General features: G+C 33.6%; 7 protein-coding genes and 1 non-coding gene across 23 annotated transcripts in view; 5 read left to right on the top strand and 3 right to left on the bottom strand.

Annotated features, from left to right (window-relative positions):
* The first annotated feature begins 1981 nt into the window (after positions 1-1981).
* On the top strand, positions 1982-10850 carry LOC110666400 (AT-rich interactive domain-containing protein 6-like). Of its 2 annotated transcripts, XM_058137482.1 has the most exons (14): positions 1983-2146; positions 2285-2322; positions 2483-3548; positions 3651-3690; positions 5066-5118; positions 7203-7248; positions 8182-8274; positions 8935-9042; positions 9151-9202; positions 9304-9379; positions 9508-9574; positions 9659-9709; positions 10342-10434; positions 10563-10850. In XM_058137482.1, exons 3-14 carry the CDS (start codon positions 2491-2493, stop codon positions 10662-10664), a joined length of 1839 nt encoding a protein of 612 aa, XP_057993465.1. In that variant the 5' UTR covers positions 1983-2146; positions 2285-2322; positions 2483-2490; the 3' UTR covers positions 10665-10850. The 2 variants fall into 2 exon arrangements, with proteins under 2 accessions (XP_057993464.1, XP_057993465.1); XM_058137481.1 differs by lacking the exon at positions 2285-2322 and having other exon boundaries at positions 1982-2146.
* A 1338-nt stretch (positions 10851-12188) lies between these two features.
* Positions 12189-16724, bottom strand: LOC110666399 (serine/threonine-protein phosphatase 7-like). 2 transcript variants are annotated; one of them, XM_058137948.1, is made up of 6 exons: positions 16110-16724; positions 15909-16013; positions 14557-15051; positions 13866-14012; positions 12657-12764; positions 12189-12463 (listed from the first exon to the last, which is right to left on the bottom strand). In XM_058137948.1, the coding sequence occupies exons 1-6, from the start codon at positions 16428-16430 to the stop codon at positions 12383-12385; spliced, it is 1257 nt and encodes a 418-aa protein (XP_057993931.1). In that variant the 5' UTR covers positions 16431-16724; the 3' UTR covers positions 12189-12382. The 2 variants fall into 2 exon arrangements, with proteins under 2 accessions (XP_057993931.1, XP_057993930.1); XM_058137947.1 differs by having other exon boundaries at positions 15909-16724.
* A 3339-nt stretch (positions 16725-20063) lies between these two features.
* On the top strand, positions 20064-20136 carry TRNAK-UUU (transfer RNA lysine (anticodon UUU)). The gene has a single exon. It is a non-coding gene; the product is annotated as a tRNA-Lys (tRNA).
* Positions 20137-30811: 10675 nt separating this feature from the next.
* On the bottom strand, positions 30812-34207 carry LOC110666401 (3-hydroxy-3-methylglutaryl-coenzyme A reductase 3-like). Its single transcript, XM_021826886.2, has 4 exons — positions 33084-34207; positions 32534-32715; positions 31939-32285; positions 30812-31516 (listed from the first exon to the last, which is right to left on the bottom strand). Exons 1-4 carry the CDS (start codon positions 34070-34072, stop codon positions 31274-31276), a joined length of 1761 nt encoding a protein of 586 aa, XP_021682578.2. The 5' UTR covers positions 34073-34207; the 3' UTR covers positions 30812-31273.
* An 8136-nt stretch (positions 34208-42343) lies between these two features.
* On the top strand, positions 42344-46945 carry LOC110669812 (probable RNA-binding protein ARP1). Of its 14 annotated transcripts, none has more exons than XM_021831605.2 (8): positions 42346-42794; positions 42874-43142; positions 43466-43528; positions 43605-43676; positions 43765-43851; positions 44537-44639; positions 44787-44874; positions 46561-46945. In XM_021831605.2, the coding sequence occupies exons 1-6, from the start codon at positions 42512-42514 to the stop codon at positions 44570-44572; spliced, it is 810 nt and encodes a 269-aa protein (XP_021687297.2). In that variant the 5' UTR covers positions 42346-42511; the 3' UTR covers positions 44573-44639; positions 44787-44874; positions 46561-46945. The 14 variants fall into 14 exon arrangements, with proteins under 14 accessions (XP_021687299.2, XP_021687304.2, XP_021687297.2 ...); XM_021831616.2 differs by having other exon boundaries at positions 42347-42794; positions 42874-42985; positions 43492-43528; XM_021831609.2 differs by lacking the exon at positions 43466-43528 and having other exon boundaries at positions 42347-42794; positions 43644-43676.
* Positions 46946-47993: 1048 nt separating this feature from the next.
* On the top strand, positions 47994-55157 carry LOC110669760 (uncharacterized). The gene is made up of 9 exons (XM_021831530.2): positions 47994-48490; positions 48566-48627; positions 48707-48821; positions 48903-49026; positions 49442-49522; positions 49665-50006; positions 51475-51641; positions 51725-52563; positions 53260-55157. The coding sequence occupies exons 1-9, from the start codon at positions 48135-48137 to the stop codon at positions 54741-54743; spliced, it is 3570 nt and encodes a 1189-aa protein (XP_021687222.2). The 5' UTR covers positions 47994-48134; the 3' UTR covers positions 54744-55157.
* A 773-nt stretch (positions 55158-55930) lies between these two features.
* LOC110669853 (WD repeat-containing protein 55) lies at positions 55931-60339 on the bottom strand. Its single transcript, XM_058138136.1, has 15 exons — positions 60101-60339; positions 59978-60013; positions 59825-59889; positions 59594-59681; positions 59442-59514; positions 59144-59250; positions 58451-58493; positions 58304-58360; positions 57864-57940; positions 57643-57691; positions 57502-57548; positions 57329-57402; positions 57076-57131; positions 56781-56901; positions 55931-56197 (listed from the first exon to the last, which is right to left on the bottom strand). The coding sequence occupies exons 1-15, from the start codon at positions 60193-60195 to the stop codon at positions 56136-56138; spliced, it is 1050 nt and encodes a 349-aa protein (XP_057994119.1). The 5' UTR covers positions 60196-60339; the 3' UTR covers positions 55931-56135.
* Positions 60340-65501: 5162 nt separating this feature from the next.
* LOC110669846 (uncharacterized) overlaps positions 65502-70240 on the top strand; it is a gene marked incomplete at its 5' end in the record, with an annotated part of 11267 nt that continues 6528 nt past the window's right edge. The window contains 9 exons of the mRNA XM_021831680.2: positions 65502-65646; positions 66363-66413; positions 66672-66750; positions 67444-67597; positions 67995-68121; positions 68313-68691; positions 69359-69542; positions 69740-69841; positions 69934-70240. The exon at positions 69934-70240 is cut by the window's right edge and continues 23 nt beyond it. Of these exons, the coding sequence (XP_021687372.2) occupies positions 65502-65646; positions 66363-66413; positions 66672-66750; positions 67444-67597; positions 67995-68121; positions 68313-68691; positions 69359-69542; positions 69740-69841; positions 69934-70240 (1528 nt within the window). The remainder of the gene's footprint in view (positions 65647-66362; positions 66414-66671; positions 66751-67443; positions 67598-67994; positions 68122-68312; positions 68692-69358; positions 69543-69739; positions 69842-69933) is intronic.

Consider the following 70240-nt stretch of genomic DNA (forward strand, 5'->3'; position numbering starts at 1 on the left):
ATAGAGTGTTTGGGTAAATGATGAGTTGTTCAGATAAATCACGAGGAGTTAGGATAAGACATAAAATGTTTAGATAAGGTACAAAGTGTTTAGACAAGATATAAGATATTCAAACAAGATATAAGGAGTTCGAATAAAAAAAATACTATTTTAGAAATCGGACGCAAGTTATTGGGATATACTATATCTCCACTGAGAATGTTATATAATAAGGCATTGTGTTTCGCAATATATTAAAGAAAATAGTTGGATATAAGTTGATAAAATCTCAAGTATGGCAGAAAGGCATTATCCCTTACTTTTTATAAATAGAAATCATGACATTAGCCAAAGTACATAATATATTCATTTTATATTTTCAGTACTTATTTTTCTCTCTAATCATTTGCTGACTTGAGCGTCAGAGTAGTCTTGTTTAGGCCGCCGACCTCGTATATTCTCTTGTTGCAAGTTATACAATAATCGTTTGACAACCTGAAAATCACTAGCAACATCACTTTGTATCCTTTCTTTAAATGTGTTATGTTTCTTTTGGTTTACTAGTCTTCTTATTTCAGTATTTCGCGTCGTTGTTTTGCCAAAGTGTTTGGGATTTTTTCATTAGTAGGATTTGATAGATGATAGGTGCGTTATGGTGGTAGCATCTGCTGATCTGAGCCCGTATTTTACTGGTTTTTACCTAACCTTTGTTGTAACTCTGCTTATTTTAGTAATACAATATGGCTTATTAAAAAAAAAAAAAAACCTTTATGATTGGCTTAATCGCTCAATTTAATATAATTTTTACACTAAAATTTCGTTTATTTATCAAATAAAAACTTAAGTTATTTTTAAGGAAAATGACTTACTCTTTTTAATAGAGAAGTCATTTTATATATATATATATATATATATATATATATATATATATATATATATATATATATTACAATTAAATAATAAAAAATATTTTTTATGAAAAATAATTTTTTATTCTTAAATTATTTTATGCAAAATAAATGGAGTCTTCAATTAAATTCAATTCAATTCACTGAATAAAAATTAATATAATTAATATTTTTTTAAAAAAATTTGGAATGATGACTTTTTTAATCATATTGTAAATAGATAAATTTATTTTAACTATTAATATTTCTTTATGTGAAAGTGAGTTTCACTAATTGAATCGAATATTTTTTTTATAATTATTTCACTCTTTCCATGATTTTATTTTGCATTATTTAAAATGATATTTTTAAGTTAAAATAATTGAATAATAGTACATATCTATCCAAATATTAGCATTGATTTTCAATTTTAAGTAAAATTTTAAATTTTATCATTTTGCAGCTATTGATACTTATTTCAATTTTAGTAATTAACTTATTAATAAATAAAAATACATAAAACAATTAGTATATTTCATTAATTAGAATAAAAAATTATATTTTATTAACAGATTTCATATTTTTCATTTAAAATATACTTGTATACATTAAAAAAATATGTAATTTAACTTAAATAATATCAACAATAAACGATTCAATTATTAAAATTAAAAATGATGTTATATTTGAAGATCAAATTAATAAAATTCAAATTTTTTAGTAAAATTGAAAATATAGATAAAAGTTTGGATATATGTATATATTTTGCTTATTTGGCCTTTACGTAATTGTAATTTTAATTTGAAAATAATAGGTGTTCATTTTGTGAATAACCATGAAATTCTCATTAAGCCAACCAAAACGGAAGTAATAGTGGGCCAAAATGAAATCCAAAGGAAAAATAATGGTTTGTTCAACAAAAGGTTAGGCCCATTTCCCCATTTGATATCCACTGGTATTGGGCCTTAATCGGGCCGAGTAAAATTTATTTATCTGATTCATCCGACGTCGTTTTGGATCTAGCCAAAAAGAAAACATAAAAATACACCGTACACGTGTGGCGAATGATTAGATTAATTAATGAAATATATAAAATAATATAAGTGTAGAGGAAAATGAAAACAGCCTTTAAATAGCAGGAGTCCAGGAGAGCATATAATTAGGAGGGAGAATCAGAGGACATGCTCTGTGATATTAGGGTTCTTCTTCTTCTTCATTGAAGCCAGAAGCCTAAGCTTCTCTCCCTCATCCCGAAATCGTCCCTGTCCTTTTCATTGCAGGTAAGCTTCTGTTTCTTTTGCATGCCCTTTTCAAATTTTAGATATGCGATTCTTTCTCAATAAAGCCATCAGATTTACCACTGCAACATGTCCACATTTTGTTTTTATTTTCTGTGCATTAATACTCATTAAATTTAGGGTTTCAACTCAAGGAATGAGAACACACATAATCTAGGGTAATTTCTGATTTTCAACTCTTTCTTCAATTCATTCGACGACCTAACCCTTGTTTATTATCTTTCCTTCTTTCTTTTATAAGCGTTTTAGTTTTACCTTTTCTTGTTCTTCTTCTTCTTTTTTATTTTCCCCATCCCTTGTTTGCGCGTGTTGAATTAGAATTAGAGATGGACAATATCATAGAGAATGAGGATGAATCAGCTCAGTCACTGCCACATCCTCCAGCTGGTGACTTGCCAATTGAAGCACAGCCAGTTCCAGTTGAACAACTTGACCATGATAAAAGCCCAGAGTTGAAGACCAATACTGAACCTCTGACTGAGGCTGTCCTTATTGATAACCATGTAGAGTTGAAAACTGGTTCTCAACAACATCAGATTGAAGCAGTTTCCAATGATGACAATGTGGAGTTGAAGGCCAGTTCTCAAAACCCACAGGCTGAGGCAGCCCCTGATGTTAATAATGTGAACTTCATGTTCAGTCCAAAACAACATCATACTGAAGCAGCCCCGAGTGATAAAAGTGTGGGGTTGAAGACCAGCCCTCGAAACCCTCAGGTACAGTCAGCCCCTAATGGTAATGATGTGAACTTGAGTTCCAGTCCAAAACAACGTCAGACTGAAGAAGCCCCTGCTCCTCGTGATAAAAGTATGGAGTTGAAATCAGCCTTACATGAATCCCTGCAGGTTTCTCCTTCCCCAACTCCTTTAGAGGGCGAGAAAAGTTTACTCAAGCCTGAAACTGAACCTGCTACCGAGAAAAGACCTGAAGCCAATGAAACTTTTGATTATAAATCTAAATATTACGGTATTGATGGCACCACCATTTCAACCAGTTGTCTTGAAACGTCTAAACCTCCTGCAAATGCCAAAGTTGAACCTTCTGAAGTACCAGAAAATAAATCTGGCCATCATGCTGGCACCCTGCTTAAAGAGCAAAATGAACCTGCTACACCTCATGCAGGATGTTCAAGCATTAAAACTGAACTTGAAAACAAGAGAGAATTGAATAATGTAATGAATAAAACAGATATTGCTACACCCCAAAGTAATGGCAACTCAAGCTCAAAGTACTCATTTCTTCTGGATGATGATCATGATGGTAACGAGTCAGGAACAGAGGATGAGCAATGGGCATTTATGAAGGAGCTTGAAAATTTCTTTAGGGAGAGGAGCATGGAGTTCAAGCCTCCTAAGTTCTATGGAGAGGGATTAAATTGTCTGAAGTAAGATTCTAGTGATCATGGAATTTCAATGTTCTGCTTTTGGTGAATGTTTTCTTTTCTTAACTTGTTTTTGGGCTAATAATATTTGCTTTTGGTGATAAGGTTGTGGAGAGCTGTTATGAGATTGGGTGGCTATGATAAGGTATGCATTGTTTGCCTCCAAATCAAATTAATATTTTCCATTTTCACCTGTATCTTTAATTAGTTTATGGACTATTAGTTGCACTTGGTTTAGGATGCTGAGTTAAAAAATTGATTATTTTGGAGCCAGAGCATAGCATCATGCGCATATAAGTGTAAATGATAACGCTCACACATGTATGCATGTACACATGCAAATACATAGGCACACTGCACATGCACAAAAGGCTGAAGTTGATGTCAAGAAGTCTTATAATTAGGCCTAATGACTAAAAAAAATTCCAATCCTTTGCACTCTTTTTTTTTTTTTCTTAATTTTAGTTGATCTTTTAATTTTGTCATTTTGGCCTAACGTTATGATATTGGTATCAGTTTTGGCCATTTTAGGGAGTGAGAACTGAAATAAGTGCGTAAAACTTGTGTACCTACCTTAATCGGCAAAAAGAATATGGTTTATATTTTTCTAGTGTTGATAATATAAAATATTATTTTTATTAATTTTCTAAAAAAATATATTTATTATTTCTTATTGGAAAATTTGGTATAAATATTTTTTTAAAGAAAAATAAATAAATTAATATTTTAAATATAACAGCATTCCAAGTAAGTAATATGTGTGGGTGTGTGTGTGTGTGTGTGTGTGTGTGTGTGTGCCCACGCACCAATTGAGATGGCTATGTAGGCTTTATGCATAGATTCCATTTGTCTCACTAAATTAGCTAAACCTCATAACAATATCATAAGGTTAGACTAGAATTGACAGAGTTTTAAGGATTGGTAAAATTGAAAAAACATGCCAAGGGTTGGTTAAAGTTGAGTTTCATTCAAGTCTTCCTTTCGTGCCTTAAGATCCACTTGTTGGGGAAAATTCCAGGCATTCTTTATGGTCATATGGTGAGGAAATTCTATTAATTTTTGTTAGACATTAAAGCATTAGGTGGACCTTACTCACTTAAGGGAAAAGGAGTAGATGAAACTTTTATCAGCTTTTGCAAGTTACAAGATTCATCAAATTCTGTATTTAAGTTAATTGGTAAATGGAGATTCTTTTATATTCATAATACTGGGAATAAAGTTAATAATTTTAATTTGCTCATTAACTTTATAGGACAAGGAAAAAGGAGAAATAAGAAGAGGAATCATAAGAATAGTTGCAAATTTCTGTGTCTTCTTTTTCTTCAGAATTTTTTAATGGTCATGTCTGTCCTGTTTAATAGTTGTACCTATGTAGGCTTTTTCTGGAGATGAATCTTTTGAATAAAGAGATATAGTTCTCTTGTTTTGTAAATTTATTCTGCATGAGTTTGTTTCATCTGAAATTTTAATATTTTTGGACTGTGTCAAATGTGCTCATAACTTTTCTTCTCATGGTGTAGGTGACTTCATGTAAGCTGTGGCGGCAAGTGGGAGAATCCTTTAAACCCCCAAAGTAAGGGACAGTATGTGTTCTGGTTACTTTTAAGTTTGTTAAAGAAAAACCAATAAATGTTCTTATATTATTGATATGCTAGCTGTTTTTATGCGTGCAATACACATGGAGGCAGGCAATCATAAAAAATTTGGTGGGGGGGTGAGAGGGGGAGATTTAATCCTATGGCTGAGACTAAGGGAGTCGGCAGCCAAGGAAATATTTTATGCTTGCATATGTGTTATGAAGATGCCTGCCGCACCCTAAAAACTTCACCTGAAAACTAGATATGACAAATAATTTCTGGGAAATCTGAAAATTACCTAGATATCTTTAATCCCTAAAGTTTAAAGAAAATATAAATATGAAAGTAATTAAACATAAATAAACAAGAATTTTATGCATTCCAAATTCCTATCCTGAATTTTAAGCATATTGTTAGAAGATTCTGTATTTAATTTTGCTCTTTGTGCAAGCCTCTTATTTTCCACATCAACAATAGGTCAGATATTCATATATAATTCCTCAACATTGGCTTGCCATGTGTACATTTCTATAATTACTAGTGAGCAGTGGGTGCTAAATCACATAAACTCTTGAGGCTTGGTTAAATAAGTTCCTCTCATTTTCAAATATTTGCACAATTTGTCATTGAATTTCATTGTCAGTACCTGGTTAAAATTGGCCAAAATGATAGTGAAATTTACTTTTGTTACACCAAACCTTATAAGAATTCATGCCATTTCCCTTCTGAAAGTGAAATTTTTAATTTTTAATTTTTAAAATAGTACTTTCTCTTGGTGGTTGCCTCCTCAATAACCCTACTGAAGTTTATCCCTATTTATCTCCATATTAGTGCCTTGAAATGAACTAATGCTTCTCATTTTTATGTTAAGTCAATTTCAAACCTCTTAACTAATGGCAGGTGAGAAAGGTAATCTAGATATCTGTCCTATCCTTAGCCAATTCATAAAGTTTTCTTTTGTGAGATGTGAAATACTCTGTCCAATTGGAAGTTGATTTCTAGTAATTAAGTTCTGTGAAGATTTTTATGTTTTTAGAATAGTCAATTCAATTACTTTCCTTTTTTACAATTTAATAAAGATATTTTAAAAAAAAAAAGCTGCAAGACATAAGACATAGGAAGAGTTAGCTATCCAAAATGCAATGTGTAATAGTTTGTTAATTGGATGTACATTTATCAAGTCATAACCTATAATTAAAATTTAATAAAGTAATTGGTAGATGCACAAAATTGTCAAATTTAACTGAAATCCATTCGGATAGTCAAATTACAATATTAAAGAGAGAGAGAGAGAGAGAGAGAGAGAGAGAGAGAGAGAGAGAGAGAGAGAGAGAGATGGATGGAAGTAGTGATGAAAAAAGCCAAGTTCGGATGGATTTTTATATCTTGTCAGCTCAAAACACTTTTGGCTCCATTTGGTTAGCTTACCATTTTTTTTCTTTTGCCTTTTGCTTTGGTTGGAAAAAAAAATGGAGCAAAAACGTTCAAAATCATTTCTTATTTTAATTGCAATTTTCTTTTCTCATGTGAAGTGAAATTCATATACTTGTCAAGCATATTTTCTGATTATTGCGTTTGTTTTCTGGCAAAACACTAAAAAGTTGTAGGAAGTACTTAGGACACAAAAAACGTAAAGCTCAACCAAACAGAGCCTTCAATAAAAAAAAAAAAAAAAAAAAAAACTAATTCAAGATTTTTAAATAGGAACTTGACAATGAAACAGGGGTCAGAGGAAGAGGAACTTGATGAAAGTATTAAAGAGAAAAAAAACAATACATAGTTACATACACATATATGTGCATGAATATGTGTATATTCAAACAGATTCAGATATCTTTTGGCCTAAAACGCTTAAACTAAAGAGGTATTAGTTATAGATATGAAGGGGAAGCTTAGGCAATGCAGTAACTAAGCTTCATTTCCATAGGATCGCACTATGTGATTATTGTTTTTGGTTGAGAGATGTATTAGTCACTAAAAAATGGTGGAGATATCGTATTACTACCTGTTTACCTTATGATGCTTCAAAAATTTTTTCCTAGATGTTTAGCATTTTGTTCCTTTCTTTTCCTTTCTGCAGGACATGTACTACTGTTTCATGGACATTTCGAGGGTTTTATGAGAAGGTGATTCTGGATGGCAAATGCCCATATTTTCCATTTTTACTTTTATTTTTTGTTGCTGTATGATTTGTTTATGTAAAAATTTGGTGGTCTGAACCTCCCTCACATGTATACATTTAAACATATTTTTTACTTTATGAAGTTATGAACCAAATACTGAGTTGGCGTCTTGTCTTCCAACTTAGTTGTAAATTTTATAATCATATTTCTATTGAGAAATGTAAGATATGTAAAGAAAGATTGAAGTTGAGAAGTAAAACAAATGTTTTATTAGAGATTAGTGTTGTTTGAAATATAAAGAAAAACCAGTAAAGATGAAGACGGGTGCCTTAGAAATTGGAAAAAAAAAAAGGAACAGATTGGTGAGCAGTTACAGAGAACAAAAAATAGGAATAGTGGGGGAAAGAGACGTTCTCCATTAAAAACAGGGAAATGGCAAGAGAGAGAGAGAGAGAGAGAGAGAGAGAGAGAGAGAGAAGTGTCAGGGAAAAAATGGTATTTGTAAAGTATTTAGGAGGAGATTAGAAGGTAGAAAATAATTTTAGAAAACTGAAAAAGTGAAAAGATAATATGGCCCATCACATGTCGATGCGTGGTGAAGAGCTTGTGTTCACATATCCTATATGGGTATCATGGGTGCACTTTGACAACATGGAGGCAATATGAATGAGAGTCAACATTTTGGTTGCTAACCGAATGAAACATAAATGTTTTGAAATGGGATTGATAAGTTCAACTGCTAGATCATTTTCCTGCTATAACTTTGAGCTTTGAGCATTCTTTCCAAATGCATGGAATTTTCTGTATATCCCTTGGATATTCTCATTTAGCTACAACTGTATGCTAATGATATAATATACATGCTTGTTTCCAATGCCAAATTTGTTTTCAAATGATTTTATACATGTTAATGTATTGTATTTTCTATTTTGTCAGGCACTTCTTGATTATGAAAGACATAAAATGTGTGGTGGTGAGCTTAATGTACCCCTTAGTTCCAACTCAGAACCCATGAACATTGACAGTCAGGTAAATTTTGAATTTCACTTATTGGACAGATTCAATTGTGTTTAGTTTGTAATCAGAACTTTTGGTTTTTCCCTCCTTGCTATAGGGCAGCTTTGTGTTTACTTTTTAATGCTACTACATTGTTAGACTGGTTGTAGTTTAGTGGAAGAGAATCAAGAGATAGGTATCCATAATTTGTTGAGGTGCTTGGAGATATGGGGTGAAGTAAGAGACTGTATATCCTTGGTCAGTTTCATTTGATTGATGCTTCATCAAATTTAGCCAACCTTCCAATCTGGTTTTTGTTGAAAACTAAAATATTTGACTGGGAACTGAACATTTTACAAATTAGATGGTTTCTACAATCTTTTTTGGGCCATTAGATGCATTTTCCAACTTAGGTGGAATAATTAGATGTTTCACATGACAATGTTATGGGTGCTCCCTTGATTTTATTTTTTGGTTCGAGTAATTTTCTTGATGGTTTATAAATGGCCATGTAAATAATTTATTTTTGTGCTAGGATTGCATCCTTCGTTGGCATCAAGTATTTTTCACTTAATAACATTAAATTTATTAATTTTAACGAGTTGGTTGCTTTACATCTCTTAAAAAAAGGATTCCTTTTTTCCCTCTTCCCCTTATTTGCAAGCATTCTTTACTTTTGCTGATAATAATCAGGAACCTGGATCGGGTAGAGCACGGAGAGATGCTGCAGCACGTGCAATGCAGGGTTGGCACTCGCAACGTCTTCTTGGTAATGGAGAAGTTAGTGACCCTATCATTAAGGTCTGTTGAAATTAATAGTTTGTGTTGTTCACTAATCTGTTTTCTCGTGCATATTCTTGTAATTATGGCAAATTTGTATAAACAATAAGACGTTTCTGTATTTTGTAGGATAAGAATTCTCTCTCTTTGCAAAAGCGTGAAAAACAGCTTAAAAGCCTTGGTAAGTAACTGGTTTATTACTTTCTTATTTATGATAGATTATTACTTTTGCATGTAACAGTGTAAACCGGTTTCCCAATTTGGATCTTTATGATATCTCAGGTTTACTTAAACGCAAGAAACCTTCATACATGGAACATGCCATCAAAGCTGCACGCACCAAAACATCCAAACCACAGTTAAGATTTGTTGCCTGGTTTAATTGCGACTGTTATTAGAAGTTTATTTAAGTTGAAAATGATGTCTTTGCAAGTATTATGCAAAGTGGTGTTGATTCAATGTTTTAATGTTTGTGCTTTTTGCTAGATTGGATGTAGAGGTAGTTGACCTTGGACCTCCAGCTGACTGGGTGAAGATCAATGTGCAGAGAACAGTAAGTTACTGCATCACTATTTGAATGGAAGTCAAAAGTAAAATCTGTACAAGTTCTTACTTGAACTAAAAAATTATCTTACAGAAAGATTGCTTTGAGGTATATGCTTTAGTACCAGGGCTTCTTCGTGAGGAGGTAAGTACCTCAATCTTCTGTATGTTTGTCTCCCTCACTGATATGTTCTCAATTATTTCCTTTTGGAAGGTATCAGGTGTCTTTTAACCAAAAAAATCATCAAACAGTTCTCGCCTGATTAGAATTACTTATCATGAGGTAGAACTAGAGGTTGCATAGGCTATTTTAGGTGCTTAATCAACTATTTTCTTAGGTGAATTTATAATATGTGCTCTAGCACATACCTATCTGGCACCACCATTTCAATATTTGGCAGTCTGAAGGGCATCAGCTTTTGTTATAATCATGTACAATGATGGAGTCAAATGAATGGCAAACTCATTATGCAAGAGTGTGGCCCTAGTCATGAATAGGCCCTTGAGACGGTCAATGTTGTGTTTGCTTGGTTGTTTCAACTGTGAATCCCGGTAATATTTGATGAGAATCTGTCTATGGATATGAGAAAGCAGCCCATGAGAGTCGATATTGATTGAAAAGATCAATTGAAGCAAACTTTTATTTACTAAATTATGTATAAATTAGGGCTGTTGCTATAATCCTGGTTTGATTCACCTTTAACCATTTTCTTGCTGGCAAAGCTTGCATGCTTGTGCTTCAGCAGAAGTACTCATGAAATTATTTTTCAAACTCAGGTCCGAGTTCAATCAGATCCAGCAGGACGATTGGTCATCAGTGGTGAACCTGAGCATCCTGATAATCCCTGGGGTGTCACTCCTTTCAGAAAGGTAGAGTTTTATCATAAGAATAGACATGAACTTAGGCTTGCCATTTCCTTGTGAAATCACCAAGTTACTACCAGGCCCACTTAATGTTTTTTTATTTTTTATTTTTTTTTTTTTTGTGTTGGTGGCAGGTGGTTAGCTTACCCTCAAGGATCGATCCACATCAAACTTCAGCTGTGGTGACCCTGCATGGACAACTTTTCGTACGTGTCCCATTTGAGCAAACAGACTAGATAGGAGTTTCGCAAATGTCTATGTCCTATCCCCCTTATATTGTACAAGTGGTTAGGAGGTTAGGGCGTAAGTTTAACAGCCCATTTCCCTCCACATATTTAAGTTTTGAACTCTGATGTATGCGACTTGTAATGGATTATTATTATTATTATTATTATTATTATAATTTCCCAATATTTAGGATGTATTTGGTGTCATTATCAGTTTTTAGTTATTTATTTTATTTTTTGAAAACTAAAAATTGTTTTGAGGTTTTTTTTTAGGACCTGCAAAGGAGAGTATAGTATTTTTTTTTTTTTTTCGCTAAAGTAAAGGAGGAGAGTAGGCTCACGGAGTACTACGATTTCAGATAAATTATGAAAATTATGTTTCCGACATTTCCGAATACATCCCTAACTTAGTTTCTCTTATTTCTGGGTAGCATTGTCCAAATTACTGGTGTATTGTTGGAGGCTCGTAGTTCTCGTAATCTGCTTTCTAATGTCCTTCGCCTTAACAATTTCTTTTCCCACTCCATAATTATTATCCATTTATGGATAAGAATTGCGCAAACATTTATAATTAAGCATCTACAATGAATACTAATGAATTAAAATAAAAACATTAGAGATGTACACCATTTTTCAGATTTAAAACTAAGTTCATAAACGCACCATTTGGTACGATGAAAAAGAACAAAACATTATTAGTCTTGAAGTTCGAAGTTATCGGGAAGGATTTCTCCTATAAATTTCTCAATGCTTGCCTCATAAGCTTTTGCCCTATTTTAATCTAATTTTAAGGCGAGTTTTGAATCTTTAGCTCAAGTTAATCTAATTTTTCAAATAATAATAAATATTATGTTTCTAAATAAAAGAAGAAAAATTCCCATTTTAAAGTAAAGATTAAAAAAATTAAAGAAAAGCATGAGAATCCTCCCCATCCCCCAACCAAAAAAAAAAAAAAAGCCCTTGAAACTCACCTATTGTGTGTTGCATCTCCATGTTTTAGCATCAAGAGTAAAATATCACTAGCGATTACTTAACTTTATAAATATTTTTATAAAAGTTATTAATTTTTTTTTATAAAACTCACTAAATTTTAATTTAATAAAATTTAATTTCATAAAAATTATTTTTAATAAGTTAATAAATTAATATAAAAATATTTAATTTTTAATTACATAATTTTATGAAATTAAATTAAAATTTAATAAATTTTATAAAAAAATTAAAATTTAATGACTTTTATAAATACACTCAAAGTGATAATATAATTAGCCTGAGCAAACAAATTCTTCACCATCTCTATTCCCTCTCCACACCCTTTCAATAGTGAGAGACTATAGATCATTTGAAGCCTTCGTGAGACGTAATAGTAGAAAATGGAACACGATGATGCAACAGCAACTAAACTACGCTAAGGGCACCAACAGGAATAGGCTCCTAAGATTTTTTGTTTTTAACCTAATTTTAACATCCGATCAAACTCTGCCAGAGTTACCTTTTTCTTGGAAATACAAAACCATCATAAACAAACAGAAAGGAAAACAACAAACTGACAAATTTATACAATAAAAATCATTATAACTTGTATTATTCCACATTCAAGGCAGCTAGCCCAAAAAAAAAAATCTACTTGAAGTAACAAATAATTGACACACAACAAAATCATGGAGAGAATACACCAACAACTCCAAAATTGCTGATTTTCCCATTTTAAAAACCTCAGATGCTCTCTATTTAGCAGTTACCATTGAAGCCAAGTCCAATTCTTCATCAGAATCAATCACATCTTCATAGTCATAATAGGCCCTTGCCTGTATAAATAATCAATGCCTTGAGAATGTGTACTTAGGCAGAAATTAAAAAAAAAAAAAAAAGTAGATAACTGTATGTATGCTATCTCCCATTATTTTTTTAAACTACCATTGGTAAAGGACATGCCATAGAGATTAGAATAAGATAAGTTTGTCATTCATTCTGCTAGCTGACCAATATAAAAGTCCATACCTCTGGTCTTGGAGCAGTTGCTTCAAAACTATGGAACTCCGGATCATCAAAATCAGGGGCTTTTAAAACTATGTATGCCCCTTTATTTTTGTATCTCTCCTCTGTTGCCTGTGTAGCAGATAAATTAGTTGGCCAGTGTAATTCAGTTATCAAAAGATGAAAAATAAAGAATCAAGACTAGTTACATGAAATCCATCAGTTTGATTTGTCAACAACTTTTTTCGTTACTCATTCGACCAACTTAGAACATTGGGAACTTATTCCAATTTTGTTTACTACATATTTATCTAAATCCAAGAAGCTACAAGAGTTAACTTATTTGGAACAAAAGCTAGAACTTGCTTCATAACCTAATATTTGACCAACGCAAAACTATAAGGAACCTATTTGAAGTTTGTCTGCACCGCACATCATCCAAGGTCATACTTGTTTAATCCATCCTTCCACCAAATCATTTGTCTACACCTGATTATTCATTGCGCCACCATGCCGTTCACTTAGATAACAAAAGAAGAATAGTCTATAGACATATATCTAACGTTTGTATCTTACTCTTAGAGTTGGAGAAGAAACCAATTATATCAATCAGCTAACTATTAGACTTCAGTTAACAACACATGTCAATGTCATTGACTGTTCAACAAAGAAATATCACATTCACATGCCCAACCAAACCTGTTACGAACCTATATAACAAAAAAATCCTGTGTCTTTCCATTACCAAAACCCTACAGAAATATTAAGAACTCATCAGAAAAATTTTGGTTATTCAAACATGACATTCTACATTCAAACCAGTGAGAAATCTACAAAAATTTTGCAAATAACCAACTATGACCCCAGAAACATACTTGTTTTCAAAGCTCAAACCCAGATCCAAATAATAAAGTCCAAAACAAATATTGGATACAAATCTCAACGAAAAAGGAAAGCTTCATTTTCATGTGAATGTATTATAATGGAAACATAGACATCAAACTTTTCCAGCTCTGATATCCCATATTGGCCTGAGGCAAACTATATGTAGAGGACACAAACATACATGTAAACTAGACTATACAAATATCAAATCTTTTACACATAAGGAAAACACCATCCTTGGTGCTAAGCCAAAGGATGCAAAACGCTTATCTTCCCATGTAAAATATCAAGGAGATGCATATGAAATCTGAAAAGAGTACAGTATCAAAAAGAAGAATTCAAGGAAACCTGAAATTGTGGGTAGTCTGGAGCACTAAACACAGTAATTAGCTTTCCTGACTCTACAACATGATCTATGGTGTACCCTTCATCCATCCCTGCAAGACCAGGCCTCTTTTCTCTTGCATCAGGACCTTCATGGGATCTGATTATTAGCTACGACAACAACAACAAACCATGATTGTGATATCAGTATTCCAACAGTTTTACACCAGCTTATTCACAACATTAATAGCTGAATTTTGTCTGATATAGATACACAAAGCATTTTTCCATACCTCAAATTTACGCATACAAAAAAGAATATTTATTTTTTTCAATTATTGTGTTAATTTGCCAAAGTTCTTCCCAAGTAACTACTCAGAATAATCAATACAATGTCAACTTGGACGGGTACAATGAGTGGCATATGCAAGGGGGGAGGGAAGGGGAGAGAGAGAGAGAGAGAGAGAGAGAGAGAGAGAGTCATTAGTCATATACTAGCAAAATCATTGTCAGCATCATGCAAAAACAGAAATTCTATTGTACTTCATACTTCAAATTTAGAATTATTAACAGATCACGAATATTCTCAAAATTTGGCTAGACTTAAAAACTCTTGTTTGGTATTAACCAAAATCGTCCAATAGGATGCCAAAGTTGAGAGACAGATTATAAAACAACCACATCAGCTTAAAAGAAAATTCAAATATGGCAAAACCTTTAGATGGAATTTTTTCAAAAATTCTTCGGTACAATCAGGTCCCCACAATAGACCAATGCCTCTTTCTTTATTCGGTGAAAGTCCAGGTTTCATTGTTGGATCAGACCATAAAACATCACCAGGAATCAGGTTCAAACCTTCCCATGGAGGGTCAAGAACTGATCTTCGAGCCGTGGACAATTCCACAAAAGAACCAAGGGATAAAGGAGCGGCCTCAGGATTAAAAATTATTCTCCGGTTCTTCTTTCCTTTAGACCTCTTTGATTTGGGGATTGAGACACTGCGGAAAAGTCCCCCATGAGCAGTATATACACGGCCAGCTATAACAGAGGCCAAGGGAAGCCCTTCGAAGCATCCCAAACACTTCCTATATGCATGCTTACCTTTATCATCGTACTTCACCAAAACTTCCTTCTCAAAGCCATAAACAGACGTGCAATACTTGGATTCATGATTGCCACGGAGGAGATGCACTCTATGTGGCAAAAAGACCTAAGCAAAACATTGTCCCATATATATTATTTGATGACAAGAAAAAGCAAAGGTCAATTTTTAGACACAAAATAAGTAGTATGTACCCTGAAGATTACAATTGTCATACAAAAAACGAGTACATTACTGAAATACAAGAGTTAACAAAGAATTGAGTAAATCCTAGAGTAAATCAAATTATAAATCAAATGGTTGCTCAAATAAAACTACTATTACCGAAGAGCCCTAGTACCTCGGCAATATGATGAAATAGGCTTGAACTAGATTTTTTGCTGCAAAAGATTGATACTGTGTCTTAATAATTGTTCCAAGTTCTACATTGTTTAAAAAAAGTGTGAAGTACTTATTCTTGCAATATCTAATTAAATAACAAATTTAGTGGGAGTGCAGTCTGAAGTATAAGGGAAGATCATAAAAATATAAAGTGAATTCCGTGTAGCTAGATCTTCATTTCATTTCAAAGAAATCAGCTTTGTCTTAAAAATCCCTTTCATTTCCTCAGTGAATTGAAATGATCAAAAGATTGCTTGTCACAAGATCAATATTAGATCAAGGTAAGATTGCAGGAATAATTCAGCTTTCCTTGTAACTCAGCCAATAAATTTGAGAATGCATTGTATATTCGAAGTCAATATCTTATAATAACTTGTGCTATGGTATGCGGCTACTATGCCATAGTTTTCTTGCATTAAATATGATACAGGTATTGAAACCATATATTTATAATTGTCGGATAAAAAAAAGGAATTCAGTATTTAATAATCGATGCGAGGAGCATCTGAATCCTTGACAAGTCTGGAGAGGTACAGAAAAATGACATCTTGAATTATACAGAGAGAAGCAGTATAAAGAGTTACCTTCCAAGCTAACAAGAGCAAGAAGGTCTCGAGACCCCAAGCGCCTCGGTCAACGTAATCACCATTGAAGACGAAGAAGCGATTATCAGAAGGGAATCCAGCATCCTGCAAGAGGAAAAGGAGGTCATGGAGTTGGCCATGAACGTCTCCAACAACAACAACAGCGGAATCAGGAAGCGAAAGGCAATCGTTAATTCTAACGCAATTTGGCTCCTTGTGAAGGATCTTGGAAGCGGTGAGGACGAGAGAGTCGAAGACAGAAACAGGCAAGACGGAGGGGAAATCTGAGGGAGGGAGATTTCTTGAAGACCAGTCCAAGGCAGAAGAGAAATGTCGAATCCAGTCGAGGGTGAGCTTGGAATCGGGAGGCCAAGAGAGAGGGATGTCAACTGGCGGTGAAGAGGTGGTGTTAGCAGAGGAGGAGGAGAAGCAGGCGGTGGTGACGGATTCATCCGGTGAATTTTGGGCGTTGATTGGTTTTGGATCTGGTGGGCAAACAGGTGGGGAAGAATCTGATGACATGTCAATTTCAGAATTTAAAAAAAAAAAAAAAACAAAAAAAAACAAAGGAAAATTCTGTAGGAAACCCAAGAAACGAACTATGCAGCTGGGGAGAGAGTGTTGAAGAAGTCTGGCAAAGTGCAGAAGTGGGAAAGGGACGAGTAAGATGAGCTGTGGCTTAACTTTGCATTAGCATAAATTAATCAAATTAAAACAGCATAATTTAGCAGACAACTGATTGTAATAAAACAAATTAAAATTTTTAGTTTAATATTTGTTTGATGAACCATCTTCACCAAAATTACAGAAACAGTTATGAAAAAAAAATAAAATAAAATTACAGAAACAGTGTTCTTTTCGTTACCATCAAAGTACTTGAGCATTTGTTCTGATTTTTTAGGCATGATATGGCTACTCTCCTAGTAAGGAAATTATTTGGGTGGAATTTCTCAATCTATTTCTCGCCTTGTTTCCTTAGATGTTTCTGTTTTTAATTAAATCCTTTAAAAAAATATATACAACTGATCAAGATTACAATCGTTGATGAAAGAAATCTTGATTTTTTTTATTTTTAATCTCCGGTAATTCCTTCCGGTCGGTCCAGAGGGTGGCGGTGCTGCAAAGAGCGGGAGGCTCTGTTTGGGTCCCTTGGATATTAGGAGTAGGGTTGACAGGTGAATTCTACTCTTTGAGTTGGGCCTGGTTAGAGGTTGGATTTGATTTGTAAAGGGCTTATACCTTCATCTGATGTGATTGCCCTCTATGCGAAAACTGGCATGTGAATGCAAATGTATCGTATCTAGCATTCAATAGGAATTAGCGAGACGTATAAAGTCTAGTATGTTTACCAATAGCAATCAACAGCATGTGGCGCCTCTGCCAACGTCTCTATGATTCATTTGGTTATCTTTTGGATCTCTGGGAAATTATTCCCGTTATTACTTTATCAACTACTCCTCTTTTTTATCTTATTATCCATTAGACAGAACAAAAGAAATTAAAATTAAAAACTAAGGGGTTATAATTTCACAAACGAAGTGATTGAGCAAACCAAACCAATTATTAGACTAACCTATAGATCAAATCAATTCGTGAACAATGCTGATCCATTTGGTTGATGGACAGAAAACAGTCGAAAAGGAAAAAAAAATCTAAATGGTGATTTCTCCTCTTTTCACTGGTTTTTGGCAAACAAACAGACTTGAGTTATTAAAATAATAAATAGTTTTAAACTTCTTAAAATTGAATTACTTTTTTAATTAAATTTCTGTTAAATTATAAAAGTTGAGTTGTTGTGCTTTCATTTGTTGGGTACACCACATCATCCCCATGATGTGGCCCCCGGGACCATGGGATAATTTCTGTGGATCTCTTTGTTATGTATTAGGCTTCATCCTTTTAAAAAAAAAAAGTTCAAACTTAAATCCCTTTTATTGAATGTTACTTTTGACAAAAAGAGAAAAAAAAAAATATCAATAAATTTTAGTTTATTATTATCAAAATTATTTTTAAAATTATGAGATTTTAAATTTAAATTTTGATAAGATGAAATTATACCGAAATAAGTCTATTACGCTGAACATTCATTGACAAAGATTTCAAGCTGTTGGAGAGAAAAAGTGCAGTTGGGAGGCCTGATTTGCATAAATATGACATAAGGGCTTGGGTTGCGCCGGTGGAGAGCAGAAACTGCCCGATTGCTTAGACGCGTATGTCTGTACATGTTGGCACAGGTCTCAGCGACCCACCTGTTCTTCACCAACAAAACAACAAAATATCCATTTTCAATCATTCAGACGCTGCACCAGCAGGAGTTGCTGACCACCTTCCCATGCCCATCTTTTATTCTCCTCGTTCAAATCCCAGCCTCTAATTATTTATGCATTTACATGCTCTCGATCTTGTTAAACTATTAAATTCAGTATTATTTATTTTAATGTAGGCTAATTCTATTTCAAAGCCTAATGCCATAACTTTGTAAATGTTATAATTATATATATTTTTTTCATTTGTCCTCGTTTCCTCTGCGATACAAATAAAAGGTAAGAGTTGTTGACGTTGATTCCGGAATCACCCATTGATTATACACAAATTTGGCCATTATTCTAAGCTACTTTTGTTCAGTCACCTAATTTGAAAAGAGACACTTGCACTTCTTTTTCCTTGTATCATATGGCTCTACCACCCTAATTATACTTACGAATTAAACTAATCCAACTCATAATCTAATCATATCCACGTTAAACATATCTGACGTTCCCCATGAGACCGTCCAAACTAATAAAACCCTCCGTTTTTCCAAGTTTCCAGACACACCTTTTCTCTTTTCTCCTTCCAAAAAGTCATCCTTCAACCATATTTATATCAGCACGCAAAAGACACAGACGACCATTTGCTCCTTCATCAATCACAGTAATGAGTCATTTGATGATGGGCTACTCCAAGATTGGGAGGAGATGCCATGGAGTAGGCAGAGGTTTCAGGCTAAAACCAAAAAGATTTTCAATTCAAAGGTTACGCACCAGGTTCTTCCACTTGTTCAAACTCTTGTGTAGATGGAAATCTTCATATGGCCATGCTCTACAATCTTTAAAGAGAGGTATGAGTAGAAATGATTATAGTATCAAGAGAAACAGAAGCAGCAACAGCAGGAGGAGTTTAGTGGTGGATGTTTCCGGCCACAACTCCGATCGAGGCGACTGCAGAATGAGAACGTTCGGTCGCTCTAATTCTTTTTACTCTGAAGCCATTGCAGATTGTTTGGAGTTCATCAAGAGGTCCTCTCTTTCTGTGGAGCAGAAACAACTCTGCCCAAGACAAGGCATATATTAATTTCCATTAATTATATTTATCAATAGTAGTTTGATGATTTTTGTATAAAAGGGTATTTGCTGTCTGTTTTTGGGTTTCAACCATACATTTTGTTAGTATTACTAGAGTTTTGCTTGCCTCCAATCCTTGGAGAGTGCTTGGAAACTTGATCCTTATGTTCTTTCTCTGTAATGTGTACATATGTCATCCTGCCATGGATTTTCTCGAGAAAAGGAAATTAAGGTTTGAATTATTCATGTTGTTATTGGTTTATGCTGGAAAAATGATCCATGGGGTGCCATTCTTGGGAAAGGAAACGGTAGGTATGAAACAATGATTCTAAAATTTGCATTACCACCTACCCCATTGCCATTTTTTGACTAAACGAAAGAAGAGAAGGTCAATGATAAAAAGCCAAAGCTTTTGTTGAAATTTAGAACGAGGTGCCATTATAATTTTGGAACTTTATGAAAAGTTCACAGGTTATGCCTTAATGCTGATGCCCATCTTTTAATTATTTTACTCTTGATGACTGATCATGTTGATGCATGTACTACAGCCTTTCTCGCTAATTTATTTGACATTGGCATTCCCTAAAAATTCATCCGCTCGATTTTAAATAGAATTAAATAAAAAAAAATTAATTAATCAAAAAATAAAAATATAAAAATTAACCTGAATCGATATCATAAATTGAATCGAACCTATCGCTTGCTCAGCACCGTATGACTAGATGTCAAGCATTCTTTTTTTTTTTTTTTTAATCAGATTGAGCATTCCTTCCTTAGTCAGATGACCTATTTACTTTGATATAAATTGTCAAGTTGCTGCATAAAATATTGAGCCGTCTTAGCTCAGCCGGTAGAGCGCATGGCTTTTAACCATGTGGTCGTGGGTTCGATTCCCACAGACGGCGTTTTAATAATGTACACATATCCGATTTTTAATGCTTATAAATAAAAATTATTTTAAATATAAGTAATTATAATTTGGTGTAAAAAAAATCCTATTCTGAAATAAGAATTCATAATTCAGGTAGAATAACGACTTGAACTATTTCTATTTATTATAATAATAGAAATTATATATTTTACTATAAAAATTATTAAAATAATATTTGATAATAAAAAGAAGAATATTTTTTTCTATCAATTCATTTATCACTTATATTAACGACATTGTTAAATATTTTGGCATTGATTTAATTATTAATACATTTAATATAAAAAAAAGTTGTTGAACACAATTTAAAATATTTAACATTTATAAGTACATATATAGATTGCTATAATTTTTTTATTTTAATTCAAAAGTATGAATAAAAACGATTTTTATACTATCTTAATTAAATTTTTTATTAGTTTTTTTCTAAAAATATATATTTTCACCACAAACATAGTATTTTGAGAAATGTCTTATGGAGTATATTAAAATAAAAGAGGGTATCTACTAGGTACATACAAGTGTTGAAAGATATGTATGAAGGAGCAACTACTATTGTGTGCACAGTAGAATGGGACATAAGAGATGTAACACCCCTGATTTTTTTATATATTATTATTGGGTTTCGTGTAGGTATCCTCAATTCGCGGAAATTCGACAGTTGTCCGGATCTGTGAATTTCCTACGCATGCACTCACTGGAAAAGTCTCCGAATTGGATCGAGATTTTGGCTACCCCACCATTGTTAGGCATCCCGAGCACGTTCCCGAAGTCGGAATCGGCAAAGGTAAACACGAACCTTGCTTTTTCGTAATTTTCTAGTGCTTAAATAGGATTAAAAATCCATAAAATATTCGTGGTAGCTTAGAAAATTACGATTCTTTTTGCAATAGCTTAGTAATATTTCTAAGGACATGCAAGGTAGTTTTATAATTTTTAGAGCTTATTTGAGCGCTTTTTGCAAAAATGATCAATTATAAGGACTAAATTGAAATTTTACATATTGTGATGGATGATTGATTTGATGGGCGGGAGGGGCTGTGTGATGTGATTGAGTTGTGGATATATGGATTGTGGATATAGAAGTGTGTTTTGAGCCCTTTACAAAGTTGGGTAGGTCCTAGGTATAGGGAGACTCACGGATTTTCGGCATGACTTAGGACGTATTGGGTCTTTTCTTGATTTGTATTGAGTCATTTGTATTAAATGATTGTAATAAAATTGTCAGGTGAGCCGGGACAGCCTTCTTCCTCCGCCCAGCCGCCTCAGTGACCACCGTCAAGTCTGTGAGTAAAATATTAATTTTAATTGTAATTTCGATATTATTATATGTTCAGCATGCCCATGCATCACTTATAAGCATATATTTATGTAGTTAAACTCTAGGCACGATTTATGATGCATTAATAACTATTAAAGTGTCATGATGTTGTTGTGGTAATTTGGAGCAATGTGCGTGCGTTGGCGTGCGTGTGATGTGGTGTGGACTATGGATAGGACGGGTAGTCACGGCTTGAGTTCTTCGCTGGGACCCGATCCTTCGAGGGGTAGTCACGGCTTGAGTTCTTCGCTGGGACCCTCGATTTGGTTTATTAAGCGAAAGTCCGGCTTGAGTTCTTCACGGCACGGGTTGGATTTAAGAGAGCTGTATAGGGGATCAGCTCCCATATGTTATGATTGATGCTACAGGGTGCGTGAGTGCTCCAAATTACCTTTTTGATGTTATGATGTGAAAATGATGTTGATGTTGCATTTCACTCTACAGGGTGCATTAGTTTTAGATAGTTATAGAGATTATGGTTAAAATTGATATTTTACTCTCGAGTCGAACGCTCACTCTGTTCAATATTTTTTCAGCTCTGAGGAGGATTTTATTTTTGGTTAACCTGCTTTTCTCCTTCGCAGGTTGTTTATCAATATTTGTGTAATTTTATTTACTCCTAGAATTTCCGCATGTGTTAGAAGTATTTATTTGATTATGGTCTGTAATATTATTATCATGTTGGACCTGTAAACATATAATGATATGTATGTTTGATGGATTGGATGAGGGAGCTGAGCTCCCATTTATTTTTATGAGGATATGAGTATGTGGAGGGTGAGCTGAGCTCCCCAATTGAGTATTTATTATGTTTACAGGTCGGGTGAGTCGAAAACTACCCGTTGGAAAGTTCATTTTATGGCCGGACTCTGTCCGTTTGGTTTCTTGAAATTGGGCCCAAATGGGCCTTAGAGTTGGGTTAATGAACAGTTAGGCTTACTACGGGCCTCGGGGGCTTTAGGCTGGCCCAGGTCCTAGTGCCGGTCCGGCCCATAGGTTGGGTCGTGACAAATGTGGTATCAGAGCTTAGGCTCCAGATTCATAGGGAAAAATCATCTAAGTGTTGGGAAGAGTCTACTAGGAGTCACATGCGGAGTATAGGATTCTGTTTTGTCTTTTCCTGTAATTCTTTGTTTCTAGATTCTACGTTATACCTCGGGAAATATAAGATTACCTCAGTTAGTGTCTTGATTTTCGTGGAGTACATAGAAATGTGAAATAGAGTTAGTAGACGTGTGAGGTCTATCATGAGGATACGTACTCCAAGAAATGTTATATTTTTGTCAGTATGGGTTTAAATGGTGTGCCCATTTCGTGTAAGGCACGAGTACATAAAAGTGAGTCTTAAAAGTACAGTTGCCCTAGATAAGGATGAGGATACCACTCTTGGCATCAGTAGATGACCCAGTCAGAATAAGTTTGTGATAATAGAAGATTCATGAGAGATAAGAAATCAGGAGACCTAGTCTGTCAGGACGTATCGTAGTAACTATACAATGTTCTCGATGTCTGCTCTGTAAGCTGCAGATTACAGTACCGACATGAGATTATTGTGTAGAGTCGTGCATCCCCATGGTGCTCCATAATGAGGGTGTTTGAGATGGCTTCGTTTTGGTACAGTTATGCGAGCGAGTTACGTATTTGCAGAGGAGTTGGGAACTCTTGGTTAAGAGTCTAGAGTTAGAATATTGAAAGGTTACAGTTGGGTGATAACTAGAGTCAGTGACTCAGTTACCCCAGCATGAGCTAGAGTTACATCAAGAGTTGCCATCAGACCAGAGGTTTCGGACTAGTTGCAAAGTAAAGGTGACACTTATAGAGTGAGAATAGTATACCTTGTGTGTATCAGTATGGAATAAAGTACAACTCTACTACCTAGAGAAGGTCGAAACTATGAATTGATGATTTATAGAGCTATGATATGATAAAAGAGTCATTAACTTGACATGGTTCTGGCAAGGTGGTAGATGTAGTACCTTTGTTGCAGCAAGTTAGGATATAGTCCTATCTTTTCAGAATGGATCGAAGGTTATTACTGATAATGATGACTTATGGAATAGTGTCCCAGATGGGACTGTAGAGTGTGGTAGAGAGTAGTTGGCTCGGGTATCCTGGAGAGGATACAAGTTCCATTATAGGAATCATATATAATCAGATCATGATGGATGTAAATCCTTTGAATTGGATGACAGGTTTGTGTGCCCGGAATCTTAAGTTTTGGCTAGTTGAGTAAACATGGAAAATAATAATAATAATAATAATAAAATTACTGCAAAATTAGTTCTCGAGGTAGTAAGGGTATTATGTAAGCTAAAGGATAAGAATAGAGATCATACAATAAAAGTATGACTGTAATTTGCTGAGTTCCTTTCTAATTTCAAATTATTCAAAACAATAGTATAATCTAATTATAATAGTGTTAAGAGTAATAAATTAGCGAAGATAAATCACAGAAGGCCAATGGATAAAGAAAGTGCAGAATGAAAGTTTGGACAATTGATTGCAGATGCAATATAATCTAAATGCTAGTGGAAGTACTAGCTAGAGTGGTCAAAGGACCAAATCTGAGTAGCACAGACATATATAGAGACTCTGAAAGATATAGTTAGCAAGTACAGCTATTATGTTAGGAAAAAGAATGGAACCAGGGATAGAATAGTCAAGTTCTATTTTGGGTAAGACAAAGGAAATAAATGAAAGGACAACCTAAAGAGCGCATAATAAAAGGAACAAAGTTAAGATATAGGATAGGCTAAGTGTTATTCTTGGCAAGGAGAATGACAAGGATGGAAAACCCAAAATGGGACCACATTAGTGAGAAAAGTGATGGAGGTATGGAATACAATAATAATGAGTAAATGTTAGAAGGTGTGCGATGGTATTGCGGACTACCTAAATAGGTAGAGAAAAAGAAGTTAGTAAGCAATAAGTTGAATAAAAGTCAGTCTAAGGGATCAAATAGGTATGATGAGAGGAAAAGAATGATAGATAATGACACATAGGTTTTAGGTTAGACTTTTGAGATAGTGAGAAGGTAGTTAGAGGTTCGTTATGAATGTCAGGCAAACATTTTTAGTGTGATCAACAGAATCACTTTGTAGTGAAGCAATAACGACAGGACAATAGTAGGGGTAGAACGAAAAGTGACAAGTCTGGATGGTTATAAATCACTAGAAAGTTCAAGGATCAAATTAATGACCCTAGATAAGGGTGGAATTAGTGTTGGAAGAATTTATTAGTGAGAGAAATCTTTCAGGAATCAACAAGACTTAAGGTCACAATAAAAACGATTATAGATATGAATCATAGGTCGAGTATAAGTAAAGTTAATAAATTATAAAATATTATGTCAAGAAGGAAAATGGTACGGTAAAGGGTTCATGCAGATGATACCTTATAGGTAGAGCATAATTGTACTAGGAGATGATGAAATTTGGAGAGAAAGACCAAGAAACTTAGGTGAAACGTTATAATATGACAATCGGGTGTCGTTGAATATAAGAGGATATTTTCTTTCTTTTCAAGTTTAGCTTGTGCTTTTGGTTCTAGAAGGTTATATAAGGAGCAATGAGTCAAGGAGACCTAGTTATTGAGAGTTTGGTAGGCACAAATTCATACATAATTTCCTGATATGAGAATGACAGTAAGTGCATACCTAGTATTAAGTATGAAAGGACAAACAGAGTAATGACAGGAGTTAAATTGAGTTAGCTACTAAGGCTTGTAACTGTTTTAAACTATGAGCTAGAGGAAATACTAATTGTGGATGAGTTTCAATAGATGAAATTATTGCTAATGGGTAATTTGAGGTTGAAGTTTGGAAAGTTGTGGGCAGTATATGTGATTATATTAAAGAGAATAAACACGTGAAGTATCTTATTTAGAATTAAGGCATGACAGACATTTCCCACAGCCGTGTTAGTTCAGATGGAACTTATAGTTTCTGGAGCTCCTATCCATCCAGGATGAGCAATTTCCTACTAAGGCTGGTAGGGAATGATAATGTTCTGATAGTTAAGTTGTTAAATCGGTTACAAAAAATAATTTTCTATGGTTAATTATAAGTGTTACAAAAGGTGAAGAATGTGCTGGCAGGAGTAAGCCGTAAGGTTAGAATTTTCGAAGTAATGGAACTAGTAATCAAGATAAGACTAAGAAATAAAAACAAAGTTAAAGTTGATGATGTGATAAACGTCTTTCAAGGAAAAGGTGTAAGGATGAGATATGACTAAAATTAAGGAATAAGTACAGCAGGTTGAAAAGATACCAACAATACCAAAAATAGGAAAAGGGAAGTGGATAAGATGCAAAGGACAGGAAGAGAGCTCGATAGAGTCAGTTATAATGACGAGGATAAGGAGTGTCTAACCACTGCCCCTGTGTTAACACTACCTATGAGCGGTGAAGGATACACCGTGTACTGTGACGCCTCCAGAGTTGGCCTAGGGTGTGTTTTGATGCGGAATGGAAAAGTAGTGGCTTATGCTTCAAGGCAGCTGAAGAGGCATGAGCAGAACTATCCCACCCATGATTTGGAAATGGCGGTTGTAGTCTTTGCACTAAAAATCTAGAGACACTACCTGTATGGTGAAGTGTGCGAGATATACACCGACCATAAGAGTTTGAAGTACATCTTCCAACAGAGGGATTTAAACTTGAGACAGAGGAGATGGATGGAGCTTCTGGAAGACTATGATTGCACCATCCAGTACCACCCTAGGAAGGCCAATATAGTAGCAGATGCTTTAAGCAGAAAATCTTCTGGCAGTTTGGCGCACATTTCAGCAGAGAAGAGACCGTTGATTCAGGAAGTACATGAGTTGATGGATCAAGGTTTAATCCTAGATCTTTTAGATGAGGGGGTATTGTTGGCTCATTCTTCAGTGAGGCCAGACTTGCGGGGCGAGTTAGAGTTTCCCGATCTGAGACCAACAATTAATGAAGATCATAGAAAGAGTACTGACAAGGTGAAGGTGGTGAGTTTGGATTTGCCAATGATGGTGCCATAGTGCAAGGTTCTAGGATATGTGTGCCCGATGTGGACAATCTCGAGACATGACATCATGCGAGAGCCAGACTACACACTGTACAGTGTCCACCCAGGTTCCACCAAGATGTACCATGATGTGAAAGATAGCTATTGGTGGAATGGCATGAAGAGAGGCATAGCAGACTTTGTGTCCTAGTGCTTGACTTGTCGGAAGGTGAAGTTTGAACACCGAGACCGTCGGGGAAGTTGCAAGAGCTCCCTATCCCGAATGGAAGTGGGAAATGATTTCTATGGATTTTGTGGTGGGTTGCCTCGTACCACGCGAGCATATGACTCGAAATGGGTAATTGTAGACATCTACACCAAATCAGCTCACTTCTTACCAGAAAGACTACATACTGTGGCACAGTATGCCGGCTCTACATTCGAGAAATAGTCAGTTGCATGGAGTTCGCTTCCATAGTATCCGAGAGGGCCCATTCACTTCTCGATTTTGGAGAAAGTTGCGGGAGGCACTTGGCACCTGATTGAACTTGATGCGGCTTTCCACCCTCAGACAGACGGACAATCCGAAAGGACAATCCAAACACTGGAAGACATGCTTCGCATGAGTGTTTTGGATTTTGGAGGTCAATGGGATGAGCAGCTAGCTTTGGTGGAGTTTGCCTACAACAACAGTTATCACTCCAGCATAGGGATGGCACCCTATGAGGCACTATATGGAAGAAAGTGTAGGTCTCCTCTGTGTTGGACAGAAATGGGGGAAGCGAAGGTGCATGATGTAGACCTAGTGCAGTACACTTCAGAGGTAGTTCCTTTAATCGAGAGCAGTGAAAGCTTGACTTTCAAGATGGCGTAAGAGTTATGCAGACCCCAGACGGAGGGATGTGGAGTTTGCAGTGGGCGACTATGTATTCCTGAAGGTTTCTCCAATGAAGGGAGTCATGAGATTTGGAAAGAAGGGCAAGTTGGCACCTCGGTATATTGGACCTTTTGAGGTTACGGATAGAGTTGGAGCAGTTGCCTACCGGTTGGAGCTACCACCCAACCTTTCTCATGTTCATCCCGTGTTTCACATCTCCATACTCAGGAAATACATTCCAGATCCTTCTCATGTACTACAATCAGATGTAATAGAGCTAAAAGAGAACTTGACATTTGAGGAGCAACCTGTAGCCATAGTGGACTACCAAGTGAGACAGCTAAGATCAAAACAGATCCCTATGGTTAAGGTTTTGTGGAAGAGCCAGTCAGTGGAAGAGTGCACCTGGGAGTCAGAACGGGACATGCGTAGCAAGTACCCTTATCTGTTCAATGTGTAATCATATACTTTATTTTGCCTTGTGTAAAATTCGAGGACGAATTTTCTGTAAGGGGGGAAGAATGTAACACCCCTGATTTTTTATATATTATTATTGGGCTTCGTGTAGGTATCCTCAATTCGCGGAAATTCGACAGTTGTCCGGATCTGTGAATTTCCGGCCAGACAGACCAGCTACCGGAAAAGTCTCCGAATTGGATCGAGATTTTGGCTACCCCACCATTGTTAGGCATCCCGAGCACGTTCCCGAAGTCGGAATCGGCAAAGGTAAACACGAACTTTGCTTTTTCATAATTTTCTAGTGCTTAAATAGGATTAAAAATCCATAAAATATTCGTGGTAGCTTAGAAAATTATGATTCTTTTTGCAATAGCTTAGTAATATTTCTAAGGACCGCGGGGCAGAGTTTTATAATTTTTAGAGCTTATTTGAGCAGTTTTTGCAAAAATGATCAATTATAAGGACTAAATTGAAATTTTACATATTGTGATGGATGATTGATTTGATAGGCCCAGGAGGGGCTTTGTGATGTGATTGAGTTGTGGATATATGGATTGTGGATATAGAAGTGTGTTTTGAGCCCTTTTACAGGTTGGGTAGGTCCTAGATATAGGGGAGACTCTGCCGGATTTTCGGCATGACTTAGGACGTATTGGGTCTTTTCTTGATTTGCATTGAGTCATTTGTATTAAATGATTGTAATAAAATTGTCAGTGGCGGGACATGACCTTCTTCCTCCGCCCAGCCGCCTCAGTGACCACCGTCAAGTCTGTGAGTAAAATATTAATTTTAATTGTAATTTCGATATTATTATATGTTCAGCATGCCCATGCATCACTTATATGCATATATTTATGTAGTTAAACTCTAGGCACAATTTATGATGCATTGATAACTATTAAAGTGCCATGATGTTGTTGTGGTAATTTGGAGCAGTGTGCGTGCGTTGGCGTGCGTGTGATGTGGTGTGGACTATGGATAGGACGGGTAGTCACGGCTTGAGTTCTTCGCTGGGACCCGATCCTTCGAGGGGTAGTCACGGCTTGAGTTCTTCGCTGGGACCCTCGATTTGGTTTATTAAGCGAAAGTCCGGCTTGAGTTCTTGGCGGCACGGGTTGGATTTAAGAGAGTCATATAGGGATCGGCTCCCATATGTTATGATTGATGCTACGAGTGCGTGAGTGCTCCAAATTACCTTTTGATGTTATGATGTGAAAATGATGTTGATGTTGCATTTCACTCTCTGGTGCATTAGTTTTAGATAGTTATAGAGATTATGGTTAAAATTGATATTTTACTCTACAGTCGAACGCTCACTCTGTTCAATATTTTTTTCTACAGGAGGATTTTATTTTTGTTTAACATGCTTTTCTCATTCTCTGTTTGTTTATCAATATTTGTGTAATTTTATTTACTCCTAGAATTTCCGCATGTGTTAGAAGTATTTATTTGATTATGGTCTGTAATATTATTATCATGTTGGACCTGTAAACATATAATAATATGTATGTTTGATGGATTGGATGAGGGAGCTGAGCTCCCATTTATTTTTATGAGGATATGAGTATGTGGAGGGTGAGCTGAGCTCCCCAATTGAGTATTTATTATGTTTACAGGTCGGGTGAGTCGAAAACTCCCCGTTGGAAAGTCCATTTTATGGCCGGACTCTGTCCGTTTGGTTTCTTGAAATTGGGCCCAAATGGGCCTTAGAGTTGGGTTAATGAACAGTTAGGCTTACTACGGGCCTCGGGGGCTTTAGGCTGGCCCAGGTCCTAGTGCCGGTCCGGCCCATAGGTTGGGTCGTGACAAGAGATTTTCCGATCTCAATTGGATTACACTAAGGATCGGTTATAAGCCCTTACCTTTTTACGTTAGTTTTAGATGAATTGACGAAACATATACAAGAGAGTATTCCTTAGTGCATGATGTTTGCGGATGATATTGTTCTGATAGATGAGACGCGAGAATGAGTTAATAAAAAATAAAGTTTTAGAGAGGTACTCTAGAGTCAAAAGGCTTTAAGTTAAGTAGAACAAAAACAGAATACATGCATTGCAAGTTCAGTGAATGCCAAACTGGTAATAGGGAAGGAGTTAGTTTGGATGGAGTGGTACTGTCCCAAAGTAATCACTTTAAATATCTCGGTTCAGTCCTTCAAATAGATGGGGGATGTGAGGAGGATGTTAATCATAAGATTAAAGCCGGATGGTTGAAGAGGAGATATGCCACAGGAGTTTTATGTGATCACAAATTCCCAATAAGTTGAAAGGAAATTTTTACCGTACAGCCATACGATCAGCTATGTTATATGGTAGTGAGTGTTAGGCACTGAAAGAGTTGTATGCGTTCCAGATAAGAGTTGCAGAGATGAGAATGTTAAGGTGGATGAGTGGCCATACTAGACTAGATAAAGTCCGTAATGAGAGTATTAGAGAAAAGGTAGAAGTGGTGACAATTGAGAATAAGTTGAGAGAATGGAGATTGAGGTGGTTTAGTGATGTAAAGCTTAGACATACGGAAACTCCAATTAGACAAGTAAAACACATTAGGTTAGAAGATATAAAGAAAAAAAGGAATTGACCTAAATTAACTTGGAGGAGAGTAGTACAACATGACTTGGAGGAGAGTAGTACAACATGACCTAAAAGCATTACAAATTTCTAAGAATTTAACCCAAAATCGTTTTAGAGTGGAGAAAGCGAATCCATATAGCCGACCCCAAATTTTTAGGATAAAGGTTTAGTTGAGTTGAGTAGCATAGCATCCACTCCCATCTGATACCAAAATTTAAGATATCAACTATTGAAAATGACCTTGTAAACTAAGTCTTGTTAGGCAAACTTGATACCTCCATTGGGTCATGCCTTGCCAATATCAACAAGTTACTATAAGATTACAACGAAACAATTAAGATTCTTCAATATGACGGGGAGGGTGGATTCCAGGCCAACTGATGGAAAGTTTCATTTCATAGAGTCATATTCAGAGCTAAACAACAGGTAACACATATCTAAACATATCTAAACAGATCTAAATCGTATTACAACATCTCCTTTCCTAATCTAATACATACCACAACACAATTAACAACAAATAAAATTACGAGTAATACAAGAAAGATCACAAGTTTGGTTGGCAGGAGGAATATACCGAACACTGGAAACCTCTAGGGGCATTCAGGTGGCTTCATGACATCAAGAGCAAGTATAAACAATTTATGGCAACCCCTGATCTTAAAATCTTACAATTGTAGGGTAGTGAAGAGACCTTGGAAAGAGACCCAACAGTCTCACATGGCTCTGGATATCAAATGCAGTATCTACCAGCAAAGCGGGCTCCATTTATTTTAAAGATATTCCTCCACATGGACTTTTCTTTGTTTGTCCCCCTCAACAGTTGCCGACCATTATTATGCTACATATACTTGATTGATAATTTATTTCTAGTTTCTCAACTAAACAAAGCAGCTGTGTTACCCTTCAGAAAGTTATTTTGGATACATCTTTGGCAGATCTGTTGTATTTCAAGTGGCTATTAACGAGTTGCCCAGCTGCAATAGCAGACATAAGAGACAGCTCCCCTGCCAGAACAGAACCAGCGACAATAGTTGCCAGAAGCCTTGAGTTTGAACCAGGGGAATCTTTGCTTGCACCCTTTACCCCAAGTAGGTTCAGACAAGCTGATTGAGATGCAAGTTGAGTACCACCTCCAACTGTGCCCAGCTGCACAAGTAGCATAAATTTTAAAAAAATAAAGAACTTTGAAAACATCTTGATTTCAGAGCTCAAGTTAAATGTTATTCCATTTCTAATCTTTAAACCTTAGAAATCCTCCAAAACATGTACAGTTTTAAAGGAATCTTTGGCATCTTATTATATCCGCCATGCCAGAAGTCTATATCTGTCTTCACTTCTGAGTTATTTATTTTTCCATTCAAATAGGCCAAACAAAACAAACTCAATCTTGAGTTATTCTGTCATGACTTATTTATAATTAATGTGAATTATAATGCAAATGTCAAACTCTTGTGGATGAGTGACAAAACAAGTTAATGCTTTCTACTAAATGGTTAATAAATGGAATTGATGGATGATCTAAATTAATACCAGAAGGCATGGAAATTAAGATGGAAAAGTTCAATAACCTCAATGGAAGGCATGGACACTGAGATGTGAAGGTCCTTGCCATCGTTAACAGCTTCCATCATAGTAATGCAGTGAGAGCTCTCCACGTTTTGAGCAGGATCCTGCCCTGTAGCTATGTATACTGCAGTTACTATATTGCTAGCATGGGCGTTAAACCCACCAAGAGAACCTGCTACGGCTGAGCCAGCAAGGTTTTTAATCATGTTAAGCTCCACCAGGGCGGCCACGTTGGTTTTCAATACCTTCTTAACCACCTCTTCCTTTATGATTGCTTCACATACAACAGACTTCCCACGCCCTTCTATCCAGTTTACTGCTGCTGCCTTCTTGTCCGCACAGAAGTTCCCTGATAAATTCATAACACAATTAGAAAATTTACTCGCTATCTAGCAGAGATACAACAGACAGACAATTGAATTAGTAACCATAGAAAATTTGTTAGTCACTAAACTTATTTCTAAAGAAACCAACTAATCAAGAGCCAATCCAGTAACTTGGTGCTTACTAAGGATTATTTAATTATTACTTGATTAAAGTTAACAAGTACAAATCTTTTGCATGTAGAGGCCTGAGAAGAAGACCAGAGGGTTTTACCAGTGAGACCGATGACATCCATGTCAGGAAAATCATTCTGGAGATAATCGATGACATTTTGGACCGCTTTGGAGACCATATTCATCCCCATGGCATCACCTGTGCTGCAGCTAAACCTCATGTATAGATTTTTTCCTGCTATTGCACATTGGACACTCTGTAGCCTCGCAAATCTGCTTGACCTGCATAATATTTATGAAATTAATCAACGAAACAAATTAAAACTCTCTTATTTTCTTCATGGTAAATGCCAAAACGAAATTATTGTTGTGGTCTATAATAGGAAGTGGGCAAAGAATGATTCAAGCAAAATATAAAAGAAGAATCCATCAACATCACAATCACCGCAAACAAATAAATGCCAACAGCAAAACCACGTCAAATAAAAAGGGAAGCAAGAGTCCATCCCCTTTTATAGATGACTACTTGAACATTTACCAACTATACCGATATCTCAAAAAATAATGCATTTTAGTAAAAATTGGCTCATAATCATTCTAAAAGGTGACGCTTTACTTTTATATAGAGGGAAAAAGGGAAAGGATCGAACTTATTGAAAACAACGGCAATGGTATCGAAATTGTCAGGGTCCTCCATGAAAAACTTCAAGTCAGCGGCCCTCTTGGCGGTGGGAAACCTAACAACGGGAGCACGGGTCATGCCGTCCCTCAGCAACGCGGAGGTAGCCCCTCCCGATGCGTAAATGGCCTTGCATCCTCTATTTGCACTGGCCACAAGGCAACCCTCGGTCGTGGCCATTGGCACAGTATATTCCTTTCCATCCAGCAACAATGGCCCAGCAATTCCCACCGGAATCTGCACGTACCCAATTGCCATCTCGCAGCACTGCCCCAATATTGACTCGTAATCGAACCCATCTAAGGGCAGTCCCTCCAAGGATCTCCCCGACATCCTCTGCAGCGTCTCCCGGCGAATTAAAGCAGCCCGCTTACAGTTCCCAAGCTTTGATTCAAGGGAATAGGAAGGAATGGAGCCAGAGACTACTGATTTGATAATTTGTTCGTCATCATCAGAAAAAGTACTGGTGGTTGTAGTCGAGACGATGGGTGCATGAATTTTGGTGGGAAGAGAGAGGGAGCAGTCAAGGGAAGGTGCAGCGCAAGTCCCCGTAGGACGAGTATCTTCCTTGATGATAATGTTATCATCATCGTATTCTTCGACATCCCAGGAATCGGTGGAAGCTCTAGAAAAGGAGTGGACGAAGCCAATGCCAAAGAAACCAAGAAGATAGATGACAGAAGCTACCAAGCAAATCAAAGCAGCAATCTCAGGGAAGGTGACTATGTGAAGAGGAGTGGATTTGCGGATCTTTTCCCGCCATCTGTGGAGAAGGAAATAAGCAACTGAGAAGAAGAGCGAGAAAACGAGAGCATTAGCGAGGTAGAGGCAGAGAGGGAGAGAATAATCAGACGGCTTGAGAGGAGGAAGATGGTGGCCATGGCTGAAGGAGTTGAGAACTTCGCCGTCGTGGTCCTTCCGGACGATATGCTTGGGGGGTCGCCGGCTAACCTCGTCCATATATGGATAAAAATAAATAAAAGACGGGGTTGAGAAGGGAAGAGAAGCGCAGGGCAACTGCCAGTTTTTCAGTTTTCTTTTATAGGGAGAGAACAGAGAGGAGGTTGGCGCCCCTTCCTCTGCCCACACGTACAGCGTGCTTTCCTGTTTTGTCGCTACTTTTTTATATTTATTTCATTACGCAACAACATTCATCTCTTATTATAAAATTAAAAATCCTCTTGAATTTAATTTTTTTTTTTATTGCATGTGTGAGAAAATTAGATTATATTTAATATATATATATATATATATATATTAATTATAATTCGGTCTTACACTGTATAGAAAACAATTTTCAATTGAGAAATATTTATGGCCGTACTCAACTAACTGCCCCACTGTTAATGAACTTATAAGTAATCTTTTTCTCTAGTGATAAATATTATTTTTCTTTTCTTTTGTTGTAGTTTTTCCACTTAAAATATAATGAATCAATTGAAGAATTCAAACCCAAAGTCATACGTTAATTTGATGAACTGCCCAAGAAGCAATCGCTTGATCCTTTTCTTTAATTTAAAAATATATGGTTTTAATTTTCACTTATTGAGCAACACCAAAAATCTTGGAGCTGATTTATAGCAACAAAATCTTTATTGATAAATTTATTAAAATTTGATGATAAGAGTAATAATGAGCAAAAAAGATATTACATGTAAAGAGAATGATAATTGATAAAATAAATTAAGTAGTTTTTATGCATGGATATAATAAAAATTTATTTATTTAAATTTATATTTTATGTAAATATAATAAAATAGTGGAGATAAAATACAAATATTTTATAATTTATTAAAAATATTAATTTCCCTTTGATGCATATTATAATTAAATTATTAATTGTGATAATTTTAATATTAAAATTATAAGTAATATAATATGAGAAACAACATTAAATAAAATTTTGTTATAATTGATAAATTTTTTATTATTTATATTTATACATATATATGAAAATTCACTGACATTGAAATTATTTACAAAATTATGAGATTTTAAGTTTAAATCGTGATCGAAACTAATTATTAAAAAATAAATTATAAAAGTAAAAGGATATAAAATTTATGTTAATATAATAAAATGCTAAAATAAAATATAAAATATCTTAAAATATATTAAAAACATTTAACTTTAATATATAATATAACTAAAATACTAATAATTTTAAAATTAAATTTATAAATAATATAACATCAAAACTATTCTTGTTAAAAAATAAAAGGAATATCAATAAATAAAATTTTTTTATTACAGTTATTATATACATTGATTGCGTATCAAGAAAATTGTGTGTAAATGGTTTTATAATTATATATTAATTTAAATTATATATATTTTATCAAATTTTTAAAATTTATATGTGTATTATAAAAAATTTAAGTTTATATATGTGTAATTTTTTTTTTTACTTAATCACTAAGCTTTAGCTCACTTGGAATTGAAAATTGTTTTCAAAATTATAAGATTTTAAGGTTGAATTTTAACTAATTATAAAAGAAAAAAAAAAAAAAAAAAACCCATTTTGAAGATAAAGTGGAAGCAATAAGATCTAGAATCTCAAACACTATTTATGGCATCATTGAATATTACCAAGTATTTTTTTATTTTCTTAATGGTGATTATGATTATTAAATACGTGAATTGAGAGTTAGTTAGAAATTTGAGAGTATTTAATGATTTTTTTTTAATTTCTTAAAATATATTTGTATAACTTATAATAATGTCAAAAATATATAGATTGATATATTTGTAAAATAGATTGATCTTTTCTTATGTAATTATAATTTTTTTATTTTTCAATTATATTAATAAATATTTTAATATAAATATTAGTTTAAATGATGTATAATGAAAAATAATAATAATAAAAAAATAAAAATTTAGTTGTTAGTATTGTATTATGGTAGATTTAATGTTATATTAATTAAATTAAATAATTATAGAAAATATTGAAAGAATTTATAGTTTTTATTACTTATTAGAAAACATATGGACATGATTTATAATAGGAATTTTAATTTATATTAATTAATAAATAATAATACTATAAATTATATGTTAACCCCGTAAGCTCAAACGAGCATGAATTTTGATGATAACAAAACTCAATTAGAATCAAACTAACCTTATGCTTCTCTAAAGGATAAAAAAAAAATATTCATGTAGCTGATGATGAACTTGTGTCTTAAAAAAATGATGATATTTTAAGATAATGCAAGACGAATCAAATAAGACAAATAAAGAAAATGTTACATTCCAAGTTGCATTGAATATCAAAATTGAAAGTATATATAGTTTGAGAATAATTTAAGAAATTTAGGAATATGTGTGAAAAATTTTGATGAGTATAAGCTAATGATAGTTATTTTTAATCCCTCAAATTTTTATCATAAGTTTTTAAAACTTATTTTTGAATCATCAATGCCCTAAAAGTATTTTATTATAATTTGGTGTAAAGTTTTAAAGCTTTCAAAATTATGCAGAAAAGCTTTCCTGGTATGCTAACTGGTTTGCTACTGGTTCTGGTACACTAACTGGTTTGCTACTAGTTCTGATATGCTAATTGGTTTGCTAACTGACTTAACTCCGCACAACATCGTAGAAAACGACAAAATAACGGGTATTTTCTTGAAATTTAAAATTGTAACATTCAAATGAGTTATCAAACGGTCAGAAACGATCCAAAGCTATAAATACACTTACCCTTGACCATTTTGCACTTAATGAAAGTTTCTCTACTATTCATAACTTTTTAAAATTATTAAAACTTTTCATTTAAAGTGCTCAAAATGTTTTTATTGCTCATCATTGGTATATCTACTCATCTATTCTTTATAGATTATGTTGTATTGAGTGAGATTAAGTTTTAAACACCTTCTTAGTAACTTATGAGAGGTCATTTAAGCACCTATTGAAATTTGATTGTGAAAAGTGTTTGGGATAATAATTGGTAGAAGTGTAATGCTACTTGTAAAAGTTTTAGTATGAAAATTTGTAAAGGGCTTTTGTCTCTTGCCTTTAAAAGAGAAAAATAGTGAAGTAAAGACTTAAAGTGAGATATTTGAGATAGTGAATGTAGGCTAGTTAGGCTGAACCACTATAAAAATTCAGTATTCAATTATCTCAACCATTCTTACATTTTAAATTTATGTACTTTTTATTTCTAATTGAATAATTTTTGCTAAGTTAAGAATTGATACAGTTTTACTGTTAACTCTACTACAAACTGAAATAATTTGTTTACTGTTGAATCTGCTGGATTTTGATATAATTTGTTTACTGTTATATCTACTGTCAACTGATATATTTTGTTTACTGTTCTGTTTGCTGTGCTGTGATTTTATTCAGATTACTAAAGTTTTTATTGAGTGTAGATATATTTTATTGAGTGTAGATATATTTTATCAGATCAGTATATAAAATATTTTTAAACTAACTTTATATCAATTAATTATTTGAGCAGTATCACACGTATATTTTATAATAAAAAATTAAGTTAAACTAATTTATAAATTTTTAAAGATTTTGAGTAAGAATAAAAAAATTAATTTTACCCGATTCATCCCCTCTTGACTATATTTTGAGACATCATTATAAATAGGTAGCTTTAAATGCTTAGACTAAATCTTATCAGTTTGATGCATATTTTAGTTGAAGATCACATCAATCATATAAAAGTTTTTGAGTCAACATGCACTGTAGCCAAAGACATACGGACAAATTTAATCTAGTTCGATTCAAAGTCTTGCCTGCCGACCTTTATTACATGTATGTACATATTTTCATATCCACTTCCTTTCCATTGATTGCTTCGTATCACAAAATGTCAAACTTAAAGATGTAAAATCAACACTAAACAAGTACATCTTCCATTGGACTACACAATGGATAGAGTAATATATCTAAACAACTTTCATAATAAATTCAACCATCAACTTGTACAAATTTTTATTTTTATGTTAACTGGTAAATTATATATATAAGTGGGAAAAAATTGCCCCAGTTAATTAGTTGCTAAATATATTTGTCACAATCTCCTCCTAACAAATTACTAATGGGAGACTTTTACATATTATCTATAGATTAAATTGAACAAATTATATTATTTATAATTTAAAGTTATTAAAAATTAAATTATATTTATTTATAATTATATTATCATAAAATAATTTAATTGACTTAAACTCTATTGGTTAACAAATTTTAAAATAGTATTTAGTGTTTTAATTTTAATTAAAATATTACTTCTCTTATTTATATTATTTAATGACATAATATTTATACTAATTTTTAAAGAGTCAGAGAATGATTCATAAAATATTAACTCTAAAGGTTAAGGAGTATTTTAATTAAAATATGATACTATTATTTTATATCTTACAATTATTTTAATAATTATTTTTATCAAATATTTTTATATTAAATTACTATATAAATCTAACAACTAACTATTATTAAAATAATTAATGTTACTGAATGGATACTTAATTTATTAATAATGCAATTAATGATATATAGGTGAGGATGCAATAGTAAAGGTTTTTGACCAACATTAAGAACAGCAATAATGTCTGTAAATCTAATTAAGCCTTACGGATGGTTTGCATTTATAAATGGGATGAGCTGGGCTCCTAATCCTATTCAGTGTGTCCCCCTGACATGGCTATTAAACCTTCAGCTCATATGCTTGCAAATTTAAAATTGAACCATGTGTTGACAACGTATAGGTGCCTTTAATTCATTTATGATCTGTACCATATTACAGAGAAATATAGTTCAAGTATTTAATAAACGAAAATGATTATTATCTCATATGAATATATATTATATTGTGTGGATATTTATTAATCAAGAGAAGTGTCTGAGCAGCTATTTGTTAGGTACAGTTTCGAAAATGGATGACCTCTGTGTTATGTTCCATTTAAAAGCACATGACTTTGTGAACAAAAATATAGTTGGAACGTATAAATGCTTTGTCCCATATCCATTCATATGCCGCCAAAAGTCAATGCCAATCCTTCATTAATTTCATTTTATATATTTTACTTCGATTGAATTTTGAATTTCAAATTTTATAATTTTTAAAAATATATTTATATTATTATATTATAATTATTTAATTGTTCAATCTTTCATTAATTAATAATATAAAAAATAAATAAATAAAATCTTCCATTTTGTATAGATATTAAGCATCGGCAAATTCGAAAAAAAGTTTCTTTGCCCAGATTTCTATATATATATATGATTTTATATATATATATATATATATATATGATTTTATATAAATTTTATATTCGCGAATAAAAGTTTCCCTACCATCAAACAACAAATTATAATATTTATAAATTTAATTCTAATAGATTTATTCAAGTCTCACCCACAATTGTAGATGTTATAAATATTTGATTCCGGTCGTCATATTTTTTTTTTATATTTAATTAGTTATAATTTAAATATAAAAAAAAACCTAAAAATATAAAAAATTATATAATACTCTTAGCGTACATGAAGATAATAAATCATCTTTCATAAAAGTATAAATTATACTTAAAATATAAATAATAAATTTCACATAGGGCGTGTACACACAGCATTACAGGAAGGAATGTGAGGATGTTCATGGCCATAAGAAACAAAAGCAGAGGAAAAGAGGAGACCAGATGCGCCTCTCCACATCCAAATAGAAGTTAACAATTGTGCCACGGTTAGGTGATTAGAAAGGCATATTATCCATTTCGCACAAGGTTTGAATTTGTTAATTGCATACACGTAGACCATTTTAAGCACATGTTTGGTTTAACTGTTGAATACAGCTGTTAGTTAATAGCAGATAGCTGATGGTTATTTTATATTAAGTGTTTGATAAAATTATATTTAACTGTTACTGTTGATATATGAAATGACTAATAAGGGTATATATCATATAATTTATTTAATTTTTAAATAAATATAAAATTATAAATTTATTACATTATATTATTTATTTTATTATTAAATTAAATATAAAATTATTAAATTAATATATGATATTATTTAAATAAATATATAATTATTAATCTATTATATTATATCATTTATTTTATTATTGAAATAAGAAAATAATTATTTTTTAAGATAATTAAATAATTTTAAAAATATAAATAAAATAATAAAATAATTATTATTGTTAATAGAAAAATTTATAATTAATTTTAAGTTTTAGATATAAATAAATATTTTATATTTTATGTTATTAATAAAAAATATTTTAATATAATTAAAATACGTTAATTAAAATGTTAAAATTATAAATAAAAAATAAAAACATTAATAATATTAATTTTCAAGTTAAATAAAAAAGGATGATATGGTCAAAATAAAAAATAAAACCAAATAAACTGTCAGCTGATAAGAAACAGCTCTAAAAATAGAGCTGATATAAACTGCAGTTGATAGATATCATATCAGTTGCCCATCAGCTATCAGCTCTATTTTTTTAAGCTTACCAAACACTATAATTTATCTGTTTGGGTGTCCATCAGTTATCAGTTACACACAACAGGTACACCAAACACCCCATAAATAATTAAGCATTATTGTATAGTCTTAATTAAGTTCTTCAGAGTCAAAACTCAGAAGCCATATTAGAGGCCACAAGAAAACCAACATTACAAGGAACAATTAATAAAATTTTAATGAAACCTCACATCTTGTATAATTTCTTCAACAATCTCTGTACTGTGTTCTTAACTAATTTCCCATTTCATTTTTTTTTTTAATTTTCACAACCACACTTACCTTATATATATATATATATATATGATCCATTAAGAAAATTCTTATATACTCAGCCAATTAAAAATCAAATAATCATATTTTGTAACGATTCAGTGATCCATCATATTTTATAATAAGATTCACTATTTTTTTTTTATTGATGTATTAATTTTTAATTGGATAAATGTATACAATTGACCAGATAAGAATCACTAATGATATTATCAAATTGCCAATGCTTAATGTATGCTTGATCTAACTTCTTGTTCATTGGTACGTGGACCACAATACCTCATCACTTGTTATATCGATTAATTAAGGCAGGTTTGGTTAGTGACGTTCGAAATCTCAACTACTATATTTTATATCTTTGGAAAATTAGTTTTTTAAACCGGTATTAGTTTTGTTCAATTACTAGTAATTTAAAAATACAATTAAATAACGATTTATTTTTAGATATTATAATTTTTAACGTTTAAACTATTACATTAAAAAATATCTCTAATTAAATTAAAAACCATATAAATAAATATATTTTATTCTTAATAGAATATATTTACTTTATAGTTATAAGTATATATAATTATATATATATGTGAATGAACTTTTTCAATTATGCTATTAAATTAAAATATAGATATGCTAATTAATAATATCTGTAAATCTGATTCAATTTGGGTATCGATAAAAAGTAATTTAATGATTTAAAATTTAATCAAAATTGAATTGATTTTTTGTAAGTATGGTGCTTTGTCAAAACCTAACATGAATGTATTTAGTTGAAGTCAAAGTAAAATTGCCATTATAAATATTTGAAACTGAAATGATGGGATATGTAAATTTTTTTATTTATATATATATAATATTCTTTTTTTGGGTATAGTCTGGGATTGGTTAATTAAGCATTAGTCAAAATAGTGACTGATTAATAAATATATATTCCTAAATATTAGTCAAAACAAGATTAAAGAAAAGTATTTCCAAGGGTTAAGGCACTTAAACATTTGATTGACATTTGGAAGATATTTAATGGGTAACAAGATTGACTGCTTTAATTTATTATACGCACAAGTATGGGTAGCAATCGGATTGATCCAGTTATGATTTAATATTTGAGAAATCGAAATTACACCATAAAATTTCTCAATTTTAATTTTTATTTAATTATTAATTTTTTATTTTATTTTTTTATATTACATCATAAAATTCGATTGAATTGGGCAGCCATCCCGCAAATATCAATTGGGTAATTCCACCCCCATTTCGTCGGCTTCGTCCATTTAATCTGGGGCTGGGCACGCGCAACTTGATGATAGTAAACGGGCTGGGCTCAACTCAAATTTTAATCTAACGTTGCCCAAAGTGCATAGCCAGCCCACCTTTCTTATACTAAAAAAAAAAAAAAAGAAAATCATTTGAAAGAGAAATTAAAATTAAAAAAAAAGTTGGATAAATATAAAATCGAGAACATTCTGAAGCAGCAATGATTGATATTCGGATGAGCACTAAGTCACGAACAAAAAGTCAATTTCCACGTCAGACTGAAACATATTCCGGCCGAACGCCACCCACATCTCCCTCGTTTCAATTCCATCTCTTAATTCTCAGGTTGTCAATTACCTTTACTTTTCAATTTCCGATATGAATTCTCCATTTCCTGATAGAGATACCACTTACACTAAGCTTTTCGTCGGAGGTTTGGCATGGGAAACTCAGAGCCACACCTTACGTCGTCACTTCCAGCACTACGGTGACATCCTCGAGGCCGTCGTCATCTATGACAAGAACACCGGCCGTTCTAAAGGCTACGGTTTCGTCACTTTTCGTGATCCTGACTCTGCCAGAAGGGCTTGTGCTGACCCTAATCCTCTCATCGATGGTCGCAGGGCTAACTGTAATCTTGCTTCCCTCGGCCGTGCTTCTGGTATTCTTTTTCCTATCTTGCTTTTCTCTTTATTTCTCTTCAAGTTATGTGTCTTACAATTTTTTTTTTTTAATCGTAGCTCCTCAGAGATCACCGATTCCGCCTTTTGGAACCACGAACTCCCCCAGGGCTGCTTATCCCCAACCAGTTCCCTACGGTTACCAACCTGGGTTCTTCTATCCTCCTTATGGGTATGTAATTTCTTTCATTCTTTTCATGCTCAATGCTTTTGAGTTAGAGCTTGCACTTTGCCTCTTTTCTTTCATGGTTTCAGTGGGTGTCGCATTTTCCATTTGCCGTTTTATAAAGAACTCTCTGATTCCATGTTATTCACTTGACGTTTTCCAGGTGCTTAAGTCTAGCCCCGATACTTCATAATCTTTGCGTTGGTATATTCGTCTAATAATTTCTTTGTTCTGTTTTCTGAGCTAGTCCTCTGCTGCTTGCTTTTGGATACTGTTAATTATTCAATTGTCCAAGGAGAATAAGAAAATCATTTCTAAGACAACAGGACTTATGGGACTAATTTGTTTCTTTCTTAATACAAAATAACAAGTATTTCAGCTCTTGCAACTTTTGGATCCGAATTACTGGAACATCTATAATGTTTGACAGGAATTCTTGCGCGTTGCGCCTCACAGTGTAATATCTCTGTTTTTCTTTTATCTCAGGAAATTCAAAATTTTCTTTATTGCAGGTATGCAACTTATGGGTCTGAATATGTCTATCCACAGGTCAATATTTCCAACTATAATTACTGTCTTGATAACTGAAAGCTCGATGCTGATGTGTTCTGTTGGTCTTTCCCAGGGTGTGTACAATCCTTATGCGGGTCAGCAATATGTTCAGGTATACGGCATGCCAGGGACTGTTAATCCTGGGGTAAGCTCACGGGGACAGTTTGGCCAACCAATTCCTGGCACTCATGGCTATACCACTGCTCAAACTGCTCAAAATTATTTAGTGCCAGGTCATCAAATTGCGCAATTTGGTGGACTTGCCAATAATAGAACAGCCACAGCTACCTTTCCCTCAAATCAAGCACCACATCCTTCAGGTTAAATACTTACTACTTTCCACTAGTGTATCAAGAAGACGAACTGCAATTAACATTTACGTTCATGGTAGTTAAAAGCACTCAAAAGCGATGCATCACCACATCAACACTAAAAAAAAAAAGCCCTCACTTTATTGAAGGAAGCACAAAATTATTAAAAAAATTAACTAATAATGTAATATGCAAAGAAAATACAATCTCTATCTAAAATTTAAACCTTTAAGAAATCATTAAACATCCAAAAGTGTATAGCATTTCAAATTCATAGTCATAACATAGAAATCTTCACTAGATTTTCCATCAAAGTACTCAACTTTCATCCTCATCTCAAAAATAAGATCTATTTCCATCAATATCTTCATCTATATTAATTTCAACATTTTTCAACGTTGACCTTGAAGTTGAGGCTCTTTGCACCTTTTTTTTTTTGCACTTTTTTTGCACTTTGGGCTTTAAGCACACTCTCGCTTCACTAAATTCACTTTGCTTTGCATATGTAAAAGCGCTTTCCTATTTGTCGATGCACCTTTGTGCTTTTGACTGCACTGTTTACATTTTAACTCTCAATGTTGCAAGATCCCAATCTCTAAAACAACTGTGATTATAATGTTAATGGGGGTTTATATATACATGTTGACAATTGATGTATAACCTAATCAGGACCTGTTTTCCTTATTTTTTTTAGGAATGGGTAATCCCGATTCAGGACAGGCACAGATAATAGTGTCTACTAATTCTCCTCAATTCACTAGCGGCTCTGATTAAACAGCCAGTTGAGTGATTGACAGGTGTGGTCATATCTTGGTTTGAGATTTGCCATTTTGCATTCCTAGGCTATATAAATATAGACGTGGATATATGCTTGAGATCCTTTTTCGTGTTAAATAACTTAGATGTATATTTATGCTTGAGATCCTTTTTCATGTTACATGTAGGTATCCTTTATTGCAGCAAGATTAAGAAAATTAATACTGATTGATTTCAAATTCCAGCCTTGGAAGTTGTTATGTTTTCATTGTAAAGGTATGCTGGCTTTTCTCTTACTAAGTATCATGTTTTTAAATAATGGCCATAACATTAAGTAATGACTATTATTTATAGGTTTTCAAGGTCTCTATTACCATTCTATTCGTTATATATAGGCAAAAGAAAAAAATGTAAGTGCAATTATTTACCGTTAAGTACTGGCCATAACAGCTATTACAAACATGGAAATTTATTATTCTTTTCGAAGCAAATGGAAATTTATCTTAGAGTGGGGCAGGAAGCTTAGTTGAATCTTTTGTTTCTAGTTTCTGGGGGTTCCCTCTTTTGATTCTCACTTTCTCTCAACTTTCGATTCTAAAATTTTGTCCTTTTACAAATCTTTCACTTCTTAAGTTAATGATTATCAATTGATGCAAATTTATTTTAAGTGAAGGAGAGCAATTTACATCCATATTTTGCAAAGGGTGAGTATTTTTCTCTGTTTTTGGTTTTGTACTTATTTGTTGAAGAAAATGTAGGTTTGTGATAGGTTGATGTATTTAATGTCTTTATTGGATATATTTATGCTTATTATTTAGTTGTGTATCTTAGTTTTACTTGTATGTTTAAATATCTATTCGTTTTTTGAACTTTGCAAATTTAAAAATTTTTTTTGTAACAACAGATTGTTATCATTATGTTATGGCCGTTACAGGCTTGTTTCTATTATCCGTGACTGCCATTGCAATTTAAATTTGTGTACCATATGGGAGGAGTTAGCGAAGAATTTGAATGAACTACTGAGAGTTATGATTTCTGACCATAAAATTGTTGATTGGAAATCCTAACTTCCTAAGGCCACTTGTTATAGGGGGAAATGAGGAAAATGTAAAAGACAGGAATCCTTCATGACACTAGTCAATAGGATTCTAAAATTCAATCATTCAGCCAGACAGGAATCCTTCAAGCCAAGTTGCAAAATTCAAGTTTGCAATGTTGCAACCTATACGGTTGCAGTTCCTAAATTTAAAACCAGATATATAGAGTGTTTAAAGCAATTAAGCAAATAATATTGCATGAACTTAATAATGTTTTGAGTTAGAAAACGCAATCTTGGGGAATTAACCAGAACCAGCAGGACCTGGACCGAAATCTTTGGGTTTGGCTTTGTGCATTGAAGTGTGACTTAGAGGTTTATCTAATAATGTGCTGTACATGAAGTTTATGTGGGAGATATACATATTATCAGGTTGAACATTTTGAGAGCGGTGATCATTGGGCCTATTTGGCATTGCTATTGAAACTGTTGTTGAGAAAATTACTTTTTTAAATATACTAGTTAGAGAGTATCAAAAAATAATTTAAAATTAAATTTGATAAGTTTTAACTATAAAAATACTAGAATAATGAAATAAATTTTTTTAAAACTATTTTTTTCAACAGCATATAAAATGGTGCTTTGATTCAAAAAAGTAATTTGGACCTTTCAAACTCAATGTTAAACAGGCACATTATGTATTTATGAATCTGCTTTCCAAATTTTATGCTGGATTCCACTTTCACATGGTAAAACAATCCATTTATCAGTGAATGGAATGATGAAATGGTAAGGAGTTTGCAATGCCTTCTCATGTTTAGTGTCTCTGCATATCATCTATAGAATGAATGGGGAATGTAAATGTACTGTCTGTTCTTATGTCTATACAAATATTTTGCTTATGAAAAATTTTTATGCTATGGCAGGCAATCCATAATCGTCGTCATCAGAGAGAACACAAAGGAATGTAGGCAGCCTGACATCTGAAGTAAGGAACATGCAGAAAGTTGATCTTTGGCTAGTGTCTTTGAGATTCTGCTCCTGCCACGACTTCCAGTCGCTGGTAGTGGCGGGGGGTAAATTGATGATTATGTACATATGTGAATATGTAAATCTCACAACTTAAAATCAAAACGTTATTTTTTTAGTTGTCTGGATCCATGGTATGGGTCCATGGTTAATGACTTCTGAGCAGCCTTAAGTGTAAATATAAATCTGTCATGTATTTTCTGTAAATAGCACTAAGATATTAACCATGGATGTTTGTACATGATTGATTGCTCTTATTTTAACATCTTGATTCTGTCAAAAGGTTAGGAGAAAGAGTGTGTGGAAAGAGCGTTAATGATGTGACGGAAAATGCCCTCGGATCGTAATGACTTTTAATCTGTAATCTTGCCTTTTTTGTTTCTTTCTTCAATTAAAGAAAATCACTCGTCTTTCACTGGTTGATCAAGTCAGTGCCATCCTGTAATGTGTTTCATGTGCTGTCAGCCGAAATCTGGGCAAAGAAAACTTGGAAGCACCTTAAATAAATATTTTATATATAATATCTTCCTTGGATTCTGTAATTAAAAAGTGCTTGTCTTTCATTTTGGAGTAGCCGAAGCAAAGAGCAAAATCACGTCTATTATAGTAACTCTCAATCGCAGCACCGCCACCAATTTCTTTCTCTGGTCATGGACATACAGAGAAAATGGAAGAATCAACCTTTTGAACTACAATGAGAACGAGATCAAGGATCAGTGGCTTGACTGGGGTAAAATGCCGAAAGCCATGAACGACTGCCGCTAAGTTGTGAAAAATAAACTAGCATATATAAGGAATTATCAAGAGAGGCAGCAAATGGCAAAAGTTATAGGCGAGAGACAAGAGAGAGAATCACTGTGAAAAACAGAATCATTTTTGTTGGTTATGGGATTATATTTCGAACTTCTTACTTTGTGTGAATTATGAAATTTACCAATTTTGTGTTTGTAGAAGTAGCACTTGTTAGATTTTATATATATTTGATACTTATTAAAAAATTTTTAATTAATTAAATATATTATATATTTTTATTTAATTTTTCATTTATATTTTCTTTTATATTTATAATTTTGAAAATTTAAATGACACATATTAATATTTTTAAAATTAATTTACTTAAAATTATTAATTTATAAAAATATAAAATTTTTTAATTTAATGAATATCATAATAGATAATATTAAAATTAACCACTAAATATTACATATGTTTTATATTATTTAAATTAAATATCATGAATTTTATTGTATAAATTAAATTTTAAGTATTTTATTATATATATATATATATATATGTATGTGTATTTATAAGTTGAGTGTCGCTCTTATAATATACCCACCGTAATTCACCCTAAAATAAAATAAATTAAAAAAAAAGAAAAAAGGTAGCGCTGCCATTAAGCTAAGAAATATGCACTAGCGTATAGAAGTGATGGCATTGATTCTTTTGAGTTTTGGATCTAATTGAGGAAATGGAAGAGTATCCGGAGGAGTTACGGACTCCGCCGGTCACCCTGATTGCGTTGGTGGGATGTCCACAGCATCACCCCCTCATCTCCACCCATCTCCACTCCGAGCAGCCCCCAATCAACACCCTCGCCTTGCCTGACCTCTCTAAGATCTCTCTTCTCTTGTCCTCCGCCGATAAGAATTCTCTTCCTCCTCCCGATCCATCCTCAATTCCTACCGCTGGAATTCTTAAGAGGGATTGGCTTCTCAAGCACCGTACTAGGGTTCCCGCTGTTGTCGCCGCTCTCTTTAGTTCCGATCATGTCTCTGGGGATCCCGCTCAGTGGCTTCAGCTTTGCACTGACCTTGAAAACCTCAAGTACTCATTCGCCTCCTCTTCCTTGCTTTTCTAATTATTTGACCTCATTTTTTCACTCATTTTGTTTATGCATAGAGCTCTGATTCGTCCAAAGAACATCAAATTGGTTGTGATTGTGGTGCACTCTTCTTCCATGGGTAACTAAACTTAAACCCCTCCTAGCCTAATTCTACTGTAAGCTGCAACTATTAAAAGACTGGGAATTTCCAAATGCAGATGATATCAGTGAAGATGGAATGATTGCACTTTGTAAGCGTGCTGAATTGGATTCCAAGTGCCTTGTTATCTTCAACCCTAGTGATTCTTCCCAGCTGAAACAATCCCTCAACAAGTATTTTATGTCTCACTTCTACATGTTTTATCTGAACATTTCCCTGTGAATCTGTGTTAATGCTGGGCACCAATTGTGCAGGTTGGGCAGCACATTTGCTGAATTAGCAAATACATATTACAGAGATGAAGGGCGGAGAATTAAAACTCGTGTTGAAAAGAAGAGTTTCAATTCTAATGAGTTGAATATTCGCTATTGCTTCAAAGTAAGAGTCTTTAGTTTTATTCACTCAAAGGAATTTAAAATATGCCTATTTATTGCATGATTATTGATGAAATCAAAAGTGTTACATTTTGACTTTAATTGTATAATGTTGTCTGCCAAGTGCATAAACTTGTTATTTTATTCGTTTAATCATGAAGTATGATTGGATGAAGCTCTCCTTAAAAGTGAATACGCTACTAACAATACTGGATTATCTGCTTGTCCTCCTGCTTATACAGGATGAGGTTGAAAGCCTTCAATTTAGTAATGAATTATAGTGAGCTTGCAATGTTTTGTTGTTTGTTTTGTGCTTTTGTATCGTCTGGGTAATCTCACTTCAGAAATTCAATCATTGCAAACATGGTAAAATGTTAGGTATATTCAAAGTTCTCATTTCGTGTGTTATAAATTGCTAGGTTGCTGTATATGCTGAGTTTCGGAGAGACTGGGTTGAAGCTTTGAGGTTTTATGAGGATGCATATCATACACTGAGGGAGGTATTTTCACGTATTAGTGGTTTTAGTTGTATTCTATTTTTGTGCTGATCTATTGTCACTTTTTTTTTTTCCTATATTATTACTTCTCATTGTTGGCAGAGGCAATCATTTCTCAATTGCTTAGACTTGAGTTCTTATGCAGATGATTGGGACTGCAAATAGGTTGCCAGTGATTCAGCGATTGGTTGAGATAAAAACTGTTGCTGAGCAACTTCATTTTAAAATATCAACCTTGTTATTACATGGTGGAAAAGTAATAGAAGCTGTTACATGGTTCCGCCAACATTTTGCTTCTTACAGGAAGCTTTTAGGAGCAGCAGAAGCTATATTTCTTCACTGGGAATGGATGAGCAGACAGTTTTTGGTGTTTGCTGAATTGCTGGAGACCAGTTCAAAAGCCATCCATAGCAATTCTAATTCAGCTTTGGGAACTAGTGAAAGGTCTTTCACTGAATGGGAATTTCATCCGGCTTATTACTATCAGGTGAGGAGCTCATTACAACCTTCCGGGAATTTTAATTCCTTAATATTTCTTAGACAGAATGATGCCTTCAGCTACAGTGCTTTCTAGATGTAAGGATTTATTTCTCCTCATTTTCTTTTCAAAGAAAAAGAAAGGAGCAACAGGAAAGATGATAAAATACTCGAATCAGAAGTCAGGATATGTTACCATCCATCTGATTGGTGATACTTAATTTCATTCATAATAGGTAACTTACAATATTATAGAATTTGACAAGTTCTAAGAGGTTAATTGATCAACTTGAATTGTTTTTTTTTTTTTTTGTGTGTGTGAGTGTGTGTGTGAAACCTGTTAAGTTACTCTATTTGTGACTTGGAGGTCACTGATTCAAGCCACAGAATCAGCCTCTCTGCAAAGCAAGGGAATTTGACAAGTTCTAAGAGGTTAATTGATCAGCCTGAATTGTCTCTTTTTTTTATTTTTTTTTTTTTTTGGGTTTTGTCTCTATGTCTGTGTGTGAAACCTGTTAAGTCACTGCATCTATGACTTGGAGCTCACAGATTCAAGCCATGGAATCGGCCTCTCGGCAAAGTAGGGGAAAGGCTGCATGTATCAACCCTTCCTAGAGCCCACAAGTGTGGGATGCTTTGTGCATTGGGTCACCCTTTGTATGAAACCTGTTTGATGATGATGTTATAATCCGTTACTTGATCTACGACATCAGAGAATCACAAAGAGAAGGAAATGACTTTCCTCTCTGTTGCCTTGTGCCAGTCGCCTGTGTTATTTTGTGATCACAATCATAACTGTATATCATCCATGTAAGACTTGATAGGATTGAGTACCATGGCTGTGATCTTTTTTTATGTCCCAATTAAAAACCATGATTTTGCTTGTCCTTAGTTTTTGATGAGTAGCCTTTTTAATGTGAGCAGGTCATTGCTTTCTTTCCCATGAATTCTCTTGCAGGGCCTTGATCAATCCTGAAAAAATAAGATTGCCATTCTCTATCAAAAAGTCTACCCTTTCTAAAAGCATAAAATTCACAATCATGTTTTCAGCTGGTTTTAGCTGTGTGTCTTATATCTGCATTGCTCCTTTATGGTCTTTTGTTTATTCTATATTGATTTTTTTGCTGCCATATTCTCTTAATCAATCATGTCTGATCACTTCATCTTATTTATACATTAGCGAATCTTTGCAATTTCTCCAATAGAAGTTTTACCAACTGTAACTGCATGGTAGACTTTCTGAAGATCTCTTACATTGTGAAAAGAGTAATAGACAAGGTATTAGTATGCTTATCTGGCTAGGTTTACATCATCACTAGGTAGAATCTGGTTGCATGACTTAGAGACTAATCGGATGAGCTTCCATATAACTGTGTTAAATTATTTTCTACTAATGTTTATTTGGAACTTTAAAAACTTACGCCTTATAATCTCATTATGCTTAACCTGTTGAATTACCATATTGTGTTTTGAAACAGTTAGCTGGTCACTACCTGAAAGAGAAGACAAAATCTTTTGAACTTTCACTGTCAATGTTACAAAATGCTGATGAGATTGATGGTAGTTCTGAATCTGTGACGCCTTCAGTTTATGTGGGTCAGTTTGCTCGATTACTTGAGCAAGGGGATGCATTTGCCGTACAACCGTAAGTCTTGAATCATTCACATCCTAAATTTGCTTCAATTTATCTGTTCGCTAATGCAAGATATTTTTCACCTGGCTTGACAGTCTTACTGATGAAGAGTACACCCGTTATGCTATCGCTGAAGGGAAAAGATTTCAAGATTCCTTTGAAATCATTGCTCTTCTTAAAAAATCTTATGAATCATACATCAACCTTAAAGCTCAGAGGATGGCTTCTCATTGCGGGTTTCTGATGGCTCAAGAATATTTTGCAGTGAGTGATTTCAGTAATGCAAAACAACTACTTGATGGTGTTGCAGCTCTATACAGACAAGAGGGATGGGTCACTTTATTATGGGAGGTCTTGGGTTTTCTGCGAGAGTGCTCAAGGAAATGTGGTATATTGAAGGAATTTATAGAGTACTCTCTTGAAATGGCTGCATTACCTGTATCATCTGGTACAGGAGTCCAATCATTCAGAGCGAATGAATGTGGTCCAGCTGGTCCTGCAAGTCTTGCTCAGAGAGAAAATATACACAAGGAGGTTTTTCAGCTTGTCAGCGGAGAAACAGGGGTGGTATCAGTTGAAGATAATAGTGATCTCAAAGTAAACAGAGAAAATCCTCTGCATCTTGAGATTGATCTTGTCAGTCCCCTTAGAATGGTACTTCTTGCTTCAGTTGCATTTCATGAACAGATAATTAAGCCTGGTGTACCTGCCTTGATTACACTGTCACTTCTGTCACAATTGCCTCTTACTGTTGACATAGATCAATTAGAAGTGCAGTTTAATCAATCGGAATGTAACTTCATCATCATAAATGCTCAAAAACCTCCATCTGCTGAAATTTCCAATAGCCAACAAAGTCGACAGGTTGAAAGTGCTCCTTCTCTGGTGCTTGTTACAAACAAGTGGCTACGGTTGACATATGCAATTAAATCTGGTTAGTTAATTTTGATGTAATCTTAAATATTTTCCTATCTTGTATTTTCATTTTTTATATGCAGATAAATTTTCTAAGACAATTGACTAATGGTTTCAGTTCATTAAGTTCTTGAATTGGATGGTGGATGGTACACAAGCATGATCCATGACTTTGATCTGACATGAAGTCTCATTCTCTATGGCATTGTGTGCAATATATTAATACGGCCTTGAAAATCTGGTGATGTAACTCTAATGTATCTGAGTGTGGACACCTGATTTTGATTACACAACAAATTTTAACCCAGAACCATTAACTTCCTCATTAAGTTAAGCAGCAATGGTTAGGCATTTGAGTTTCGTGTGTGTGTGTGTGTGAATGTTAGAGAGAGGAAGAGGAGGCTGCATCTTTTTTTGCATGTGAATAGTTCATTAATCTCATGAAATAGAAGAACATAGAACTTATCATTCATATTGTGACTATTGTTCATTTTTCTATGAAACAGCCCAAACACTGTTCATCTAGCAATTTGACTGTGTTGATTAACACCTCTTTGTCTAATTGACTTAGGGTCCTGTTCAGGCGTTTCTGCTTGTTGAAATTTTCCCTAATTGTTTGTTGAAATTTTCCCTAATTGTTTCTTTGTACAGGAAATTCTTTGTAGTGTTATTCATATTCTCTTAATCTAACAATGTCAAATGTTTGATTATTCAGAACAAAGTGGGAAGCTGGAATGCATATATGTTATTGCAAAAATGGGACCCCACTTCACAATTTGCTGCAGAGCTGAAAGTCCTGCTTCAATGGACGATTTACCTCTTTGGAAGTTTGAAGACCGTGTCGAGACTTTTCCAACTAAGGATCCTGCTCTTGCATTTTCTGGTCAGAAGCTTGCCCAGGTTGAAGAACCAGACCCACAAGTCGATCTTATTTTAGGTGCTACTGGACCTGCATTGGTTGGAGAGTGCTTTGTTATACCTGTAACTGTGGCCTCCAAGGGTCATGACATCTTTTCTGGTGAGTTGAAAATCAATCTAGTGGATGTAAGAGGAGGTGGGTTGTTTAGTCCAAGGGAAGCAGAACCATTCTCTATGGATAACCATCATGTTGAGCTTCTTGGTGTTAATGGGCCAGAAGGAGAAGATGAATCTCCTGTGGGATATGATAAAATAAAGAAAATTCAGCAGTCCTTTGGTCTGGTGTCTGTTCCAGTTCTGCAAGATGGAGAATCATGGTCCTGCAAACTGGAAATCAAGTGGCATCGACCCAAACCAATTATGGTTTTTGTATCATTGGGCTATTTTCGAGATAGCAATGAAATGACTTCACAAAAAATCCATGTCCACAAGAACTTGCAAATTGAAGGAAAGACTGCTGTTCTAATCAGTCATCACTTTATGCTTCCATTCCGGCAGGATCCGCTGTTGCTTTCAAAGCTCAAGCCAGTCTCTAGTTCTGATCAAGGAACATCATTGCCTTTGAAGGAAACAAGTATACTATGTGTTAGTGCCAAAAACTGCAGTGAGGTGCCATTGCAGTTACAGTCCATGTCTATTGAAATGGATGATGATGTAGAAAGGTCATTTACCTTGCATCATAGTGGTGAGGATATTTTTGGCCCTGCCTACCTTGTTCCAGGAGAAGAGTTCAAAAAGGTGTTCACTGTCATTCCTGAGGTGGAATCATCAAATCTCAACTTAGGTTCAGTGTCCCTGCGATGGAGGAGAAATTTGCAAAGTAAAGATCAATCTAGTTCCACTGCAGAAGCTTGGGTTTTGACTAGACATAAACTTCCTGATGTAAATGTAGAGTTATCTCCATTGGTTTTGACTGTGGATTGTCCTCCTTATGCTATTCTTGGAGATCCCTTCACATATTCGGTTAAAATTCGAAATCAAACACAGTTGCTTCAAGAGGTGAAGTTCTCATTGGCAGATGCACAAAGCTTTGTGATATCTGGATCTCACAGTGACACAGTTTTTGTCCTTCCAAAATCTGAGCATGTCCTTGGTTACAAGATTGTGCCGCTTGCTTCAGGTTTGCAACAGTTGCCCCGAGTGACGGTGATATCTGTGAGATATTCAGCTGGGTTTCAACCATCAAATGTTGCATCAACTGTTTTTGTGTTTCCCACTAAACCCCATTTTAAGACGGCTGATATGGGAGACAAAGGGATGGAATCTATTGTAGCCGATTAATACTGAACTGTATTCAGGTCATATTTTGCAGAAATCTTTTGGTTCAGTCATCAAATGGCAAGCAATTGCTGCACCCTAGGTATGGGTAGGAGATTGGATGCCGCCCTGAATTGGAATTGTCAAAACAAATATGGTTGGAGTGCTTTTCTTGGAAGAAATCTTTCAAAGATGAGTTGAGGATTTTAAGGCATTTTGAACAAATATACTGACCAATGCATGGTTTGTCATGCAGTTAGTTACTTGTAATTTCGTATTTGGGTTGGGGCGGAGATAAGATAAATGGTTTCTTGGGGTGCAGATATCGTTACATTCCCAAATTCGGAATGATATCACGTGTCGTGTAATTTTAAGCAGTAGATATTTTTGTTTGTGAGATTTCAATTTATAGATTCTTTCATCAAAGATTGCATGCAACAGTTGTTACATCAATTAATTGTACTGTTGAAGAGAAGAGTGAGAAAAAGAGTAATTATTTAGTAAAAACATAATTGTTTTCCACTAGTTGGTTCTTCTTTTATAAATTACTCGAAATTTGTTGTTTATCGTTTTAAGTGGGGAAGGTGGAGACTTTATGATACACAAGCCAGCTGCTAAGGTGTGGAGAAGAGAGTTAAAAAGTTATTATTGTTTTTTTAGGTAAATAAAATAATATATTTTTTTTCAATTTTGTTTAATTAAAATAAATTTTCAATCAAGGTTTTTTTTTTTTTTTTTTTGCAAAATTTGAAAAGTAAAATTGAATATAAAAATACATCTATTTGCTTTCAACTCATACGCCATTATTCTTATTTAAATTACAAATTTGTTTTATTTTATATTCAATTGTCAAATATTGCCCCTTCTTCCCTTATTAGGGTTATCAGGCATTAAATAGCCAAATTACACGCTATGTTCTGTAAGAAACGAATTAAAAGTAATTGGCATCCCCTTTCTATGATTGCAATTCAATTGTAGATCTATCATAGCTTGGATCATTTTAAAATTCATTTAAGTTCCTACTCCAATCCTCCTTAAAAATAAAAATTACAACAAATCGTCGAAATATTTGAAAACAACCTTCTTTTATTTCAACTCACTACATCCTTAATTTTTTTATTTTTAATTTAAAATATCATTGATCTTATTTTTATAATTAATAAATATAAATTTTATGAATAATAATTAATCAAATATATTACTTGATAAAATGAAACTAATGAATCTTTTAATTATTTATTATTGAATTGAGAAAATTGTACTAATCGATTATAAAAGTAAAAAAAAAAGACATCTACAGCATTTGCCATGCGATCAAAGTAGCCTTCCTTGGCTCTTCTCTCAGCCAAACCATGTTAATTCTTTCAAGCCTCCAATAGAAACAAATTATAGAACAGCAAATACGTAATCAACCATCTACAGCTCCGCAAAAAAATTACTCGCACTGCTGTTGGATTGCCCTTTTTTCTTCTTGCTCCCTGAAAATATTAAAACATTAAAACCAAACTCAGCAGAGACCTGAATTATATTTTCAACAATAAGATGCATATTCGTAAGTGATATGCATTGAATCAACAAATATATCAACACATGGTCGATCCCCAAAAAAAAAAAATGATGCTAAAGAGGCAGTTAGAAACAGAACTTCCCAGTGCCATATGCAGATTATAAGAGTACCAAACCTCCTTATCACAGCATATTCAAGTTCCCTTAAAATTATAAATCAAGGTAATTGATTTTTATAGCTGGATCATGCGACTTCTATGAGACATTCAAATGTTAAATCCATAATTAAACATATATATTGCTCCTATTTCCGCATAATTTACTAGCTAAGTTAAGTTTTAGTATCTCTTTGTAAAAGAAAACTTGTGAAGTACTAAATGGATTAAAGCTTTTATACAGAATTAATGTTTGAGAAAAGCAACAATCTAGCTGCACCAGCAAGCAACAAATAAGAATAACTTATCCAACAAAACTGCTTAAAGATTTATAATTCACATTTGTGCCTCAGACAAGCCAAAGGATGGTTATTTCTTCCAATAAAGTAAACCAAAATACCTTTTTTAGAACTTGGAGGATTAATATCAACATCCATCTCATCACTATCACTGTCAGTCACATCATCTTGATCCTTTTGAGTATCTCCAGAATTTTGCAGTAAATCATCCAAATCCCAAAGCTGAATGAACATAAGGGTTGTCTTAGGACACTTGACAAAGAAATGCAACTAGAAGAAATGTTTGTTGATGTGGGTTTGAGAGCATGCATATGTATCCATCCCTCCATATATATATATATATATATATATATATAGAGAGAGAGAGAGAGAGAGAGAGAGAGAGATTTAATGGACCTTCAACATTTGATCATGTGATATGCTGCCGAGAAATTTTCTGTCGTGAGAAAAAGCTGTAGGACCAAACAAAACTACATCTCAAACAAAATTTTTTGAATAATTAAGAAACAAAAAAGGATAAAACACAAAAAGATAGTAATTTTCTGTGAAAATAGGATTGGCAACTGAATCACATCAATGCATGTCAGACCTATATGCTGGCAAATACTGCCAATAAAAAAATCCTTTTAAGGAAATAGATATATAGTACCAAGGCGCTCAATGGGATACTCTGAATGCTCCGCAAGTGGTTGGATGATTCTGTTGGGTAATATGCCTACCAGACTGAAAAATTTTAACAAAAGAATCAGAGAAGGGAAATACGAAGAAGTATGATCCACAAATTGGACTGAAAGAATGCCCTCGAATTCTGAACAATCTCACCTGATGAGTCCATTCTCAGATCCAGTAACGACCCTATCTTCATCAAGCTAAAACAAAAAAATTTAAATGTTCAATAAAACAAATCCTGGATGGTTAAAATACCAAAGGAAGCCAACATAAATATCAAATTCACCTACTCACCTTCAACAAAGCATCAACAGAGTTTGGCGAGAGACCAACAAAGCGATCACTGGAAATAAAAAAAAAAATATATTCAGGGCATTTCAAGGAGCAAGAAATCAATGTGCACAAATCATACATATTGAGAGAGATTTCAATTGAAACTCCTCATTTGAAGGAAATAAAATATTTCCAAATGTACTTTTAGCCGTCTGATATTCATATTTGTTCAATAAGGTTACCTGCAATCCTTGAAAAACCCCCATGAATACAATAATAGTGTTCCATTTTGTGATCCACAAATAACCTTCCGACCATTCTGATCACAAAAAGTTACAAATTAGAATACAGTATAAGGTATCACAGTTGCATTGGGAAATATATTTGGCCATTTGCCTTTACAGTGTCTATAATGTTTATAACCTATTGATAAATATACTTTAATGAAGCCAAACAGTAAAATCATTTAGAGTGAGAGCATGTCTTAACCACTTAAGAGTCCATCCTCATCCTTTCCACCCCATGTCATAAATAGGTAATTTAAAAGAGGCAAAAGAATAAGAATAGAACAACTTGCACATGTAAACTTGTACTTGTGTGCCCAGAAAAGTAAAATTATGCTTTGGTGTAACTGGAAGAACTTGAAAAGCACAGCATCTGAAGTATATAACATAAATGATACCTTCATAATCACAACAGACAGCAACTCTTCTTCAGAAAACTCAGACCGTGTTTGGACCTGCCATTAATATGGCACAAATTAATCACATTGCAAAACTCTTTGAAAATTTCCCCCAAACATATTATTTGGTCACAAAGAACACCTTACCTTATTGCTTCGAAGGTTGCAAACTGAAAGAGTCCCATCACCACTATAACATGCAAAAGAGAACTTCTTAGAGTTTCACCTTGAATTACAACAAGGTGAAAAAAGAAAAAAGTGCAGTAGAAAATTAAAAAAGCCAGCACAATTGCCACAGGCCCACAGCCCCTCAAAGAATTGTGAAACTCATAAATCTTGCTCATTCAAATCTCCATATTCTCCCTGTGAATGTTATTCTACCATTATACATACTTTATTCTCACCAAACAAGAATTGCTTCTGAGTTCTGAATGTGACTTTTTTTTTTTAACCAAATCAACTAGAATCTGGCACCCAAAAAATCAAAAGAACAGTCCTATTACCAAATACCTCCCATTGAAAAATCAAAACTCTTCAAACTCTCTCTGTGGTCAAAGGACAACGCTTATCTTTGTATAAATTTTCTAAATTAAACCATAAAATGAAGCTTCACTCTTGTAATGAGCCCATCACTATTTTCAATTCTAATTAAATTTTCTATTTATGGAATTGTACCAATGGATTGGCAATTTTTCTGGCTTTTAATTGTCAAATAAAATATGCATATAGTATAAATTCTTGCTATGACACCAAATCCTCTCAGCATCTTAAAGGCACTAGAAGATAACAAAACATCTTTATAGCATTAAAAGAGTAAATTGTTTGTAGTGCTGAAAATACCTCGTCCCTAGGAGTTTCATGGAATCAGAGGCAAAAGTCATATCTGAAACATAGTCTTCATGGGCATTAAAAGAATTACAACAAGACCGTTGCCTGGTATCCCACACCTGCAATAAAGAAAAAATATTTTCAAGGTAATTGAGGATACTTACTGCTAAAGGCATAGCTTAAAGAGAAGTTTTTTGGGTAGGAGGGGGGGGGGGGTGTTGGGCTGTGGGAATTTTATTAAAAAAAATGAAAAGAAAGAAACAAATATATATATATATATATATATATATATATATATATATATAGCGACCTTAATACATCCTTGATCATCCCCAGTTGCAATGGTTGACTCATTGAGGTTGATCAAACTAAAAATGGCATCCCTGCACAACAATACGTTAGCATACAATAACAGGAGAAAAAGTAAAGCTTAAGATATGGGAAACATAAACATAAGCCTACTCATGAGCGTTTTCAACACGAGCAATCGGCGATCCAGTTTCTACATCCGTTGCTAGAATTGAGCGATCACTTGAAGCAGTCAAAATTGCTGAACAAAAGCACAGAGTCAGAAAACACATTTAACACTACCAGCAACCACAACAGCTTTAAAATAATTTTTTAAAAAACGAAATGAAAAAAAATAATTAAATAAAGCCACATGGTGTTATAGTAAACAAAAGAATGCGATACCCTGTCCACCGTTTATGAACCGAACGGCTCTACAGGAGTCATCATGCGCTTGCACCTCCAATAACCTTCAATAAAAGCTTCCAAATTTAGGCATGTTTTGATTGGAACGCAGGTGGGTAAGCGGGAGAAGGAAGAAAAATGAATTAGAAATACCTCTTTTGTGACGAGAAATCAGCAGTATACCGATATCTGTGAGAGAATAAATTGAAATAGATATGAACAAACGCAAGGAAACTAATTTGGAAGAAGTGATAGAAGGAAAAAGGGAAGACTAACAGGTGAAGATGGCCAGTGATGAGAGCAGCAGCCACCATATGATCCTGAGGATGGAAATCCATGCCAAAGGGAATTTTCCCTAAATCTATCTCCATTTCGCTTGCCTCGTCTTCTCTTCTGTTGTGTATTTTCTTTTGTGTTACGTATTCTGCTACCAAAGCTCCAAAACCCTTCTTCAATGGCGACTGGCTACGCAGTAAGCTGCAATTTTTAGCGGGTGTTTTCTGTTTATATAGCAGAAGGAGTTAAGGGGGAATTAGGGCTGCCGAATTGGTTTTGGGACCGAACCGGACTAGCCAGGACCGCTATGCTTCAGTGAAATCGGATTCAAACTATTTGATTGAGCTATCGATCGGGTTTGATTTAAATTGGAAAGATTTAAAAAATAAATTAAAATAGTTGAAAATATAATAAATTTGATATATAGATTTTTTATTAATTATAATATAATAATTTGTTTATATAATTAATTATAATATAATTAAAATAAATTGATAAAAATAATTAAGAAAATATTTTAATTAATAATTAAAAAATACTTTTTAAATAAAAAGAATAAAATAATTTGATTGGTATGATTTTAATTTTAATTTTAATTTATGTATAATTTAATCTGATTCGATTAAACTTCACTTTAGTAAAGAAGTTAGTTAAAATATTTAATTTTATATGAAAATTAACCTTTAATTGAGTTCTTTAAGTAAAACGTTAAATAAAATAATTAAAATAGAAATTAACTTAATTTTAAGAAAATATATTTTAATTAAAAAATAAAATTAAAAAAAATATGATGTTAATTGTATTAGAAAAACAATACTTTTCAATAAAAAAAAAAGTGACTTCTAGATTTATATAAATTATATTTTCACTGATAATATTTGAAAAAAAAAATATATAGAAAGGTATCATGACTGTGTGCTTATTAATGATCTCTCCTAGCCAAATAAATTTCATCAAACATGATTGAATTTAAGAGCATATAACATCGACATGCTTGAATTTTACTTTAATTTAATTAACAATAAAACTTTTATTACTTGTTATTATCTTTAATTTAACAGTTAAATATAACAAATACTGTTATTATTAATTAATAATTAATAATTGATAATAACTTACTTATATTAAATATCTAATAAAATTATAATTGATTATTATTATTGATGTGTAAAATGATACATGTTAAAATAAATATATAATTATTAATTTATTATATTATACCATTTATTTATTATTAAAACATGTAAATAAAAAAATAATTTTAAAACTAGAATTATAAAATGATGCAATATTTAGGCCCAACTTATTTTGTGAAAAATATTTTTTTGAAAACATGTTTCTAGCATTTGAAGCACTAAAAAAAAAGTTAGTAAAAATATTTTTTCAATCAAAAGAAAAATTAAACTATTTTTAAGGAAAATAATTTTTACTTTTTAAAAATTTTGATATCCTTATTAAAATATGAAAATATTTATATATATATATAATATAAATATATATTATTTAATTTAATATTTTAATTAAATAATAAAAAATATTTATATAATAAATATTTTTAAATAATTTTTATAAAAGAAATATTAAATACAAATTCATTTTTACGAAATAAACAGAAGAAGAATAATTGCATTTAAGTATTCCTATTTATTAGATGTAGTAATTGAAGTTGTCACGACCCAACCTATGGGCCGGACCAACACTAGGACCTAGGCCAGCCTAAAGCCCCCGAGGCCCGTAGTAAGCCTACTATTCATTAGCCCAACTCTAAGGTCCATTTGGGCCCAATTTCAAAAAATCAATCGGACAGAGTCCGACCATAAAATGGACCTACCAACGGGAAGTTTTTGACTCACCCGACCTGTAAACACAGTAAATACTCAATTGGGGAGCTCAGCTCACCCTCCACATACTCATCAGCATAAAAATAAATGGGAGCTCAGGTCCCTCATCCAATCCATCAAACATGCATAGAATATTAAGTTTATAGGTCCAAAATAATAATTTAGTTTACAGACCCATATCAAATAAACATTCATAACACATGCGGAAATTCTGAGATTTAACAAGTTTATACAAACATTAATAATCGACCTGCGAGGAAAAAAGCAGGTTAACCTCAAAAATATCCTCCTGTGGCCTGGAAGAATATTGAACAGGGGTGAGCGTTCGACTCATAGAGTAAAACACCAATTTTAACCATAATCTCTATAACTATCTAAAACTAATGCAACCTGTAAAGTGAAATGCAACATCAGCAACAAATTCACATCATAACAGCAAAAAGGTAATTTGGAGCACTCACCCACCCAGCAATATCAATCATATATGTATGGGAGCTGATCCCCTATACAGCTCTCTTAATTCCAACTGTGCCAGCGAAGAACTCAGCTCGGACTTTCACTTAATAACCAAATCGGGGTCCCAGCGAAGAACTCAAGCCGTGTTTACCCCGAATGACCGAGTCCCAGCGAAGATCTCAAGCCGTGTCTACCCGTCCTATCCATAGTCCACACCACATCACACGCACGCTAACGCACGCACACTGCTCCAAATTACCACAACAACATACATGGCACTTTCACAGTTATGAATGCAACATAAATCGTGCATAAAGTTTATCTACATAGATATATGCATATAAGTGATGCATGTGCATGCTTGAACATATAATAATAGTGAAATTACAATTAAAATTAATATTTTACTCACATACTTGACAACGGACACTGGGGCGGCTGGACGGAGGAAGAAGGCTGTCCCGGCTCACCTGACAATTACATTACAATTATTTAATACAAATGACTCAATACAAATCAAGAAAAGACCAAATACGTCCTAAGTCGTGCTGAAAATCCGGCAGTCTCCCCTATACTCAGGACCTACCCAACCTGCAAAAGGGCTCAAAACACACTTTTATATTCACAACTCATATATCCACAATTCAATCACATCACACAGCCCCTCCTGGGCCCATCAAATCAGTCATCCATTACAATATGTAAAATTTCAATTTAGTCCTTATAATTGATCATTTTTGCAAAAACTACCCAAACAAGCTCTAAAAATTCTAAAACTTTGCCCCGCTGTCCTTAGCAATATTACTAGGCTATTGCAAAAAGAATCATAATTTTCTGAGCTACCACGAATATTTTATGAATTTTTAATCCTATTTAAGCACTAGAAAATTACGAAAAAGCAAGGTTCGGGTTTACCTTTGCCGATTCCGACTTCGGGAACGCGCTCAGGATGTCTGACAATGGGGGGTAGCTAAAACCTCGGTCCAATTCGGAGACTTTTTCGGTAACGGGTCGATCTCACCAGAAATTCACAGATCCGGACAACCGTCGAATTTCCGCGAATTGAGGATACCTACACGAAGCCCACAACACGGGGGTTAGTACATAAATTTTTCAGAATTTTCTAAGCTCATTTAATGCTCGGAAAAACACTGCGAAGTTCCGTGGGACCCACTGAAAAACGGTGTCGGAAAATTTTGAAATTTATATCCCCGCGAAGCTCTCGATGAGTGGAGCGCTCTGGTACTCTCGGTTTTCTCGGTTTTCTCGTGGGGTTCACGGTTTGCGAGAAATCTAGCCCGAAAGTCAAAATGGGCTAAAACTTCCCGGGCAAAAATTGGACAAATCGCTCAATTGATTTCGGTGTTCTTGGTGTCTATGGAAAGCTCTCGACGAGTAGATGGGTTTAGACACAAGACCCGGTCCGATTGGTGGCCGGATCGACCGGATTTTGGCCGAGAAGGCGAACGGTCACGCGCACGCTGCGCGTCGCTTCTGGAGCCGTTTTCCGGCGTTTCAGGCGGCGGCCGGCCTTGGGGGAGGGCTGAGGTGGCGCGCCGGCGAAGTGGGGTGGCAGGGGAGGCGGTGGCGCTGCAAGGGGAGGAGGGAGGAGAGAGAAAAAGAAGAGAGAAGGGGAGGAGGAGAAACGCGCGCGGGAGAGGAAGAAAAGGAGGAAGAAGAAGGTCGGTCCGATTCGATTCGGCCGGTTCGATTCAGAATATAAAATTTTGAATTTTTACTCTGTCTCGGGACCGAAAACGAGATCCAAAAATTCCGAAAAAATTTCAGAAAACTCAGAAAAATTCGTAGACTCCAAATATATTTTTAGTTTTGCCACGTGGTCTTTAAATTAATTTTTAAAAATCATCAAAGTTTATATTTTTAGAAAATCGAACCCGATTTTTAAAATCCGAAAAATCTCAAATAATTTCTTAAAATTTAAATAAAATAAAAATATTAATAATACTCATAAAATAATAAAATTTAAAATTTTGGAGTGTTACAGAAATTATATTAAAAAAATGTATGCAAATTCTACAACTTAAAAGTGAATTTGAAATCATATCATAATTGATAAATTGGAAATAAAAATAATTAATTTGTAGAGAAATTTCATGGTGGCAAGATTATATTTAGCTAGAGTTATATATATATATATATATATATTATATGTCACATTTTATAAAAAAATGAGTGTATAATTTTTTTATACTAATTGTTTAATTATTTTTTTTAATTATTATTATTATCGACATTGTTTTCTTAATTTTTTATTATTTAAATTATTATTTTTTTTGAAAATTAATTTTTAATATTAAGACCTTTATAATTAAATATATCATTGAACATTTTTTCATATTTTTTTTATAAATTCATTTATGTAAAAGTATTATATGTTAATTTGTATTTCAGATTTATATTTTTTTAATTAATGAAATATCTTTTTTTTATAAAAAAAATAAATTATTGCAATATTAAATAATTTGATATATTAATAATTTATATAATTTATATAACATTATTTAAATAATGTCATATTATTGAATTCAAAAAAAATTATTTAATTACTTACTTAACTCTCAAATTTTTTACAATTAACTTTAAATATACAAATAAAAAAATGATAAATATATTAATTGATGACATTATATTTAAAATGAATTGATTGCAATTTTTCAAATGGAAATATATATTTTTATGTTTTATTTTTCTTTTTATTTATATATTTTTTAATTATAGAGGATATTAATATAAGTTTATATTAATAATTATTTATTCTAACATTTTATATATTCTTAATGTATTTTAGAGATATATCTTTTAATGATTTATATAATATTAAATTTATATAATTTAACTAATAAATTTAAATGTTTTTTAAGTAAAAATCAATTCATACATTATCTTCTTTAGCACTTTGAATTTAAATAGGAAACAAATATGATCAATCAAATTAAATTTTTTAAATAACAATAAATTTCCATATTATTTTTAACAAAATAGGAGGTAATTTATCATTATCAAATTTGAAAGCAGCCTCATCATTCTACTTAAGAAAAGTTGGATGTTAACAGGGGAGCATATAAAAAGCCAAAAGGACTTGATCGCACCATGAATCCCATGTGACGGAGCTCACTGAGAATCACTGTCCGAGAAGAACTAGGACTCGAGAAGACTGCGACGTCGTTTCCCCCCGGGACTACCCTCTGCAACTCCACTTCACCTCCGTCCTCACTGTCAGCGTGTCAGGTGAACTAATCATCCTCCACCACCACCTCCATTCTCTCTAACGGAGATACGTCACTCCTACCGACTCTTCTCCGTCTTCTTTTCGCAATCTTCGTTTAACTAATATGCCTTTGTAAATAAAAAAAATCTTCTTTTAGTTCTGCACTACCGCTTGTTTTGATTTGGTCCTAGTTTCTACTTTCTACCGGGCTTTTTAAGGTATTTTTTCCCCCTTCTATCTGACTTGGCAAACTGTATCAGAATTTCGTACTGGTGGTTTGAAGGTGGGTTTGCATGTTATTAATGTTGTTGCTATTATATATTATTCCAGAGAAGGCCTAGTAGTGCAATTTTCTTCCAAGTTGTTGGATTTATTATTCATGAGATTGTACATTTGAGGGCCTTGTCTCATAACTTAGAATGGGAACTAAAAACCGAGTCTTGACGGCGATGACTTGAGTATTTTGCTTTTCTAGGCTTTTATTTTATCACCCTTCGTGGGTGTTTGGTAACCTGGGTTTTGAAGTTAATGTGAGAGAAAACTATTGACCACAGCGGGTCTAGGCATTACAAAAGTTTTTCTTGGTAATCGAGTGGCGCCTGAAGGGACGCAGAGACTTCTCTGCTTGTCATCATAGTTAACATTCTCATTTATTTACTCATAATATTGTGGTAGTTTTTGTTGTTTATGGTTTTATTTTTGCTATTTTATGCCTGATATTTGTTTAGTTCGGCAGATTTACAAATGGGAGATCCACGGTTGGAGTCAGAAGAAGGCCTGAATGAAGGTTAATTTATTTCTTCGGATTCCTCATGCTAGCTGGATGCATTACATGCTTAATTGTGAATGATGAATGTTCTTTTCTGAGTGTGTTGACATTTAAAACATTACTTGTGAAATAGCGGCATATGCCCCATTAGTATCTAAAGTTTCTATCTAACGAAATAGAAGGCAAATTGGTAGTTTAATTTAATGCTTTTACAGTTTTACATAGATAATTTTCTTTATTAATGTTTGTTATCATTGCTAACTTTCAATTTTGCAGATGATTACAAGTTTGTTTTGTTGACCAAGGATGGGAAAATTATATGTAGGACACAATGCTTAAATCCTCCTGCAAAAGTGTATGCACACATTCTCTAATTATCACGTCTCTGGCCTTTGTAATAAAATTTTTATACTTATTTTGGAGTACAAGAGGGTGGCTTTAGTGTAAAGTTACTCCACTTGTGACCTGGAGGTCACGGGTTTGAGCCATGGAAATTGCCTCTCTGCAAATGGGTAAGGTTGCGTACATCAACCCTTCCTAGAGCACACAAGTGTGGTATGCTTTGAGCACTGAGTCACCCTTTACTTGTTCTCGAGTACAATTGAAAATGCTGTTGTTATCGCATTATTAGTATAGAAAAACATAATCTCGCACTCTCACTAATTATGCGCAAGATTAGATTGTCTTGCTATAGATATATACAAATATATTGAGGAAGAAAGAGTCACTAAAACAATAAGCTAATCCTGCTATGAGTACCGTTCATTGGTCAACATAACATAATGAATGAGCAAACGACATCACCAGCTGAAGTTATAGCTGTTTTTCCCCCTTAAATTCTTCTGAATGTTAATGTTCCAGTTTGCAAGTATCATGAGAATGGAGGATTGTTCCAACCAATGATACAGTCTGCATATTATATTTTTATGTTAGATTAATCAATTTGATTTTGGCTTCTCTCTTAGAATTTTATATAAATACTGGTCTCGTAAGGTGATATATATTGCTGGTTCTGATATGAACCTGCTTATTGTCTAATAATTAATAGGCCTCAACGTTGGAATTTGCATGAAATTGTCCCAAGATCTAGGGTAAAAATCCCTCCTGATCTGCCTCATTGCTTTTTACGCCCTGCTGCTGAATGTTTAAGGGACCATACTGAGTGGGGGAGGTTTTTGTCTCATCTTCAGAAAAGAGACACGGTAAAGAGCTTTTTTTTTTGTCATTTTCTTTTGATCCTTCCTTGTTAGCCCCTTGTATAGCCTTAGCATGGTTCATCTTTCTTTCTTAATTTCTTGATTAGTAATTTGTGGATTGCATTATTGTTATTGTTATTATTATTATTATTATTAGACTACCAGAGATTGTTATGATGATTTTGGAAGGGAAAAAAAAAAGAAACATAATTTATTTAGTGGATGTTTTAAATGCTCTTTTTTTTTTTTATTTCATTTTTCTATTTTTAAAAAACTTAATTGTTTCAAATTAAAGGACACAAACACATCGTCATGCATGGATGAGAGAATTCAGAAATGGACTCTATTTATTTACTTTTTCTTAAGTATATATTTGGAAGTATTGAGATCATACTTTCTGTAGGTTGGAATTGCAAAATTTGACTTCTGTGAGTTCTATATACTTCCTCCTGTTGAAGCCTATAATTATAGCTATGCTAGAGTTGCATACCGGGCAGAGACGCACATTGGTCAAAAGCATAGTGAATCAGGTGCAATATAATGTTAGTTATATGGTTTCTTTCTATTTTTTTGGTGAGGATGGGATTATTGTGTAAAACCAGATTGTCATAGTAATTCTGTATTTATAGTTCGACTAAGAATTGTCTTCTTTTGTCTTTGAATATGAAAGGACTACCTCAAATTGTTTCTCTTATTTTGCCATCTACATTTGTGGATACAGCTGAAGCATGTCAATTTAAACGGCAAAGCTTAGATCCAACTGAGACTTGTGGTAATAGTAGCTCCATGTCACCTTCTCCTGACGTAAACGATTTCTCTGCTAGGAAAGATGGGCATACACAGGCAAGGGGTGCAAGCAGTATCAGTGAAGAAAATGGTGTGCCTTGTGTCAAGTTTCCACAGTCAATTGGTGATCACCATGGTTGTGTTCCAACAGGTAGATGCCAGCCTTGTGCTGTGAAGTGGGATGGACCATTGGAAAGAAATTATGTGCGGGCAGACCCAAGTTACCTGCAGACTCTTGGTCAAGCACATTCTGGATGGATTTTTGGTGCAATAGCTGAGCTTGTTGATAATTCTAGGGATGCAAAAGCAAGCAGGTATGTTGAATAGATCTTTTTTCTTTGGGCCTTAATTTTTCTCTATTTATTCTTTGGGCCTTAATTTTTTTTCTATTTATTTATTCACTGTTGTAATGATGAATATTTGCATATTATATGTGTCTATTGGAGCTTTTTTCTTTTTTTTTTTTCTTTTTTTTTTATAGGAAAGTTCGTAAAAATGCCTTGCGGTTTAGGGCATTGACACTTGTGGATAGGAATTTTTTTCATCAATTTAGTACTTATATTAGAAGTTTCTTCTATTGTTATTTTTCTATCATTTTGTTTTAATATCATTAATTTATGTTTGAATAATGTCCATATGTTATGAAATAACTTGCTATGTGAAACTAAATTCTTTATTAATGATATTTATACTGTCTAGAAACAAAAATAAAATTTCATTTTAAAAAAAAAAAGTTGTTAACTTGGTACTGATTTGGTGGCATGTGACGAACTATGTGGTTATTTTATGTGTAGTACCTAAGTCTATTTATAAGAATAATTTTAATGATACAAGCAAAAAATAATGGATTAAACCTGATGATACTAAAATGGTGGAAAAATTCCTCTCCCTTAAGTGCCAAAGCCTTAATGATATGATATATTTTAAAACTTTTCCCTTGTTTTCCCAAATGTGCATCTTACTTGCAGTTTGTGTTGACAGAATGGATATTTCTATTGAGATCATATATTCTAAAAGAGCTGGAAAAGATATTCCTATGTTGTCAGTTATAGATGATGGCCATGGGATGACCCATCAGGAGATTGTGAGAATGACTTGTTTTGGACACAAGCAACCTGATGCTGATGATCTGGATCGCATAGGAAGATTTGGTGTTGGATTTAAGGTAGTCTTTGTCATTTTTCTGTTTGTGGTTAGCAACCATTACTCTAACGTTGTGGATTATGGTAATTTAAGAGATGTATGTGATTTTTGATTATGCTTGAATTTGTTTGTCTAAGTTTGGGTTCAAGATCAGTTTTAATAATTATGGTAGCATATCATTTAGATGTGCTTAATATTAATCTGGATTTGATTTGTCAGACTGGAGTAATGAGGCTTGGAAGGGATGCTCTTGTTCTTACTCAGACTGCTGATTCCAGATCCATAGCCTTTCTCTCACAATCTTTAAATGAAGGAAAAGAGGTATGCTGAAAATGTGGTTCATTTTTGGTTTGGTGTTTCTTTCTAATATGCTTTAGTTGTTTCTTATCACATTAATTGAATCAATTCTGCAGAATCTAGAGATTCCCATTGTAAGCTACTGCAGAAAAGGACAGTTTATGGAAGTAGATATAAATGTCCAGTCTGAAGCATTAGCAAAGTACAACTTGAAAGCAATTAAGGAATTTTCACCATTTGATAAGTATTTGATTGGTGAAAAAGCGGGCTTGTTCCGTGAAAAACTCACAGGAACACAGATATACATATGGAACTTGGATGAATGGGGCTCAAATTATTGTTTGGACTGGACCACTGGACTGACTGGTCGGAGCTCCTTTCACCAAGGTGACATACTCATCCGTTCTAGAAGGGTTAGATCTC

Source organism: Hevea brasiliensis, chromosome 16 (genome assembly GCF_030052815.1).
Source record: "Hevea brasiliensis isolate MT/VB/25A 57/8 chromosome 16, ASM3005281v1, whole genome shotgun sequence".
NCBI lineage: Eukaryota > Viridiplantae > Streptophyta > Magnoliopsida > Malpighiales > Euphorbiaceae > Hevea > Hevea brasiliensis.

Bases quoted from the DNA above. Each gene is read 5' to 3' on its own strand.
- LOC110666401 (XM_021826886.2), bottom strand. From the start codon at position 34,072: ATGGACGAGGTTAGCCGGCGACCCCCCAAGCATATCGTCCGGAAGGAC. The intron at 32,716-33,083 runs GTTCGATCCTTT...AATATTATGCAG, and splicing joins ATTGCCGTTGTTTTCAATAA to GTCAAGCAGATTTGCGAGGC. The intron at 31,517-31,938 runs GTTATTGAACTT...CTACTTGTGCAG, and splicing joins TGTCCATGCCTTCCATTGAG to CTGGGCACAGTTGGAGGTGG.
- LOC110666399 (XM_058137947.1), bottom strand. From the start codon at position 16,430: ATGTCATCAGATTCTTCCCCACCTGTTTGCCCACCAGATCCAAAACCA. The intron at 14,013-14,556 runs GTTTTGCCATAT...TTGTTGTCGTAG, and splicing joins TGAAAAAATTCCATCTAAAG to CTAATAATCAGATCCCATGA. The intron at 12,765-13,865 runs GTTTCCTTGAAT...TCTGCTACACAG, and splicing joins CAGACTACCCACAATTTCAG to GCAACAGAGGAGAGATACAA.
- LOC110669812 (XM_058137553.1), top strand. From the start codon at position 42,512: ATGAATTCTCCATTTCCTGATAGAGATACCACTTACACTAAGCTTTTC. The intron at 42,795-42,873 runs GTATTCTTTTTC...TTTTAATCGTAG, and splicing joins TTCCCTCGGCCGTGCTTCTG to CTCCTCAGAGATCACCGATT. The intron at 43,529-43,604 runs GTCAATATTTCC...GGTCTTTCCCAG, and splicing joins CTGAATATGTCTATCCACAG to GGTGTGTACAATCCTTATGC.
- LOC110666400 (XM_058137481.1), top strand. From the start codon at position 2,491: ATGGACAATATCATAGAGAATGAGGATGAATCAGCTCAGTCACTGCCA. The intron at 9,380-9,507 runs GTTAAGATTTGT...GCTTTTTGCTAG, and splicing joins ACCAAAACATCCAAACCACA to ATTGGATGTAGAGGTAGTTG. The intron at 10,435-10,562 runs GTAGAGTTTTAT...TGTTGGTGGCAG, and splicing joins GTGTCACTCCTTTCAGAAAG to GTGGTTAGCTTACCCTCAAG.
- LOC110669853 (XM_058138136.1), bottom strand. From the start codon at position 60,195: ATGGAGATAGATTTAGGGAAAATTCCCTTTGGCATGGATTTCCATCCT. The intron at 58,361-58,450 runs GTAAGGTGTTCT...TATTAATGGCAG, and splicing joins GCAACCTTCGAAGCAATAAG to GTCCAAACACGGTCTGAGTT. The intron at 57,941-58,303 runs GTATCATTTATG...TTTTGTGATCAG, and splicing joins TGTCTGTTGTGATTATGAAG to AATGGTCGGAAGGTTATTTG.
- LOC110669760 (XM_021831530.2), top strand. From the start codon at position 48,135: ATGGAAGAGTATCCGGAGGAGTTACGGACTCCGCCGGTCACCCTGATT. The intron at 48,628-48,706 runs GTAACTAAACTT...TTCCAAATGCAG, and splicing joins GGTGCACTCTTCTTCCATGG to ATGATATCAGTGAAGATGGA. The intron at 50,007-51,474 runs GTGAGGAGCTCA...GTTTTGAAACAG, and splicing joins ATCCGGCTTATTACTATCAG to TTAGCTGGTCACTACCTGAA.